The 71,557-nt window shown below is 32.6% G+C and overlaps 6 protein-coding genes, 1 long non-coding RNA gene and 2 other non-coding genes across 10 annotated transcripts; 4 read left to right on the plus strand and 5 right to left on the minus strand.

The window, feature by feature from the left end:
* Nucleotides 1–427: 427 nt before the first annotated feature.
* Nucleotides 428–971, plus strand: LOC146951726 (uncharacterized). The gene is made up of 2 exons (XR_015031557.1): nucleotides 428–670; nucleotides 750–971. It is a non-coding gene; the product is annotated as an uncharacterized LOC146951726 (long non-coding RNA).
* Nucleotides 972–3,873: 2,902 nt separating this feature from the next.
* On the plus strand, nucleotides 3,874–9,241 carry SHD (Chaperone protein htpG family protein). Its single transcript, XM_085754591.1, has 15 exons — nucleotides 3,874–3,997; nucleotides 4,188–4,308; nucleotides 4,403–4,556; nucleotides 4,962–5,042; nucleotides 5,388–5,499; nucleotides 5,590–5,716; nucleotides 5,820–5,958; nucleotides 6,554–6,674; nucleotides 6,802–6,998; nucleotides 7,094–7,309; nucleotides 7,405–7,570; nucleotides 7,713–7,851; nucleotides 7,948–8,098; nucleotides 8,203–8,607; nucleotides 8,702–9,241. Exons 1-15 carry the CDS (start codon nucleotides 3,931–3,933, stop codon nucleotides 8,960–8,962), a joined length of 2,457 nt encoding a protein of 818 aa, XP_085610717.1. The 5' UTR covers nucleotides 3,874–3,930; the 3' UTR covers nucleotides 8,963–9,241.
* A 2,880-nt stretch (nucleotides 9,242–12,121) lies between these two features.
* On the plus strand, nucleotides 12,122–12,205 carry TRNAL-CAA (transfer RNA leucine (anticodon CAA)). Its single transcript has one exon. It is a non-coding gene; the product is annotated as a tRNA-Leu (tRNA).
* A 1,394-nt stretch (nucleotides 12,206–13,599) lies between these two features.
* TLP1 (THAUMATIN-LIKE PROTEIN 1) lies at nucleotides 13,600–16,120 on the minus strand. Its single transcript, XM_085754602.1, has 3 exons — nucleotides 15,965–16,120; nucleotides 15,139–15,835; nucleotides 13,600–14,302 (listed from the first exon to the last, which is right to left on the minus strand). Exons 1-3 carry the CDS (start codon nucleotides 16,029–16,031, stop codon nucleotides 14,089–14,091), a joined length of 978 nt encoding a protein of 325 aa, XP_085610728.1. The 5' UTR covers nucleotides 16,032–16,120; the 3' UTR covers nucleotides 13,600–14,088.
* A 5,893-nt stretch (nucleotides 16,121–22,013) lies between these two features.
* Nucleotides 22,014–22,126, plus strand: LOC146951730 (small nucleolar RNA Z279/snoR105/snoR108). Its single transcript, XR_015025296.1, has one exon. It is a non-coding gene; the product is annotated as a small nucleolar RNA Z279/snoR105/snoR108 (small nucleolar RNA).
* Nucleotides 22,127–25,052: 2,926 nt separating this feature from the next.
* Nucleotides 25,053–25,623, minus strand: LOC146951731 (caricain-like). The gene is made up of 2 exons (XM_085753521.1): nucleotides 25,304–25,623; nucleotides 25,053–25,185 (listed from the first exon to the last, which is right to left on the minus strand). The coding sequence occupies exons 1-2, from the start codon at nucleotides 25,551–25,553 to the stop codon at nucleotides 25,079–25,081; spliced, it is 357 nt and encodes a 118-aa protein (XP_085609647.1). The 5' UTR covers nucleotides 25,554–25,623; the 3' UTR covers nucleotides 25,053–25,078.
* Nucleotides 25,624–33,762: 8,139 nt separating this feature from the next.
* Nucleotides 33,763–39,454, minus strand: LOC146951732 (protein PSK SIMULATOR 2-like). Of its 2 annotated transcripts, none has more exons than XM_085754624.1 (13): nucleotides 39,402–39,454; nucleotides 38,950–39,213; nucleotides 37,566–37,879; nucleotides 37,357–37,449; nucleotides 37,142–37,232; nucleotides 36,692–36,785; nucleotides 36,481–36,578; nucleotides 36,255–36,324; nucleotides 36,058–36,155; nucleotides 35,637–35,753; nucleotides 35,381–35,457; nucleotides 34,796–34,840; nucleotides 33,763–34,627 (listed from the first exon to the last, which is right to left on the minus strand). In XM_085754624.1, the coding sequence occupies exons 2-13, from the start codon at nucleotides 39,190–39,192 to the stop codon at nucleotides 34,183–34,185; spliced, it is 1,785 nt and encodes a 594-aa protein (XP_085610750.1). In that variant the 5' UTR covers nucleotides 39,193–39,213; nucleotides 39,402–39,454; the 3' UTR covers nucleotides 33,763–34,182. The 2 variants fall into 2 exon arrangements, with proteins under 2 accessions (XP_085610750.1, XP_085610741.1); XM_085754615.1 differs by having other exon boundaries at nucleotides 36,058–36,158.
* Nucleotides 39,455–57,866: 18,412 nt separating this feature from the next.
* On the minus strand, nucleotides 57,867–59,082 carry LOC146951733 (uncharacterized). The gene is made up of 4 exons (XM_085741437.1): nucleotides 58,756–59,082; nucleotides 58,599–58,661; nucleotides 58,413–58,487; nucleotides 57,867–58,316 (listed from the first exon to the last, which is right to left on the minus strand). The coding sequence occupies exons 1-4, from the start codon at nucleotides 59,080–59,082 to the stop codon at nucleotides 57,867–57,869; spliced, it is 915 nt and encodes a 304-aa protein (XP_085597563.1).
* Nucleotides 59,083–68,982: 9,900 nt separating this feature from the next.
* On the minus strand, nucleotides 68,983–70,772 carry LOC146951734 (uncharacterized). Its single transcript, XM_085754637.1, has 4 exons — nucleotides 70,326–70,772; nucleotides 70,007–70,069; nucleotides 69,831–69,905; nucleotides 68,983–69,657 (listed from the first exon to the last, which is right to left on the minus strand). The coding sequence occupies exons 1-4, from the start codon at nucleotides 70,638–70,640 to the stop codon at nucleotides 69,187–69,189; spliced, it is 924 nt and encodes a 307-aa protein (XP_085610763.1). The 5' UTR covers nucleotides 70,641–70,772; the 3' UTR covers nucleotides 68,983–69,186.
* Nucleotides 70,773–71,557: the final 785 nt, after the last annotated feature.

Consider the following 71,557-nt stretch of genomic DNA (forward strand, 5'->3'; position numbering starts at 1 on the left):
TTTCTGTAATTTTTTCTATGCGAAGAAAAATGTCTACGAAACACGACTTCATCTCTGATGTTTCGCCAAGAAAACAATCGTGGACATTGGTTGTAAGGGTTGTTCGTGCTTGGTTTGTTTAAGACTACAAAAATAAAAAACTATCATTTCCCATCGTTTTAAATGTACTCTTTTTGGAGAGTATGTTGAGGAACTGAACTCTTTTCTATCGTCCTGTGAATCTCAAAATGTTGTTGCAGCCATTATGTTGGCAAAAATAAATTGTTTCAAGGTGATAATTTATTACTCGCAATTGTAATTGTTTGTTTATACGTGTGTGTGTGTGTGTGTGTGTGTCTATTTTTACTTGAATGATATATTTTTGTATCTTAATGATAGGTAAACCTGCATTGCAAAATGCATTTTCTTCCACTAGAATCACCTTCGATCCTGAAATTGATGAAACAAAGGAACTAAGGAAAATGTATATATATAATTTTTAATATAACATATTTATTAAATTATAATATTATTGACAAATATTTTTTATTACAGCTTTCTTAGAGCAAATACAAATTCTCCTGCATCGGGATTGATCCAGTTACCAGATTCTTCTCGCATGCCTGTAAATGAGGAGTTTCTCAAACTTACTCCTAGGACCACTATCAAGAAGTTGAAGAATGTTAATAAGGTTTTTTGTTTTATTAGCGATCTATTTTGATAAAGTTTGTACGTCTTTTAGTATAATGTTATTTTGTATGGTGATGCAGGGCTCATCTTTTATTGTCTTGGGAACAATAAGTGAGATTATTGATGGGGATGGATGGTGGTGCACCGCTTGCTCATGCAACAAAAAGTGTGATCGTCAAGTTGTGCATGTCACACCTAAGTATATGCTAACTTAAATTTGTTGAGATTTTTAATCAGCGTAAAGCGATATCCTTAAGTTTGTTATTAACACATCCAACTGTTTGATGCACGTTCAAAATCAAGATTCGAGTGGTTGATAACAGCGAAAGTGCACTTTTTGTTTTATTTGATCGAGATGTTTCTGGATTGCTTAATAAATCATGTTCTGACATTATTGAGTCCAACAATATTGTCATATGTATTTTTTCAACTTATTTTATAATACAAAGCTCTAATATTTACTTTGAAAATGTATAATTGTACACAAATAATAATAACAAATATATGATACTTTTATTTCTATGATATTTTGGCAGGGTGATCCATCTCATGATTTACCCAATGAGATTGCACAATTGGTTGGTACCGAGTTATTATTTAAGGTTGACGTGAGTGTTAGATTCAACTCTAGGTATGAGACTAGCTATTGTTATCGTGTTATGAAGCTTAGCAACGATCCAAACATCCTTTTAAAGTTTAAAAAAATTGAGACACTCGAGGTATCATAACACTCTAATTGTTTGAAACAATTTTTGTGGACATTAGTTTCCTTAATGTAATACAAAATTGTAATTTTTATTGTTTGTGTGCATGTTTAAACAAATAGGATGATTTGGTTGAACGTGCAATTCATAGCCGGTATGCTTCGAAGACAGTTTGTCTCGAGAAAGACAATGTTGTCATGGTATTTAATAACTATTTGAAGTTTATTCTATTTGATTTTTTGGAAGAAAAGTAAATGACAGTTGTGATTATAATATATACTTATTTTACTATAAATTGACATATTTTTTATTAAAGGACTTAATGGACAAGTTTTCTGAAACAAGTCCCACAACTCCATCATCTATGGACTCGAAAGGTGTTATTGAATTGGATTGTGAATCATTTGCACCTCCTAAGAAGAGAATTTTACCAACAAATGAAGATTGTGGAACAACTGACGCAATTGTTCAACCGGTTAAAAAGATTGTGAAGATAGAGAAATAGTGTCTTCAAGTGACTTTGTTTTATCGCGTTCAAGTTGTTTGTCCATTATGTCAATGTTCCATGTTTGTTCTTAACGTACCAAAATAAGGTCCATGTCATTGACAATGGAATTACTATTTTCAATTGAATAAATCAATATTGTTCCATGTATTGACCCTTCAATAAAAAAATATTTCAATTTTCATATTAATTTACAATTTACTTGTGTCTTAAACTTTACATAAATTCTATAATATATATAAAAATTAAAGACCGTTTTTTATTTCTACCTTCTAGGCCAGATATGTAACTCAAGACCACCAAAGCAATCTTGACCCAAAATATACCTTCTTTTTGTCAAAAGACCTGCCCTAAGACCTCGAACCACCAAGTGAGAACGACGAGACCGTGTTGTGAAACAAGTCACGGGGTGCAGCACCAGTGACTATGAACGAGGCCAAATCGACCGGCGGCAACGTGGGCACCAAATCGACTCTATCCTCATCTGTGAAGTGGTGCAACAGTGAAGGCACCACACCACTCACACGACAACTAAATTATGACCTTGAAGGAGAGGACACAACATGGAAAGTAGTGGACGGCGGCTAGGGTTTTGTGTTTGAGAGAGACGAGTGAAAAAAGAGAACTCCCATAATATATTAATTATTCATAGTGTTTTTATATTTTAAGCATAATTGTAGTTTAACCCACTATTTTATCATTCTCACAAAAATAATTATATCTTTATAAATTTTAACTTTTTAATTCTCAATAAACGATGATTTATTCTTTCAATTTTAAATATGAGGATAAAGTACTACATAATGTCAAAATTCTGGAATGAAATCAAACTAAAAAAATCAAATAATAACTAAAAAACTTATTTATGTGTAAAATCCATTAAAAAAATTTAAATAAAATGTATCCTGTGCTTGGCACGGGACGTTACACTAGTAAACTACAAACAAAGGGCGTCATATATAGGCGGAATATCCAAAATGAAATGCATAAATTGTACATACCAATAAAAACAAGTCTCCAAAACGAAACCAACTCCAAAACCAAGTTAAGCCCCCACAAACTAACATAAACCAAAAGTTGATACAAAACCTCAGAACTTCATTGTGAATGACCGCAAAAACAAAATCCAAACATCTATCACCCGCTACTCAGACCAAAGCCACTCCAAAAAATCATCACACATGCATAAATCACTAACAACACATCACCTTCTCATCACCACAACTCCGCCAAATTCCAGCACTCATTCAGATACCACCGCCATTCAATCATCAGTTTGTTAGAGAAGACACCAAAACAAGTATAAAAAAAACTTAAGTTAAGAAACCGACTCCCAATCTCAAATAAAAAACGTTGGGCACAATAGTCTCGAAAATCAAATTACATTACACCTTAATTAAATCTCGTTGACTATAACTAATTGGATCATTCCACGTAGAAAGCAAAAAATATAGCCAATGAATATCATCCTTGTCACATAAGCAGAAGTATCACAAACGGCAATGGTGGACTTGGAAATTCTGAGTCGTCCATGTGGGTCCAAAAAAAACTTAAGTTAAGAAACCGACTCCCAATCTCAAATAAAAAACGTTGGGCACAATAGTCTCGAAAATCAAATTACATTACACCTTAATTAAATCTCGTTGACTATAACTAATTGGATCATTCCACGTAGAAAGCAAAAAATATAGCCAATGAATATCATCCTTGTCACATAAGCAGAAGTATCACAAACGGCAATGGTGGACTTGGAAATTCTGAGTCGTCCATGTGGGTCCATCCATTACATAGTGACACTTAACTCACTTAACATCTCCACGTCGAAGCAACTAGATCAAACCAATTAATCAACGCCACGTTGCACTTAACCCATCCTTCACCGTCAGATCATCCATGCTGGCAAATCCAACCGCTCCCATTCTTCGTCCCAGCAAGGAAAATTCCAGTAACAAAGAGAGAGTATATATATTCAAGAAGTGAAGTAACGAAATCTTCATTCTAAACCAAACGTTCTCTTAGAACCTTCTCGAAATTGTTTACACTGTCATTGCAATGAGGAAGTGGACGATTCCTTCCACTCTTCTTCTTCTCTCTCTTCTTCTTCTTCTCGCAGATCAAGGTTCGTTCATTCTTCATTCTTCAATTTCGTTTACGAATCGAAAGTTTGTTATGTATAATTTCTCTGCACATTTCATTGTTCGTTCATAGTTCAATTTCGTTTACGCATCGAAAATTTGTTATGAATAATTTTTACGCACATTTCATTTCAATGGTGGATTTCGTTTACTAAATGAAAATTTGTTTGTTAGGTCAAAAATTTCAAGCGAATGCGGAAGGTAATTCCGATGAAGTAGTAGATCCACCAAAGGTGGAAGAAAAACTCGGTGCTGTTCCTCATGGACTTTCAACCGATTCAGATGTTGTCAAGAGGTATCGATTTCTCTCTGATTTGAATTTCGATCTATGTTTCTATGTTTTTCTGTATTGATTTGTGATTTTGAGATTGAAATGTGTGTGAATGAAGGGAATCGGAGTCCATTTCGAAGAGATCCCTTCGCAGTAATGCGGAGAAGTTTGAGTTTCAAGCTGAAGTTTCAAGGCTTATGGATATTATCATCAATTCACTTTACAGTAATAAGGATATTTTCCTCAGGGAACTGATTTCAAATGCTTCTGATGTAAGCTCATTCTCTTTTACGTGTATACATATATGCTCATTATGTGCGTTTTGAGTTTTGAATCGGTGTGTGTTTAGTTCTGCGGTGACAAAAATTGATTAGGTAAAATTGATTATGGCATAAAGTGAGTTGAATGTAGAGTAATTAATGTTTGTATACATAGTCTAAAAATTAGTTTTAGAAACCAAAGCTTTACATTCTAACTTCAAGTTAGAATTGATTTTGAAGGCAAAATCAATTATATTAGAGAGAAACCAACCATACATGTAAATCAATTCTACGCTTTTAGAATCAATTTTGGCTCCTCCCAAAGTGGAACCAAACATATACTTCGAAAATCCTTGCATTTATAATTTGTACATGAAATTGAACTTGTATTGATCACAAATAAGTTCTATATTGTAGGCATTGGACAAGATTAGGTTCCTATCCCTCACTGATAAAGACATTTTGGGTGAAGGTGACAACGCCAAGCTTGAAATCCAGGTTTGTATACTTTAATTATTATTATTCTATTTTCATTTAGTTAATTAGTTTGTCTCTGTAGGTTTTTTAATGATAAGGACCAAAGAATGATGGTGTTTTAATGCTGTTTTAATGGGTTTATTTTTGGACTGGCTTATATGAACTTATCTATTGGCTTAACTTGTAAAACTATTTGGGATAGCTTATTTAAACCGCTTATATGTTTTCAGCTTGTTTCCATAAGTTTTCCATGTTAGCTTATGAAAACCACTTATAGCTTATGTGAAAACAGTTTGACTTTATGCTATAAGTTTAATTAATTTGTTTATCTAAAAAAGGTCTATATCTTGTTACTTACTGATGCAGATTAAGTTAGATAAGGAAAAGAAAATCCTATCTATTAGAGACAGAGGTATTGGTATGACAAAGGAGGATTTGGTAAAGAATTTGGGTACCATAGCAAAATCTGGAACTTCAGGTATGTATATAGTTTTGGGCTCTTAGCTGAAATGTTTGCTGGTTGTGATCTGGTGTGAAGGATTTTAATTGGAACTACGTTTGCTTGCAGCATTTGTTGAGAAAATGCAGACAAGTGGTGATCTCAATCTAATTGGGCAATTTGGAGTTGGTTTCTACTCTGTGTATCTTGTTGCTGACTATGTTGAAGTTATTAGCAAGCATAATGATGACAAACAGTGAGTGTTTTAGAGTTGAAATTGCTTTTCTGATTGGTATGTTGTGGATGTTTTCGGAAATATTATGCCAGCCTATTGATTTTGGAAATGATCTGACTTTCAGGTATGTATGGGAATCTAAAGCTGATGGAGCATTTGCAATTTCAGAAGATACATGGAATGAACCACTAGGACGTGGAACAGAGATTAAAATACACCTCAAAGAAGAGGCCAGCGAGTACGTGGAAGAGTATAAGCTCAAAGTATGCCCCAAACTATCACTTTTATTATAACCAGTTGCTTGATTTTAAAATCACACGTGTTTTATTTCTATTTTAATAAACATAGTTCTTATTTTTCACTCCATGGGTATCATTTAGTTTAACCTAGATGTCAACAATTTTCACTTTACATGTATAGCAAGTGATACTACCTACACTTTGTTCATGCTTAAGAATATAGGTGTTCTTGAAGGTTATAAATCAAATTTGTGGTGTCTTATAGCTTCTTTAACTCTCTGGCGTGCGTGCATAAGGCATGTGTTTTCGAAGTGATTGAACATGTTGTTGATTTTAATTGAGTAGATATACAATATAGTATACAATAATAAGTAGGGGGTAGTGTTTCTATGGAGTATGCATACCTTAGAAGGTAAACTCTTATGGGTTAAATTAAATTATCACAGGGTGATTGGTTTACAAAACCAGCACTCGCCTAACTATGTTTCTTGAAGTTTAAAAGATGGCAGAAAAAAAAAAAAAAGAGAAATCTGTTTTAATATATATTCTTTTACATTATCTATCCAATATACAATTGGTCTATTGCTAAATCTGGTTTAATAACTTCTGTTTTTCACAGGAATTGGTGAAGAGATACTCTGAATTTATTAACTTCCCTATCTATATCTGGGGAAGCAAAGAGGTTGATGTGGAGGTTCCCGCTGATGAAGACGACGAGTCTTCTGAGGAAGAGGATACAAGTATGTATAATTTAAGGATTCAGTTGGATCTTCATTTTTCAAGATTCTGTGTTTTGTTCTATATTAAAATTGATATATCTGTAGAAATTTAAGTTGTCTTTCGTACCATATTTTACTCTTCAATCAGCTGAAAGCCCCAAGGAGGAAAGTGAAGATGAAGATGCTGATAAAGATGAAGATGAAGAAAAAAAGCCTAAAACAAAGACAGTGAAGGAAACGACTTACGAGTGGGAACTCTTAAATGATGTGAAGGCTATATGGCTGAGGAATCCAAAGGAGGTTACAGAGGAAGAGTACACAAAATTCTACCACTCTCTTGCCAAGGTAATATTGCCATCACTATTTATGTGATACCCAACGGAACATATAAAGATATCCACTTGATAATACTTGTAATGTTGGGGATTTGTGTTTTGCAGGATTTTAGTGATGACAAACCTTTATCATGGAGCCACTTTACTGCTGAAGGTGATGTCGAGTTCAAAGCAGTCCTTTATGTGCCACCTAAAGCACCTCAGGACTTGTACGAGAGTTATTACAATTCAAACAAATCCAACCTGAAGTTGTATGTTAGACGAGTGTTCATTTCAGATGAATTTGATGAATTGTTGCCCAAGTATTTGAGCTTTTTGACTGTAAGTTTGATTTGCTGTGCTATTTTACATGCGTATATGTTATGAAGATCAGAGTAGTTTTTCTTAACAAATGTTCTTTTTGGCATTGGGAACAGGGCCTTGTTGATTCTGACACTTTGCCATTGAATGTATCACGAGAAATGCTTCAACAACACAGCAGTCTGAAAACAATAAAAAAGAAACTTATTAGGAAAGCCCTTGATATGATCCGTAAGCTTGCCGAAGAGGACCCTGACGAGTCCACTGACAAAGAAAAGAAAGGTATGGTGTAATGACTGTTGGGTTTTATATGCAAGAATCCTAATTCTTTTATGGTTTCTCATCCCTTTTCAATTGTAAGCGAGCGGTTTCCTGAATTCCCTTCACTGACTTTTCGCTTCTACCAATTTAACTTTTGATGCAGAAGAGACATCCTCTGATGTTGATGAGAAGAGAGGTCAATACACCAAGTTCTGGAATGAGTTTGGAAAATCCATTAAACTTGGTATCATTGAGGATGCCACCAACAGAAATCGTTTATCAAAACTGCTCAGATTTGAAACGTACTACTTCTTTCCTTGTTATTTAACTCTTATAGGAGTGTCATTTCCCCATTTCATCAGTTAACAATGTAGCTGATTCTTGGAACTTATTTACAGCACCAAGTCTGAGGGTAAATTGACATCTCTTGATCAGTACATATCTAGAATGAAAGCTGGACAGAAGGATATCTTTTACATAACTGGAACCAGCAAAGAACAACTGGAAAATTCACCATTCCTTGAGCGTCTGAAGAAGAAAAACTTTGAGGTGCAACTTAGAAGCGTTTTGATTTTTATGCGAAGTCTTGTTTCCAGAAATTGTATTTATTTTGACATCTTCTAAGTGTATTTTTTTTAAAATATATGCTACAGGTTATTTTCTTCACTGACCCAGTTGATGAATACTTGATGCAATACCTGATGGATTATGAAGATAAGAAGTTCCAAAATGTGTCCAAGGAGGGTCTGAAACTCGGGAAGGATTCTAAAGACAAGGAACTAAAGGAATCCTTCAAGGATCTAACTAAGTGGTGGAAAAATTCCCTTGCAAATGACAATGTCGATGATGTGAAGATATCCAACCGATTGGATAACACTCCTTGTGTAGTGGTGACATCAAAATTTGGTTGGAGTGCAAACATGGAGAGAATTATGCAGTCTCAAACTTTGTCAGATGCTAAAAAGCAAGCATACATGCGCGGCAAGAGGGTTCTTGAGATCAATCCTAGACACCCTATCATCAAGGAACTCCGGGAGAGAGTAGTTAAGAACCCCGAGGTACATTCTAAATTTGAACTTTTGTATGTTGCCCTTATTTTATGTCTTCAACATAGTTGGGCTTTTTGGTTTACTCAATTGGCTTACTTTTCAGGATGAGAGTGTGAAGCAAACGGCACAGCTGATGTACCAGACTGCACTTTTCGAAAGTGGTTTCTTGTTGAATGATCCCAAGGATTTTGCTTCTAGAATTTATGATTCAGTGAAGACTAGCTTAGACATCAGTCCTGATGCAACAGTTGAGGAGGAAGATGAGACTGAAGTTGAGGTTGAAAGTGAAACAAAAGAAGAAGCGCCTGCTTCAAACGAAGCTGATGAGGTAAATGACGATGGTGATGTCAAGGACGAGTTGTAGATTTGCATGACATCCTCTTTTTTACTCATGTTGCTGTCGGTTGCAGTTATTTCTTGGTTCAGCTTTGAGACACATTTGTAAAAGTTCCCTGTCATGAGTTTTAGTTTCCTAAGTTAAAGGACCCATCCGTTGGAATTTTGCCTTAGCACAGTCATTAGTCTTAAGATATTAAGAAATACTATTTCTGTTATGCTTCCTTAATTTTTGTCAAAAATAGTGTAGCAGCAATTCCATCCACTTTATAAATGATCAGTTTTTTTTTTTTTTTGAGAGGATAAATGATCAGCTTTTATTGCCTCGAATGGTAACCAACATTTAAAATGCATTGCAAAACCAAATTTGATAAACATTGTGTTTAATCACCCAGCTATAAAACATCTATCATGCTTGATTGATGAACACAACACCGCAATACGAAAAGCAATATTGGCAGTATACATAGAATTACTACTGTCCTCAATTTTGGCAGAATTTCTCTCTAATTCTCATAGCTTAGATATCATTATCCCGCATAAGACTTCAAGAAATTGTTTAGTGTGGATGTATACTTATTAAAAAAATCTATACTTGATTCACTTTGAGCTTGTCGTTTTGTCTGTGATTGTCAAATCTTATTCATCAGTCAAACGTTTCAGTTTCTTCACTGTTGAGATTCAAACCACTGGTTAGGCATAGGCATGGGATCATAGAGCGGATCACTGTCGTGGCATAGTTGCCCTTATGTCTTGATTCTCATTATTCATTCAACATTGGATTGTGATTGTGATCTTCTACAATCTTTTTTGATCACCACTGGTTTGCTTCAATTTGCTTCAATTTAAAACTTCCACTTTTATATCTCCCAATGCAGCCATTAAACTATTTGATTACACTAGCTACTTTGTAGTGTTCTTAAACAACCGAATGATTATACCAGACAACATAATTGCGAATCAAAAATAGCAAGGCCTACAATGCTTGAAACACCCTTAAAGTTGGCTTTGGTGGCTATAGTACAAGTACCAACCATATTACTAGGATTCAAAGCCAAGCAAAGCAAACACTACTTTCTATATTTCGCTATACCAGTCCTTAAATAGATAATGATCACAATCCATGCTTAAAAGGTTTCCTTTTGGTGTAGGTTAGTCCATGAAATTCTGATTGCAAATTTCTAATCGTTTAACATTGAGGTTTGGTACCTGCTGTCTTGAGGTTTAATTGGTGACATAAGAGACTTTTAATTTTGTATTCTTGATATTGCAAAGAGAATATTAGCATAATCAAAGTAAAAATAAATAATAAGGGGTAAGAGTGGGACTTGGAGGACTGTTAACTATCATTGGCATCTCCCCTGTTCCTGTTTCAAACCCAATTGCAGAAGGAGGAGGTGGTGAATAATCTCTTGCTGATTTTTCGTTGCATATTAAAAACAGAACGAAAAAAGTTAGATATTCAAAAAGAAAAGAAAATGTCACACATAACTGTAATTCATAGCTACCAAAATTGTAAGGGTATAAATATTATATTTTCTTCCCTATTCTCATTTCTCTCACTTTTGTTTTCTTCAATTCAAATTACATACGATTTTATCTATTTGTTTTATTATTCTTTTATTTTCTTGCTTTTTATCATACATTTTTTTTATGTTTGAATAAAGTATACCCAAATCCCTTGACCAATGTCTCGGATTTGAGCTTGAAGGATGGAAAAAAAAATGGTTAGGACTTGGGAAGAAAGACCCCACTGAAGTTGGCAAGCAAGATTCTCCGACTATTAACATGGTGAATATGTTACATCAATAACATGATTACCTAAAAAGTATATATTAATTGCTTTGACTATGCTAATCATGAGGTTATGCACAATATATAACTTGTTAATATACTTCTTGAAATGAGAAACAATAAGCAATGACTAACCGTACGACTATCACAAAGGGAACCTATGTTGTCAATGAAGGTTGACTCAGTTGATAAGGAGTTGACTCACCGTAAGTTCGCGAGTTCAACTCCGACTGCCGTTGTGAAGATCTCTTTTGTGGATGATTTGTAAGTACCTCTGTAAATGCTTATTGAACATTGAAGCCTAAAAAAGAGTCTACGTTTGATCAGATCAATTCCCTCAAATATACCATCTTTGAACTGAGTTCTTGTCGCAATCCATCAAAAGGAAGCGTTCTCTAGTTGGAAAGATTAACCAAATAAAGGTCCAACCCAGATTATGAAATTTGATGAAGCCTTAAAAATCTCATCAGAAGCCTACGAAGGAACAAAATGGTCTGATTAAAAGTAGTGTTAGAGAAAATCTAATCTGGCTTGTGATGTAAAGGAATTGCTGTGATAACTGATAAACATGTGATCTAACAAGTAGAGAGAAACAAGACTCCTATAGCAACATAAGCTTGGAACAAAAAGACAAATTGTTAAGATGAAAATGATTTGTGGACACATTAAACCAATCATTTATGAACACAATAAGCCAATCCAATTGAGTGAAAGTCTTGGATTTATGATGAGATAATAGGCCAGGCTGATCAAGTTGAAGAAATGGGAGCATCATATGTTAAGGTGATCCTGTAATTTTTCAATTTTGAGGTTTTTTGAATAGTAGTGTCGAGCCATGAAATACTCCACCACCACACATGCCCAAAATTTTCATATGAACAATCATAATGTAAGTGTTCTTCTTAAATGAAACCCAAGTAAATGTATGTGACTCTTCAAAGCAAGATTAAGTTGGAACATGGAGGAAAGGAAATAAAGATGTAGCTTATGATAAACTTGATTATTTGTGTGTGATTGATATTTTTTGTAGGGGAATGTGTGATTGATAAGTTTTTTTTTTAAGTTCACTAGACGATGAATAATATCAATATTCATAAAACATATAATTCGATGCATAATTGGCAATTATAAATATATCTTATAAACACTAGTAGTAATAAAATTAAAAGTTTTTGTAAGTATTATAAAACTAGGTTACAGAAATATGAGTTTAATTTTTTCTTTCTGGTACAAAAGTTAAAATATATTTATTTACAGGATAAAGCGAATACATGAAAGCAAGGAAGAAACAAATTTTCAAAGTAAATTTGTTAAAATAAATACTACTACTAAACTACTATCAATTAATACTTTAGTATACTAATATCTTATATGGGAAATGTATTTCAACAAAGTCAGGATGGCCGAGTGGTCTAAGGCGCCAGACTCAAGTTCTGGTCTTCGAGAGAGGGCGTGGGTTCAAATCCCACTTCTGACATTTTTTTATTGTTTAATTTCTCCTAAATTATTACCATTCCCATTATTACCATTCCCAGAGTTCAACTTTTCTTGTGCTAATAAATAGATTTTTATAAGAAAATTTTATGTCTTTTTTTTTTGACGTTAAAAACAATTTCATTAACGAAAGTCTGGCAATAAATCAAATGCCAAGACTGCAGAAAAATAACTTCTAATAATTTTGGTTAAGGTAATTAATACTTGTACATCTAAATTTTTCAATGAAAAATAATTTTGTTTTTATCCAAGTTAAAAAAATCAAAGATAATAATAATACTGCTAAGATCAACATACTGGATGGTTTATTGTATTAGAAATATCTTGTTAGATTTTTGCCTCTTCAATAAAAAAAGAAATATCTTGTTAGAAATATTTGATAAATAGATCCACTTCATGTAGTTTTTTATTTATAGTTTATTATTTTTTTTCTTTCGGCTTCGTCCTTTCATTTCATTTATTTTATTCCTCTTTTAGCATTTCTTAACTTGAAAAATAAGATAATATCCAAAAACTTATATACGGGTCTGATCATTTTACGCTTATCTTTGAGTGGATTGAATTTCGTTCCTTAAGATTATATGAATAACTTATTACCTCTTGAGTTAATACTTCATTAGAATTGTTCCAAGCATAAGGCAACTAAAACTCTTTCTTTAAATCTCCAAAATTTAACCCAAATAAGAGAGAGACCTCCGTATTTTCAATATCCATGTTTAATAAAGAATATATGTTGCTCTAGTTAGCTTCTGTGGTATGTACTATGCTTTTTCATTCATACAGGTTTTCACGAGACTTGATCTTGTGAAATGAGAGACCATTGACATCTAGGCCTTTAAAAATTTAAAGTTAAAAAAAAAATAAAGAAATTGAAAATAGGTTTTAATGGTGTGGATTGCGACACATGAGTTGAAAGAAAATCTCTTAACATCTCATCAAAGTATTCTTCAATATCACATTCCCAATTCTATTACTAAGTGAACCTTGATGGCCGTCGTCAAGCGTAAATATTCAACCATAAACAATGTTTTAGTTTTTTTTAAGAAATCAAATACAATATTCTTATTGCAAAGAATTAATTCAAACCGAAGTTTCAACATAAAATTAAACATCAAATTGTTGTTTAATGAGTTCAGTTAATATCAAATCGTTAAAAGAATTCATGTTTAAATTGCACATGAATCAATCTTTGATTAGACTTTAGCTCGTGATAAGTTAACAAAAAAAATCAAGTTATGGTAGGATAAAATATGGAAGACCCCACCAGCACAATATTGCACTAGATTTTATGAGAAAAAAAAATGTTTAAAAATGTTTGATTGAAGAGAGAACACAATATATAATAATCCGTTAAAAAAAAATTTGACAATAATAATATACACGAACATTCATTTCCTTATTGTAGCCAAATATTACATTCTCCAACCAATAAATGAATCCCACCCCTCTCAATACAAAGAATTCAATAATAGTATGCCTAGTGATCTATAATCTGGGGAAAAAAAATTATTATAACTAGAATAATTTTAGTAGTAGAAAAGTCAATTTCCCTAACTACATCGTCACCTATATTGCTACATGTATAAATAAATAAATGTATGGTGGTAGCTTGGCCTCCTGCACAAAGGTTTTTTAGGACAAAATGTCAAGGGTTGTAGGACCTTTCCTTTGAAATGAGTCATGTCCTAGTCAATAAGGCCAAATCCATGAGCCATACTTAACTCACACATGGTTCATGTCATGCTAATAAGTCAAACTAATTTTAAAGAGGGTCCCACATTTGGACCAATAAACGTGAATGTGTGGTCATATTGGATGATTATGGTCCTAACTACAGGAGAAAATGCCCTAAGAATGAAGATCTCATTAGAAGAGTTGGCACAACCGCCAAAGGACCATAGTGATGCTAATAATGCACGCAATAGTTTGTGATTGGAGCACATGGGTGCACATGGCTTGTGAAATTTCACTTTGATCAATACCACCTTCATACACCATTGTATTGTCATTGCTAAGCTGAGGTGAGGCAGAGTTAGAAGAACTTTCTTGTTTTGTGTCTTGCCCTTGTGTTGCCTTTTGACTGAAAATACAATAGAAAAATGATCAAAAATCTAAAAAAAATCAAAATGCAACAATAGACATAACAATATCACATGTAAAATAAGAGTCACAATGTAATTTTCCTAACGGTCATAAAGTTCATCACACTTTTTGGTAACTTATTTTGATGTAGACATATTACCAATAGTGTTGTGTAACGATAACCCTTGGCATGTGTGCCACCCATATTTTGCGAATCCAATGTACATCAATCAATATAATTTGGTTCTAGATATGGTCCCTAGTACCTGACCAAGGAGACCTATCACATTGGATATTTTGGATTTGGTGACATTCATAACTATTTCTGCCGGCCATTATGTTGCTTCACCTACTAGATTGCTTGCAATTGCAAACATGGTTTCCCTTTGCATCAATTTCTATTGAAATTGATTACCCACCAATCATGGTGGCTAAAAAGTAAACATCTATTAAATCGTTATTCTTTTTTAGTTCTATTAACCCTCCGATTCATAGAAAAATTGTTCTGCTGTAAAGTAATTTAGAGTTCGGTCGCGAGGTAAATTATAACGGATAAAAAATTGTTTCACCCATTAATCGAACCCGAGTTCATTGAACAATTTATTATTTGACAAAATTCATTAATCACTTGGTTTGATCTACTTTACTAAACAAAGAACACTTGTATACATTACCCAATCTAATCGAATCAAACTCCGAACTATTGGTTCATAAGGGGTTGAATCATCATATTAGTTAAGATTTACCGGTAAGATTGATTATATTCAATAGGTGCACAATGGTAAATTTTTTACGGTTATTATTTTGAGGAGAAGTAAAAATAAAGTAACTAACCTTGTGGTTGGAGAAGAACAAAATGTGATAGTATAATCTACTGCATTTGCACAAGTGAAAGTGCTGGTCTTATCATCATAAGCATAGCTATATGCACGTGGGCAGGCGTTCTTAAACAATTGAGAATAAGTAGAAGGTTTGCAAGTGTCTGGTGTCCCATACGCGCCGCTGCAGCAATACTCCGGTGAATTAAAAGCTTCGCATGCGCTCTTACACGCGACACCGTCTTTCCCATCCACACTCATCACTCTAAGCTCCGAAGGACACGCGCCGTTGAGATCACTGATACATCCCGTGGTAGTGCAATTATCGCCAGAGCCGCCCTGAGGGGCGACTAGCATAGGCACATTGTAACCGTCAACAAGACTAACATCGAAGAAGTCAAGCCCACCAGAGCCGTCTAATGTGAATTCGGCTAAAGTTGCCGGCGGTGTGGCTCCGTTGCCAGAGCATTCAACCTTTCCGGAGCCACAATCGCCGGTTACACATGAGAATTTTCCATCAGTGTCTTGGGAGCAAAGAGTTCTGCCCCAGAAACGGCCGCCCCATGAGGCTGGTGCGGTGACAGTGGTGGTTTCGCCGGTTTGGAGAACAAAGCCTGTGGTTGGAAGTGTTGGGACCCCAGCATTTGAAAGAATCCCTGGCCACACTGTGTAGTCACATTTGTTAACAAATGTGAATGTTGTTGAAATTACACCTGCATATGACATATTCACAAAATTAATTAGATATAAGAGAAAATTTAGTCAACAAAATATTATCGAAATATTATGAACTATTAAATGTTTGTTTTTGGTAATTTTGTTTAATTGAATTGTAAAATTACCTGAAATTGATAGATGAAGTGCTAATAAGAATGAAAAAATTGATAGTACTTGGTGGTGGTGATCCATATGTATATGTAAGATATGAGAAAAAGAAATGGGAGAATAAGTTATGAAAGTTTTTTCTTTGTATAAAAGTGGAGAGAGTTATGAGATTTGATGAAATGAGGAGCATAAAGGTATTTATAGAGAAAGTTGGAAGTGAAAGGGAATAAGGAATACTTTATAGGACACGTTGGTTATAACGTGGTTTTTTCATTTGGGAGACAGCATCTGACCAAAATAACGTTGAACGTTACTTTTCTTTTCTTTAATTTTACAAAATGACAATTCTTGTATAGGGGAGCCCAATCATGAACTTGGGAGTGTACTATAAGCATTATGTCCCAAAAGAAATAAAAAATTTGGTTAAATTATGCAAGTAATTTCTTATAATCTCATTCAATTTCCTATTATATAAAATAATAGTGATAATAAGGCTTTTCTAAAAAATTTGGTTAATTTAACCAATACCTAATGGTGAAAATTAGACACATGAATAAATAAATTTATAAATGAAGTAAAAATTAATTTATGGATACAATTTTAAAATTTATTTATGTCACTAGTTTTCTATGGATGTTAGATAAATTAATCATAGTTCTTCAAAAGCAATCTAAGTCTCATTCATCGATAATTTCATTGAATTTTCAATTTCAGAATTGTTTGCAATGGTCTATAATCACCCACCATTATTAACTTTTTACTAAATTATCATGCAAGTTTGAATGAAATTTTAGTACTAATTTCAGCAACCTCAACTTCATTTTTCCGTATATAAATTATAACCATAAAAGTTAAGTGAATGAAATTTTAAATTTGAACCACAAAACTTAATTTCAAGAAAATTGTTATTCTGAATAATTCATAATCATCATACATGCATAGTTTTAAATACTTTAATAATGTTTATCAACAAATTTAGTCAAATTAACTCAACGTGTAAAGGAACAAAAGTGTGCTTAAATTTCAACTGAATTTTGTTATGTCTGCTGTCTTCCTCGACATCAACTTGTTTACTACTGTTGTTGCTTAGTTGCCAGCAAGTGTAACCTTTTCTGGGGAGATATATATACCAAATGGATAAGAAAAAGAGAGTCTTATTTGGCAACTTATGCAATTTTGACACGATTTGGACCATATTGATATAGATAGATATGCTCTATATCATATCATCCATTATTATTATTAGTTTATGTTTAGTGTTAGACCATAGTATTAATAAACACAAACTTATTTTATGTATTTTTGTGTTAGACTTGTAAACACTAGTTTTGACATTTTTTACAATTGTATAATGTATTCATGTATTGGTCAAATTAGCCTCAACTTCCCACTTTCTGGTTGGAAAAATTCAAACTATTCTTCCACTGCAATTAATTAAAATTTCATAGAAATTAGGTAGTTTCTCTAAAAATTAGTCACACAAGAAAACAACCACTGATGTTTATAAATGAGTAATTCATCTTATGAAAATAATTAATAGTGTGGCATTTGAATTATAATTATCTACTAACTATAGTAGTAGTACTACCTCCGTCCCGGTATAATTGACTTACTTTGGTTTTTCACACAGATTAAGAAAATTGTATAAATAAAGGGGAAAGTGGAATATATTGTATTGGGAATGATAAAAGTAGTATTATTTAGTGTTATATTGTATTGGGAATGATGAAAGTTGTATTGAAAATTGAAATGGGTCAGTTATTTTGGGACACTTTTTTTTAGAAAATGGGTCAGTTATTCCGGGACGGAGGGAGTATATCATAAGCCGCCACCATTTTTACAGACTTGATTTGATTGGGGTATTGTTCTATCAGCATACAGTTATATGGTTCTAACTTTGACTGCAAGCAGCCTCCAATTTGCTTATGACTCTTCAAATCAAAATACATGAATTGTAGTAGTAACTATCATTGAAGGGTCTAATTATTGGAGAAAAATCAATAGTAGAATACAAGTGCATTTGTTTCAATTATCTAATTGGAAGAGAATTAGAAGAACAACTTTATGTAGAGCCAAATCAGAAAAATTGAATGGCCTTATACAGAATTGGGAACATGTAGCAGTAAAAACCGAAAATGATAACTAACGAATTAATAGATCAATATTAGTTTGTGAGAGGCTACACCTATTACTTAATTGAGTGTAGCCTTGGCTTTGGCAATCGATCTAGTTAAATTTCACATTGCTTTCTATTTAATATTTAATTTTATAAACCCACCTACATGGCATGCTATAACATTCTTTTCAGAGGTAAATTAGTTAATTCCCACGCAGTATTAGTTTCAAAGAGCCTTTAATTCTGTTTGTGTAGCTGCAAGAAATAGAATGATAGGATGAAACAGAAAATAAGGGGGTGAAACATATTACTGTTGAAGTCATTTGATGGTGACAATGAAAGTCTTTAAGATAAGAGAAAGGCTGCTTAGGATAGCTGATTTCAATTTGTAGTTATTAATAAGTAAATTAGTAATTATTAATTAATTATTTTTAGAGAAATAATTTAAAACAGATTGGTTTAATTATTAAACCAATCCGTTTCTCTTTAAAACTAAGTTATGAAGTGAACACAATTATTTCCTCCACGATGGGAGTGAACATTGGAAGCTAGTCAATCAAGATTTCATTATCTTGATCTTCGTTATGACACAGCACAATCCTCAAGTTTTATCGAATTCCTCCTCACGTTCAGGCAGCCCTTAACAGATTATGCTGTGTGGCTAACCGGGGTAGATCTAGGGAATATGAGAGAGGATTTTTGAGTTATGCTCATACTTTTAATGAAATTCAAGATGCTGTGTTGAGTGTTCGCACTAGGACATCTTTTGAAAATCATTTTGGGTTGGTTTGGACTCCTATACCTGCTGCTGCTGCTGCCGCCACCCCAACAACGTAGAAGAAGGTGATGGACGCGCTTGTAAATCTTAACAATATGTTTTTAAAATTGTTGTCAATTGTCTTGCATGGGATAACTCTTGTGATTTGTGCTACTTCATTTGATTGCTCAAATCTGCAAATTTCTATTGCTAATAAGTTAGTCATGTCATGTAATTGATGGATCTATTGTTGAACATATCAGTTTTTGTTGTTGAATTAGTTGCAATTTTACTCCCCCTATCTTACAATTTTGGTCCTTCCATCATACTTTTGAACTAAAAAAATGATTTTATATCTTTTAAATGATGTGGTATATGATCTGATGATAAAAAAATACCAACATTCAGGAAATTGTGTTTATATTAAACAAAAAAAATGTCATTTTCGTTAAATCCCCATTTGTTCTCAAAGGGTACGTTTGATTTGCAAAAAATAAAAATGTATTAAATAGGACAAAATGGGGATTTAACGAAAATCAAGATAAAAGAGAAGACTTGTAATAGAAGGAAGTGAGGATTTTCTTGAAACGGGGAGCAATTGATTTTGTTGGATGCTACTTTTATTTTATTATGAACAGATGCTATAGGACATAACAGGAGCAAAATTTACAATATCAAATTTCAATTGGATACCATGGCTTCATGATTTTTGTATAGATAAGAATTACATAACAGACTATGTTGTTTATTCATATTGTAAATTGGAGTATACCAATCTTTTTCTTCTCTCTTTTATCTTGGTCACACTAAATGTATTGTTGCCGAGTGTACATGGCACCCTACATTTGGTCTGTTTCCTCACATTTCGCGACGTTTTACTTTTTAACGCATGTTACATTGCCTCAAAACATGCACTCGTGAAGATTGCCGCTTTGGTTGTGGCACTTTAAACATGGAACACGAGCAAAATGTTGAATTTTCAAGTTCCATGCGTTTTTGACTGGTTCTGACACTCCAACTATCTGCGTGAACCTTAGTGGACTCAAGAAAGATTTGCCTATCTCGTATCTGTTTGTTTTTGGCTAATAATTTTTTGGTGTATACACCTCCTTAATCTCCTGTCATCGTTGGCAATTGGTGTTTCGAGTTCTTCCCGTGGTCTTTCGCCTCTTTGTGCCAAATTCTATCAATAGTTCAAAAGGGGATTGATCTTATTTTTTCTTTCTTGGAGATTACTGCATTTTAAAGATCTAAAGCTTATTTAAAGGACACTTTTTTCCAAATAGTAGTTGTTTTTATATAGATGAATTATATGATGGAACTTTTGACTGCGTTATATCTCTTGATTTGTTAGTAAATAGGTAGCAACTGTATATTGTAAAAAAAACCTACTACACCATCTATCTTTTTTCGGTAACCATCCAATGAGAAATAAGAAACACAAAAATAAATAAAAGGAATTAATTATTTTTTTCCATAACAAAGCAAAAGCAATCAATCATTGTTTCGAGTTTATTTTGTAGATCAGAAACATGCTATGTGACGATCTTCTTTCATTGAAAATACCTTTTGTAACTGTGATTACCTGTGAAATTCATTCCCGAGAAAGATAAAGATATTTAAAATACTACATACAACTCATCATCTCATCGATTATTGAATTGAAAATGAAAACTGGATGGATAAAAAATTGCCTTTGTTAAACTCCTTAACATGTTCCAATTTCTTCTTGAATAGTTCTTGACGTTTCTTTATCTCGTCGCTGCTTGAATATGTCCGTTTATGCTCCAACATCCAATCATGAAACAATTTATCAACGGATGTTTTTGAAAGTGTTGGATATGATTCAAATTCAGAGAGTGTTATTGTTGGAGACTCATCAACAGAAGAACAAGCATATGCCAAAAAGAAGATCATCATCATGAAAACTGTAATAAGCTTCATTTTTTTAGTTGAAGAGGATGTCAAGAGAGATGAGCAGCTGCCGCACACTATATACTAACGAGAATATGGGATTAGGGTTATCTTTATAATCTGATCAAAATGGATTATGACACATTTATTTTATATCAACCAATAAAAAAATGATCATGACTCATTTATTTTTCATGAGCCAATCAAAATGGATACTCATTTGTAAAAAATAAAATAACAGACTATATATGTTATTCATTTTGTAAATTGGAGTATACCAATCTTTTTCTTCTTTTCTCTTTTATACTGCTCACTCTAAATGTCTAGTTGCCGAGTGTATGTGGCACCCTATGTTTGATCCGTTTCTTCCCATCTCGTGGTGTTTTCTGTTTTCCTTATTCACACATGTGACATTGCCTCAAAATGTGCATCCGTGTACATAGCTGCTTGCTCTAGTTAGTGGTACTATAAAACATAAACACTCCCGTTATATGCGTGAACCTTAGCAGACTTAAGAAAGATTCACCTATCTTGTATTTGACTGTTTTGATTCTCAACTCGCAAGTTTAAAGATTAATGCATTTTAAAAATCTGAAATGTATTTAAAGACCACTTTTGACTACATACATTATAGATCACACGTTCTTATGATTGGAGTAGTAAACCGAACTTATATTGGTTTAAATTTAGACTATCCATTATAAATTTGTGAACAATGGTTTTTTCATTAATTTGGCAGATAAGGAGCGATTGTATAATGTTTTGGTCCATCATTTGAGTTGCTGCTGAGTCTATCAGTCTAGTGTTCAAGTTAGATTGAACTTCCCACTTTCTAGTTGGAATCATTCAACCTAGCTTCGATTTAAATTTTTCATAGGAATTAGGTGATTATCAAGAAAGTTAGTCACACAAAAAAAAATCCATGGACAGCCAGCAGCCTCTAGTTGTCTTATGACTCTTCAAAATACATGGACTGTGAATATGATTGAAGGCTCTAATTTTATTGTCCTTTTGACTCTCTTCAAAATACATGAATTATAGTAATTTCAATTTTAATTGAACAAACAGCCTCATGCTTTTAGACTATTGCTAATAATCCAAGTCCTCTGACAAGTGTCAATGTTATATATATATTAGGATCATTGCCAAACAATGTCTGTGTGTGTCACGTTATAAAATAGTCCCACATCGAGTAATATTGTGATATATAGGAAATATTAGGATGCTATAAGAAGAGAAGATTATGGAACTAGAAAAACATGATCCTTCAGGCAGAAACGGGATATGATGAGTGGTCAGAGTTCGCACAAAAAATAATGCGAGTTGGGTGTTCGCCCCAAAGCCTGGTTACGACGACAATTGGGCACTCTCCTTTTATCAATCTCTGAGCCCTATGCCCAAATCCCATGGGTTAATCAAGTCTTAATTTTTTTAATTAATTAATGTTGTATTTTTTCATTTTATGTACATCAAATTTTAAAGTGTAATCTTTGACCGACTGTTACAAAAATACTTATGTGACAAACAGAGACCCATATGACATATAGAATATTCTTAAGAATTATTGCCGACTGTGTGAGAGATGCATGTATGTACCATTTTCTCACTCAGACCCTTTTGTTGGGTTTTAAACAAACATATCCATGTAAAAATACACAAGTATAGAAAAACACTTGTTGATACTTCATAATTGAGTTGCTACAACCAATAATAAGGCTCAAAATTCTCTCCATGATTTCCTTACCAATCAACACTTGTATCAAAACCACACCACAACAATCATATAGCCATATTGCGAAGCAAGCAATATGTCCAAATGGATTAACATAAGAGAAAACAAAATATATATATCCATTAAAAAACTTATGATGTTATGAACAAGTGAAAACCTTTTATCAGCCTCAACAAAACTTATCAACTCCTTTGTATCAGTAGAAACCAGATTTTTCACTCCTTCTGATTGTAAAATCTCATTTTTAAGTAACTGAATGTTTTTTTTTCAGACAATGAATGAAACAAAATTGTATTGGCTACTTCAAATTAATGCCAGCATAGATAGTTTATTCTTGCTAGGAACCATGCCAGTGATAAAACCATCAATGATGCTTAATTTGGAGATGCTACGTCCTAGTGTGTCCCAGAAAAGACGCTCTTTGGGAGCCCTATAAAAGAAATACACCATAAATTAAAATGTGAAACATTGCGAAAATTCCAATTACAGAATGTGAGAGGTCATTTAAGGAACTCAAATAAAGGATTAAAGGAGCAACTAATTGACTTTAACGATACAGTTTGAAGTAAATATAAACTGCAGATGCAGGGGAATCACTAGTCCGCTGCAACTTCTTTTTTTCCTGAGGTATTGTCTGCTTTGGGTAAAGCGTCTAGCGTAAACTCTCATGGCTTTGAAGCTATGTGTCACTTTTTGGTGTAATGGAATAGTTGTCACTAGTCGAGGCTAAGGGACTAAAGGGTTTGTTTGCCCTGGTATGTGGCTTAGACGCTCCTTCACAGTCAGACAGTGCCGATATTCCGACCTCAAGTCGGCTGCACTGCATTTCTGAATTACTGTCCGTTTTGAATCTTGTCTGAGCTGTCATAGTTTTGTACTTATTGAAATACACTTCAGTGGGTTGAGGAGAGTACATGTTTGTTAATCGTCCTTATTTTCGATTCGCAAATAAGTTATAGAAACAAAATTATTAACTTATAAAACAACACTATGTATTACAAGCTTGTTTGACTTTATTTTGCTCATATTTAAGACTGGGGTAGTACTAATTATCGTTCACAACACAACCAAGTTATTAGTACAATCAATCAACAGAGAGGGAATTACCTGTTTTTTCTCTGTTACAAAATTTCAAATCCTGCACAAATTCGTATAATATATATTATATAGTGACTTTATAACAATTTTAAGTCTAAGATGAAAAATAAAAACACGTTGATGGCATGCATATCTTATGATATGAGACCAAAAAAATGTTGAAGGAGTTAGGAGGATGTATGTATCTGTGTACCTGCTTAGTGTTTAGAAGAAAGTAGAATCAAAGTCCTAAATGGAAATTTAGTTAAGAATTATTTAACACAAGGATTATATTTCAAATAGGAATCACATTAATTACGAATGAGTTTGACTAAATTGTAGGGTACTCAATAAAAAGTATCGAAGTTGATGCTTTGGTTGATTATGAAAATCCAACTTTAGTCCATCTATGTTTTCTTTGCATGATTATGAAAACTCAATCTATGAAGCAGACCTTCAATGCAAAAGATCAATATGAATACATAATTTGTTATGAATACATATTTTGTTAAACTTGCAAATTAACTTACCTTTTTTAGAAAAAAATGTTCCTTCTTCAAATAAAAGAGAAGAGACTTATGAACATGCTATAGGACATACCAGGAGCAAAATTTACAATATCAAATTTCAATTGGATACCATGGCTTCATGATTTTTGTATAGATAAGAATTACATAACAGACTATGTTGGTTATTCATATTGTCAATTGGAGTATACTGATCTTTTTCTTCTTTTCTCTTTTATATTGGTCACTCTAAATGTATTGTTGCCGAGTGTACGTGGCACCCTACTTTTGGTCTGTTTCTTCACATTTCGCGATGTTTTACTTATCAACGCATGTTACATTGCCTCAAAACATGCACCCGTGAAGATTGCCGCTTTGGTTGTGGCAATTTAAACATGGAACACAAGCAAAATGTGGAATTTTCAAGTACCATGCGTTTTTGACTGGTTCTGACACTCCAACTGTCTGCGTGAACCTTAGTGGACTCAAGAAAGATTTGCTTATCTCGTATCTGTTTGTTTTTGGCTAATAATCTTTTTGGTGTATACACCTCCTTAATCTCTTGTCATGGTTGGCAATTGGTGTTTCGAGCTCTTCCCGTTGTCTTTCGCCTCTTTGTGCCAAATTCTATCAATAGTTGAAAAAGGGATTCATCTTATTTTTTCTTTCTTGGAGATTACTGCATTTTAAAGATCTAAAGCTTATTTAAAGAACACTTTTCCAAACGGTAATTTTTTTTTTATATAGATGAATTATACGATGGAACTTTTGACTGCGTTATATCTCTTGATTTGTTAGTAAATAGGTAGCAATTGTGTATTGTAAAAAAAAAAAACTACTACACCATGTATCTTTTTTCGGTGACCATCCATGACCGGCGAACAAAATATATGCAAAGCATAAATAAATAAGAAACACAAAAAATAAATAAAAGGAATTAATTATTTTTTCCATAACAAAACAAAATCAATGAATCATTGTTTTGAGTTTATTTTGTAGATCAGGAACACGCTATGCGACGATCTTCTTTCATTGAAAATACCTTTCGTCGTCGTCCTCTATGACACATGATTCAGACGACTCTTCTTCAGTTTCATCAGAAAATTGATTTATGCCAATTGTGTAACTGTGATTACCTGTGAAGTTGATTCCATAGAAAGAGAAAGATATTTAAAATACTACATACAACTGATAATCTCATTCTCATCGATTATTGAATTGAAACTAAAACAAACTGGATGGATAAAAAATTACCTTTGTTAAACTCCTTAACATGTTCCAATTCCTTCTTAAATATTTCTCTACGTTTCTTCATCTCGTCGCTGCTTGAATATGTCCGATTATGCTCCAACATCCAATCATGAAACAATTTATCAACGGATGCTTCTGAAAGTGTTGGATATGATTCAAATTCAGAGAGTGTTATTGTTGGAGATTCATCAACAGAAGAACAAGCATATGCCAAAAAGAAGATCATCATCATGAAAACTGTAATAAGCTTCATTTTTTTTAGTTGAAGAGGATGTCAAGAGAGATGACACACTATATACTAATGAGAATATGGGATTAGGGTTATCTCTATAATCTCTATCTCTATCTCTATCTCTATAATATAATAAACAAATGTCCTAGCATCAAATTAAAAGTACACATTTCATGTTTACAATGTCAAATTCATTTAATGTTTCTTTATCATCCAATCAAAATTGATTATGACTCATCTATTTTACAACAACCAATCAAATGATGGACCATGATTCATTTGTTTTTCATGATCCAATCAAAATAGATCATGACACTCATTTGTTTTATAATTTTTTGCCTATTTAAGATGTCTATTTCTCATTGTTGATTTGCACATCTTCCCCAATCTTTATTCTAATTATGTTATTCTAATATTTATGCTTATGTCAAATGAAAAATAGGTGGTTGAAAAAAGTATTCTTCATTTACAAATTTTAATCAACAAATTTAGTCAAATTAACTCAAAGTGTTTTTCAAGCAGTGTATGTCAATCAATATCTATATATTTGGTGCGTTTATCTTGATTTGTTAGCAAATAGGTAGCAATTGTATTATGTATTGGGGCAGTTGAGTTGCTGACTCTAGTGCTCAAGTTAGATTAAACTTCCCATTTTCTGGTTGGAATAATTCATCCTAGCTGCAATTTAAAATTTTCATAGGAATTAGGTAATTTTGCTAAAAGTTTGTCACACAAGAAAGCAACCACTGATATTCCAGAGCTATCTAATTTAATTTATGAAAAGAGTATTGTGGCATTTGAATTATAACTATCTAATTGTCTTATGAAATGAAGTCTCTATCAATTAGGAATTAGGATTATTGCCTGACAATTCAATCTGTCAGAGATGCAATAAAGCTTAACTTAATTCAATATGTTCTCTCTTACGCTGATGAAATTTTCTTTAAAATGCCTCATCAAACTAATGTTCAATTGTATGTTGAAAGAAATATTGTGTTATACTCGATGGAGAAAAGGAAAAAGATAAAACTACACGATGAAGACATATAGATTAGTTAAATGCTTTCAATCGATCGATTACTATGTAATCAAAGGCAATTTTTTCTTTTCTTCAAATTTGATGTAAATTCAATTTAAAACTTAGTTTTAGTCAAATTACTTGTTAATTAAGTCCATATTCATTTTAATTTTTTTAATTAAAAATTTAAAACAAAGAATCCATCTTATACATTTGTCAACTTGGTTGGGTAATGTTATCCATCTTCTTTAGTTGGTAGATAAGAATTTACCATCTAAGAGATATGTATTTTAAGGTTAATAGTATATAAATGGGTAATGTTAATGCATTGATAATTCTTCAAATTTGATGAAAAAGAATATATACAACTATTCAAATGAAAACGACCCCATATACTCTCATTAGTATATATATAGGTGCAGCATCTCTCATTTCTCTTCACATCCTCTACGCTACCTATCAACTTGATTTAAAAAAAAATGAAGCTTATTATGATGATCATCTTCTTGGTCTTGGCATATGTTTGTTCTTCCGAGTCTCCAACAACAACAACACCCTCTTATGAATCACAATCATCTCCATCAGAAGCATTCATTGATTTATTGTTTCAAGAATGGATGTTGAAGTATAATAAGACGTACTCAAGATATCACGTTGAATAATGTCTCGAATAAGATTACTTAATGCAGTATAAAAAACAAGATATCATTTCTCTTGAGAGAATGTGTGAGATGTTTTTAAAACAAAATATTGTCAATTGTTTTATATAAAAAATACAAGATGAAACTAAAAAGCATATATATATGTGTACACGCGCGCACGCGCATGTGTGTTGAAAATAATATTTAATATAGACATTATTTATCAATTGTAGAGATCTTAAAATAACAAAATAATATTGAAATTATATAAATATAAATTAATTTTTTACTTTTACAAACTTTGATTACACACTACTAGTCTTAATATATTTAGAACAACATACATCGAATTAGATTGATAGGAATCTGAACGCAAAAAGAATTTAAGGTTCAAATCACCAATAAAATAGTTAGCATTGAAATCGAACTTGTAATATAAACTATGACTCATCATTTACATACCACTTGAGCCCCCTTGGGCCGGCCCTAAACTAGATAAAAAAAATTACCTTCATTCTTCAACTTCTCAACATGTTCCAATTTCTTCTTGAATATTTCTCTATGTTTCTTCATCTCCTCGCTGCTTTAATATGTCCGATTATACTCCAACATCCAATCATGAAACAATTTATCAATGGATGCTTCTGAAAGTATTAAAGATAATTATGATTCAGAGAGTGTTGTTGGATCAACAATAGAACAAGCATATGCCAAAAAGAAGATCATCATGAAAACAATTGTAATAATAAGCTACATTTTTATTTTTTAGTTGAAGAAGATGTCATAAAACCTTCACTAACTTAAGTTAATACACACATGATCATGTGTTCTTTTTAAAAATTTATGAGTGTCTTTATTTCATTTTTATTTTTTAGTTGCACAAAATAAAAAGAACACATGTCATCAAATAAAAAGAACACATGTCATGTTTACATTGTCAAATTCATTTAATGTTTTTTATCATCTAATCAAAATTGAGTACGATTCATCTATTTTACAACAACCAATCAAAAAATGGATCATGACTCAATTGTTTTTCATGATCAAATCAAAATAGATCACCACTCATTTGTTAATCCAAATGGTAAGTTTTTTTTATATATATGAATTGTATGATGGAACTTTTGACTGCGTTATATCTCTTGATTTGTTATGGTTTATGGAGATGAAGCAAAACATCATATAAACACATAACTAATGCTAATTTTGCAATTTAGCATATAGTGAGCGGTAAACATTAGATTAAAATTTTAAAAAAAATTACAAAGAGTGTTACCGCAGTTCCCTTGGTTCTTGACCGATGTCACAGTGTCTGCGTTCCTTTGGTCAACTGAATCAGGAAGAAAAACTTCACCATTCATAATGAAAGATTCCCTCTTGGTCTTGAAGGACGAAAGTAGGTAGCAATTGTATAGATAATGAAAGATTCCCTCTTGGTCTTGAAGGACGAAAGTAGGTAGCAATTGTATAGTCTTGACATTTCAACCTTAATTGTAAAAAAAACTACTACACCATCCATCTTTTTGCTACAAATCTCTCCGGTGACCATCCATGACCGGTAAAACAAAATATATGCAAAGCATAAATAAATAAATAAATAAGAAACACAAAAATAAATAAAAGGAATTAATTATTTTTTCCATAACAAAGCAAAACCAATCAATTATTGGTTTGAGTTTATTTTGTAGATCAGGAACACGATATGTGACGATCTTTTTTCATTGAAAATCAGATAAATCGTCGTCTTCGTCTATGACACATGATTCAGACGACTCTTCTTAAGTTAAATCAGAAAATTGATTTATGGCAATTATGTGACTGTGATTACTTGTAAAATTCATTCCAGTGAAAGATATTTAAAATACTACATACAACTCATCAGCTACAAATTAAGTAATTCTATATGATGTGTGGCAGACACTAATTAAATATGAGTATTTTGTTAACTAGAAATCAAACTTTGATTTGTCACATTGTGAGAGTATATACTCTTTCGCTATAATCAACTCCATTAGTGTGTGACCTTTTTAATATATATATATATATATATATATATATATATATATATATATATATCTGTGTGTGTGCGCGCGCGCGGGCACGTGCGTGCGTGTTGAAGATAATATTTAATATAGACATTATTTACCAATTGTTAGATATATTAAATTAACAAAATAATATTAAAATGATACAAATATAAATTAATTTTTTACTTTTACAAGCGTTCATTACACATTACTTGTCTTAATATATTTAGAACAACCGACATCAAATTAGATTGATAGGAATCTGAAGGCAAAAAGAATTTAAGGTTTAAATAACCAATAAAATAGCTAGCATTGAAATCGAACTTGCAACATGAACTATGACCCCTGATGTAAGATCAAAAGTAAATATTTTTGTATTGTCTCAACAAGGACTAGTGCGATATTTAAGTCGATCAACAATTAATATTGTTCCAAGTGATGAAATTTTAAGGTGTTTGATTTCATAAGCTTGAAAACGATGAAAATGTAAATGGTACGAGTAAACAGAGAAATAAGTATGTTGGGATTAAACTTCATCAACCTATTTCATATGTATTCATTAATGTTACATATTCTAATTACTACTCGATATTATCACATATTGCTCGGCAAACATCATTTATGTCTAAATAATATTGTGGGTTTAATCGTATTGGTTAATTGATGATTTCTTAGCCTATTAACCAATATGATAGCATTAAGATATTAAACCCAAAAGCTATTTCTAGAGTTTAGTGTTTGACATATATTATCCTATAAGCTAGATTCAATGGTATTTCTCAATAACAATTAAAATCCATATGATTGAAGCATTAAAAGCAAGGATAATCATCAATATCATGAATAACTAGAATCATGTAATAACATGATCAAAGGAAATACATACTAATAAAGTTGATTACATTTAATCCCAACAAAATCAAATTTAGCTACTCATTGTCATGGAAGCTTTGCAAAGATGAGAAGAAAAGAGATGAATTGACATCAAGCCAAAAACTTGATAGATATTTGGCAAGTGTACCAAATTCAATCGAAGTAATAAAAATTCGTATCCACGAGGATTGTATTTAACTTCTACTTAGCAATTTCATTATTAAAAAGGATGTATTAAATTCAATGGTGCCCTAGGCAGTCAAGTTGATATTTGTAACATAAACTGATTAAAAACAATAAAAGATTGGTTTTAGATAATTTGAGAGCCGCATGGTTAAGACCTTCGAATCCTTCGAAGTTCTCCTATGATAATTTGTACTCCTAATTCAAGCAATGATTATCTAGTTTCACGACAGATTAACAAAGTAACTCTACCCAATCTCTTCCTATAATTCTCCCCGCAAGTAACAACCCCTTAATCTCTTAAGTGAATTCGAAACCGTTGGAGGTTTTAACAAAACGTTAATCCCTATGTCATAACCTAATAATGATCTATCTCTAGCTTGATTACTTAGGTTAAACTTATTACCTAGATCAGAGTCAAAAGCCAGGGTTAGTTGTCATTCAATCTCTAAGATCAATTTGCATATTCATAAAGCTAGGGTTAGTAGTTGAAGATAAACATACAAAAAGCATTAAACATAAAGTAATATGAATAAAAACTAGAATTTCATTGATATTCAAAGGAGTTTAACAAATTAGGGTTCATGAATTTTAAGACCTAAGGCATATTTTGGAGCAGAAGCTTTGCAGATCTGGTGGACAACCATCACAACTCACAGTCAATCATCCAATACATGTATGAATCCTTGTTTTTTTGATTTCTCAATGAATCTTGCGAATCCACCTTCAATCCTTGTTAGATCCTTGTTCTCTAGGTATCTCTGTGTTTCCTTTTTTTTTTCTCTCTTCAAAATGACATAATAATCTCTTCAAAATGAGCGTTGGTTTGGCCTTCCATGCTTTTTGATGCATAAGCTAATTGTACACCCATCATCTTCAACGTACATGACAAAATTTTTTAATCTTGGATCGTTACTTTGCTGATTTATCATGGATACTTGCATGAATTGGTCCAAGATATCTTCCATCTTTGATATTCGTTCGTCTCAGAACTTAGAAGGATGTTGTTCATACTGTTGATATGATTCATACTCGAATGGAGTATAAAAGTTGGTATAACAATGATCATTATAAACATAAAAATCAAGTGAATGAAATTTTGTAATTCAAAACTTAATTTCCAAGAAATTGTTGTTCATAAGAATTCATCTAATTATAATACATATTTAAATATTCATGACCAAATTTAATCAATAAATTTAGTCAAATTGACTCCACGTGTAAGGAACAAAAGTGTGCTTGAATTTCAATTGAATTTTGTTATTTAAGTATGCTGGCTTCCTCGAATCCTAGCAGGTAGCAGCAACTTGATTACTACTGTTTTTGCTTAGTTGCCAGCAATTGTAACCATTCCTGTGGAGATATATACCAAATGGATATGAAAAAGAGAGTTTATATTATTATATATATGGTTTAATTGTCACTGTTCTAACTTTGACTGCAAGCAGCCTCTAAGGCACTGTTTGGTAAGGCCACGTAACTACCTTATAGCTTATAGCTTATAGCTTATAAGCTCGTTTGACAAAATAAGTTCTGTTTGGTAACATTTTTTACAACGAGCTTATAGCTTATTTCACGAATTTCCATGAGCTTATAAGCTATTTTTCAGAAGCTACTTCAAGTAGCGTTTGAGCTTATAGCTTATAGCGTCTCACTTTTAATTCCAGTTTTACCCTTATGCTTTTATTTAAAGTCCACTTTTATCCTTTTAACTCAAACTAAAATAGTTATGAAATAATTATCAGTTGCGCTTCCGTCTTTTTTTTCTTTTGAGAAAATGCCTTCCATAGTTTTTTTTATAGAGTACGTTTCGATTTTTTTTTTCCTATAAGAATGTTACTTTCATTTTTTTTAAAGCTGAATATTACTTTCGTTGTTAAATCTTATTACGTAACTTCCTTCAAAAAAAGTCTTATTACGTAACTATAACAATTCAGTATAATAAAATTACTCAAGATAATATTATGTAACTATGCATTGTTGGTAAATATTTAATAATACATATACATATACATATAATAATAATAATAATAATAATAATAATAATAATAATAATAATAATAATAATAATAATAATAAGAATAAGAATAATAATAATAATAATAATGAATTATAGTATGAATAAAAATGTCCTTTTATGTCATTTTACATCTAACAGCTAGTTGAACCGCTATTTTTACCAAACACTTCAATTAGCTTATCAGCTATCAGTCATCAGTCATCAGCTATAAGCTATCAGCTAAAAGCTATCAGCTAGCTTATCAGCTAAAAGCTATCAGCTAGCTTATCAGCTAGCTTATCAGCTATCCGCTATTTTTACCAAACAGAGCCTAATTGTCTAATGACTCTTCAAATTACATGAATTGTAAACTTTGTAATCATCATTGAAGACTCTAATTATTTGAGAATACAAGTGCATTTGTTTCAATTAATTGAAAGAGAATTACAAGGCAGAAAAAATGAATGACCTTACAACAGAATTGGGAACAAGTAAAAGTAAAAACAGAAAAATGATTACTAATTAATTAATAGATAACAAAACATCAACTAACTAACTAATGTATGAACTAATAGTCCCCCTCAAGTTAGAAAGTACAACAAAATACTAATGGTTTAATTAATATTTTGTTGTACTTTTTACAAGTACATCAAATGCGAATCCAACATTTTTTTTTCCTCAAAAAATTGCAAACACAATATATTCATTCATTTATATTTTGGACGGATTACATTTATCATAGATTTTTCTGTGCAAATTTGCACTGTATACACGACATTTCTTTTTTTAGTTTTTGCCAATGTAGAGATTTACAATTTTAGTCCTTGTACATTTTTGTTTATTTTATCCCTGCAAAATTTAATTGATCGACTGTTACAAAAATACTAATGTGACAAACAGAGACCCATGCATGTGACATATACATCCAAGGAACAATGAATTGTTTGAATATCAACTAATCTTAGATATATTTACTTATAAACCCAACTTTCTAAGCTATTTTTTTTTTTTTTTTTTTTATAAAATGCCCAACGTAGATGGAAAAAAGGTAAAGTGTTGGGGAAATTGTCGGAAAGTTATGCTCCTTCGAAGGTGATAATGTTTTCGTGACAATTATTTCTTCGACATCTTTGTTTACATGATGTGATTTTTCATTGGCGGTAGAGATTGTGATGCCGAAGGATCTCCTTGTGCTAGACTTTGTTTTTATAATATTCAAAAGAAGATGGATATTGGGCTGTTGTCTATATGACATTTAGTTATGTGGTGAATTTGAAAAGCAAGAAACGAGTTTATTTTCTCTACAAAAATTCAGGTGGTAGATTTAATCAAAAACCAAACTTGGAATAGTCTCCTTTATCTATACTATCAATGATTTATTGTACTGTCACATAAATCGTAGGTGTTTGTAGAGGAGTGCTTTCTCTTTTTTTTTTTAGTTTGGTGGGTCGAATATCCCTTTTATTTAATCTCAATTTGCACATAAATATTTAAAAGTAAACGTGGATGGAATTTATATAAGTTATCGAGCATAAAAACAAGCATATATTCTTTTTACAATTATCCTCCAAAAGCATCAAAGAGAAGAAAGTGCTCCTATACCAAAAAAGTGGTCTATATTGCTTTCTTTCCTATACAAAAGTAACTTATACATTTCAAATCAAACTATAAGACAATGCCTTGGTTTTTTTTTTTTTTTTTGGTGGCCGGGGTTTTGAACCCTGGACCTTGCATATTTTATACACTGTCCTTACCAATTGAGCTAAGCTCACAAGGACCAAGGTCTTGGTTTAAATAAGTAAAGTTGATTTTCTTTTTTAAAAAAATATGACTTGGTATTTTATCAACAACAAAAAAAAATTGGTAATGGTTGTCAAAATTGACCCATAATATTTTTATTTAAAGCATGTTATAGGCCATCCATAACATCCAAGCTCAATTTTGTAGCAAAGAACCACTTAGCTGGTGAACTCCCAACACTGTTGCTAAAATGCCAAACCATTGTTTCCTTTTTGTTTGTCCCAGCCAGATTTTCACTTTTGCTAATTCCTGGAATCCATTTCCTTGTAGTTACCTCTTCCAACAGCTTTCTATCTTCTTCAGACAACTTACTCAATGATATGAATTGCAACATCTTTGACTGAAAATGAAGTCCCTTATTTGGAGACGAAGTTCGTGTACTAGACATTGGTCTTGTGGCATTGTGTCTGTATCTTACAAAGGTAACCAATTGGTGAAGCCGAACCAATAGTTCGAGGATATGAAAATCTATCTTTTGTTTTTCGGCATAATGAAGTGTGTGAAGACGAATATGGTTGCTTTCTTTGCCTGATGTCATTTCTCCAAACTCATTACTGCAAAACCCACATAAAAAATTAATAATCACAAACTAAATGCCAAGTCTAGTTTCCCTATAAAACAAGTACAACTAGTGTATGTTTGGATTAAACAAAATCACGGTGTTACTGTAATTTTGCCAAATGCACCATCAATTTAAAGATGCACTAAACTAACCAACCTACCTTGCATTTGCCCATTCGCCAACCCATCCAAAACCTTGGTGTGCTCTGCAACATACATGGATAAGAAATATTGAATAAGTAATTTATAAGGTATCAATTTTGAAGAAAAAGTGGGGAATAATGTGCTGCTTTTTCCATTTATTTTGTTTTAAATTATAATAAAAAGGGTAAATTGCATTAGCAGAAATGATCCATATCCCTTTGACTTTTCGGACGAACACTCATTACGGTTACTTGCTGTGAAAGTTACACTTACTACATGTCTTCTTTTTTTTCCTTTTCTGAAAGAACTTACTACATGTCTATTTAGATAACAAATGCATCATACATCTCATATATTTTAACAAATAGAAAGAGATGTGTGTGATAGAAAGGAGGTCAGTGTCTTACAAAATAAAAAGAGTGTATGTGTCATTTCGTCGGTGATCAAAGTGTGAGTTAGAAGTCTTATATTGGATCAAAATGTTAATATGTTGAGTAACATATAACTTAGAGGATATATATTTTGCACATAGACACTGACCTCGTTTAGAGAAAAGTCAAATTCCTAATTTTCATGGGCCAAGAAAAATAACATTATCTTACTTGGTCGTATTTGTGGCAAATGGAGTAAGCCACTGAAGAATCTTATCCATTTCAGCTTTGACTTGAGCAATGGAGAGCTACATAAAATTTCCAATTAGCATATTCCAAGTAGTACTAAAATATCAAATTGGTCGCTAAATTTAGCATCTTTAACACTTAGCGATAAAATTAGAGATGGATTTTGCTTTTTTCTATCTATAAAGTTTGGTTGATGTTTCAATGTTTTTTAGGTAACACGGTGAGAAGTGATATTTACCTCTTTCATGACATCGTCGTTTTGCAGCCGGGAAGGAAGGGCATTCTTAATATTATTGGGCAAACCTTTATACAATGTGTCCCTCATATTTGGAGGAAGAATGGTTGGGCGTGATGCCTGATATAAAGTTACAAACCAACATTATATTTATACATAAACCAAAATAAAGAGATAAACTACTGCCTGCAGGGTCACTACTTTGCACTAGGATTTTTAAAATTTTGGGATTGCGATCTAGACCGCAACATAGATATTTTTATGCTCATATAATCACATTTTAGGTCACATCAGTCGTATTTTATCGCAATTTTCTGCAACATTAAATATCACACATGCACGTGACTACAATGCGATTGTTAATTAAAACTTTACTTCCTAGTCTCCACTAAATAGATTAGCATATTACAAATTGCAGACTTACAATCACATTTATCTGATTGATAATGTTAGCATAGTGCAGTGCAAGACCAGCTTCGCCTAGTCTTTCAGGTCCATTACGATTTTTGACTGCGATCGTACCTGCTAAAAGTCCACAATCACATCATTTTTTTTTGTAGATTAATATTCAGAATCACCTATTTTCTAGAATTCATGTATGAATCTGATATGTTTCCATACCATTTTTTCCAAGGAACTCAAAAATTGCTTGATGTGTATGTGTGGCAACTTCAACAAGCTTTTCAACGATCTGTAGCAGGTACATATGCAGAATAAGTCCACTATTGTAAAATATGCCAAAATACTGAAATTCTATAGAAAACTTATTCAACAATGATATATTCAAATGAGGAACTTTTCCTTCATGCAAACTTTTAAATTTGTTATTAGAATCCTATTGATATACCTCCTCCAAATGTTTTGACCAAAGGGACTTCCTTTGTAAGCTCTTCACAAGCTTCCTTTGATGCTTAAGCTCACTATGAAAAGCTGCGAGACCTTCCCCTACAATAATAAGAAAACTGAAAATTTCAGCAAATTCTGATAAACTACATTAATCATTGATACTGAGAGTTGCAACTTTTTTTAGGTGAAACTATTTTATAGAAGTTTCTAACCGTTGAGAGGAAGATTTAAGGACTCCAACTCCTTAACCTTTTGGTTATAATCTTGTTGGAAACGGTCCAATGCATTCAACTCATGGTATAATTCCTACATCGAGGAAATAACAATACTTATTTAAAGAAGGAACTAAAAAAATTGACAGGAAAAAACAGAACTTTAACCCCATCAGAAGTAGGAAACATTAGTAATCTAAACAACAATGATAATAGCTTAAAAACGCTTGCCAAATATGAATAAATTTTTTCTGGTATGCGACAAAAATGAATATTTTTGAACTGTAAGGTACTGTATAAGAAAGAAAAATACCAAGCAGTCTACACGAAATGCAAGATAAGTAGATAACCGAAATATTGACATAATGTTTTCTCTCTTTCCTTTGAATCAATTCACCAAAGAGATAAACCACAGAAGCAAAATTTTATTTAAAATTACAATTTGCTTACAGCAGTATTCTGAGCTAGAGAGGACAAGTCCTGCACTGTCTTTTCTGCTTCTACCCTAGGTTGTTTGTTGCTCAAGGCATCGAAATCTAATCTGAAATTGTTTATGTGATATGAAAATATAATCCAAAATGTTAATGATAATTTTTTTATTTCTTTCAGAATGATATACTATATAGTCTTGTCCTATGCTAGCATGTAAAATCAACCAAACTCACCGTGAGAAATATCGATCAAGGTTATGCCACTGAGGATCTTTACAAATATTTCCAAATCTAGCTACTTCTCGGGAGAAAACATTAAATTCTTCCCTGCAAATTAACCAAAAATTCAAAGATAATGAACATAAGGGAAAACAAAATATAAATCCATGATAGGATTTTGAAGCCTCATTAAAAAACTTATGATGTTATGAACAAGTGAAAACCTTTTATCAGCCTCAACAAAACTTATCAACTCCTTTGTATCGGTAGAAACCAGATTTTTCAGTCCTTCTGATTGTAAAATCTCATTTTTAAGTAACTGAATGTTTTCTTCAGACAATGAATGAAACAAAATTGAACCTCTAGTAATTGTATTGGCTACTTCAAATGCCAACATAGATATTTTATTCTTGCTAGGAACCATGCCAGTGATAAAACCATCACTGATGCTTAATTTGGGGATGCTACTTCCTAGTGTGTCGAGAACTTCCACTGCTTTCTCACTAGCTCTTCCCAGAAAAGACGCTCTTTGGGAGGCCTATAAAAGAAAGACACCATAAATCAAAATGTGAAACTTGGGAAAAATTCCGATTACAGAATGTGAGAGGTCATTTCAGGAACTCGAATAAAAGATTAAAGAAGCAACTAGTTGACTTTAACTATACAGTTTGCAGTGAATATAAACTGCAGATGCAGGGTAATCATTAGTCCGCTGCAACTTCTTTTTTTCATGAGGTATTGTCCGCTTTGGGTAAAGCGTCTAGCGTAAATTCTCATGGCTTTGTCCTTTGTTAAAAGGCGTCTCATAGGTGGTTATAAACCATCCTTAGCCTAAATTATGAAGCTATGTGTCACTTTTTGGTGTAATGGAAGAGTTGTCACTAGTCGAGGCTAAGGAACTAAAGGGTTTGTTAGCTCTCGTATGTGGCTTAGACCCTCCTTCTCAGACAGTGCCGATATTCAGACCTCAAGTCGGCTGCACTGCATTTTTGAAGTACTGTCCATTTTGAATCTTGTGTGAGCCCTCATAGATTTGTCCTTAGTTGAAAGACACTTCACTGGGTTGAGGGGAGTACGTGTTTGTTAATCGTCCTTAGTTTCGATTCTCAAATATTGTAAGACTTTTCGGTGTATCAGAATAGAGTTATTGAGACAAAATCATTAACTTTTAAAGCAACACTTTATGTATTAGAAGATTGTTTCTGATTACCTCAGAATTTCATTCTTAATGCAACATTATTATACCACTTACAAAGGAAAAAATAAGCATACACCATCTAAATACTTTCTACACAGACATCCAAGTTCAAATCATATTTAACTATCATGTTGTCAAGTATGATATTACTAGAACTTCTTTAAACCTATATAGCACTTATACTTCATATTAAAGGCGTCTTCGGTGTCGAAGTCCAATCATATTCAATCACTTTTATTGTATAACTTGTTCATTAGACCACAAACATGACATATAGTTAATAAATCCTTATTGTGCATTTCATTTTAGGAGAATAATTTGCACATACTCCCTCCGTCCTCGAATATAAGTAAAAAAAAGTTAAACAAAGTATATGTATATGGTTCAACATCTTAACGAGAGGGAGTTACCTGTTTTTTCCCTGTTACATTGAGATTGGTGGTATCGTCGACTAGTTTGAACTCCCTCGAAAATAATCCAAAATTTCGCTTCTTCTGGTTTTTACGACGATCAGTACTAACCTTTGAGTTTGAATAACAATTTCCATTTCTGTTTACAAAGCTCTTTAACTTGTTAAGTTTCCCCACAGACACTTCCATCTCATCATTATTTGTATTTTTCTCTGCCTTACCAGCTGAACAAACCGATCCCATTTTTGTAAAAATATTCAAAACCTGCACAAATTGGTATAATATATATTATATAGTGACTTTATAACAATTTTAAGTCTAAGATGAAAAATAAAGACCAACTGAATTTGGTTGAAATGAAAGAAATAACACGTTGATGACATGCATATCTTATGATATGAATTGAGAACAAAAAAGTTGAAGGAGTTAGGAGCATGTATGCATGTGTGTACCTGCTTAGTGTTTAGAAGAGAGTAGTATCAAAGTCCAAAACGGAAATTTAGTTAAGAATTATTGAACACGAGGATTATATTTCAAATAGGAGTCACATTAATTGGACGAGATAAATAAAAAAGAAATGATGGGAGTGGCTGGGAAATTACGAATGAGTTTGACTAAATGGGAATGGCAAGCATAAGAAGGATATTCCATCGGTTGAATATTCGAAATATATTAACTTATTATTGAAAAAAAAAACAAAAAAAAAACATGAATTCGTTTAAGTGGAAAGGGACTTGACCGATTAAACAAGTGGTCAAATCTTTGACTCTTGCGCATGGAGAAAATATCAATAAAGGGGAGAGTACCTCACATGTTTTTCATTGATTACGAGAGAGAATCACCTAATATGTCTCACACCGTCGTTGACGAATATAAATAAAGACAACTCAAATTTGAAACGAATTGGAGGATCATGAACTCGCGAGCGATTCAAGGGTCATAATATTGATGAAAGATTTTTAAATCTAGCATAAAAATAAAATTTAATCATTCACAAGTTTCTGGCAGATCAATTTAATCTTCTAATAAAAATAAAACTCAAAGTATAGTAAAACATTTTTGTATCGGAAACAAATTAACAACCGAGAGACCAACTTGTCCCTGTAAGGACCAAATTTGAAATCAAAATATAATTATAAAAAAAGTAAGCATGAAATTAAAAAAGAGACGCGCAAATGGAATTGAAATGAAGGGTATAGATAGAAGTTTCGTGGCAAGAAGCACGACGACGTTGTGTTAATTGACTAGACTACCAAAACGACAATGTAAATTAAAGGAAACGACGACTGTTTAATAAATAAATAATACATACATATGCCACTGACTTGGACTAAGTAAATGAAACAAAAAGAAACGTGAAAATGGTGTGACGAAATTCTGGTGCCGCCTTCTTCCTACTATGGTATGGTATGGACCCATTCCTTTGTTTGTTTGTTTTAGGCTATGCTTTTCTTCTCATACTTACCCGGTTACTCTTACCATCATCATTTCATGTTTGCTACACATGTTACACATATTTATTCAATGTATAATTTAAGTGAGGTAATCAAATTATGATATCGAACCCCACGAGCTTAATTAACAGGAACATTGCATAGTATATGCACGGATTGAGTTCGAACCTCGGAGAGTCCACCTAAGTTACTAAGCTAGTTATCACAAGTGAATTTCTAGTCACTTAACATAAAAAATTAATGGAGTTGTGATATCAATTTTTTAAGTTTTAGCACATCCTCATATACTTCTATTAATTAAAAATATTGATTCATGGTAGATTGTAGATGACTTCCGAAATTGATTAGATACATTGGAGGAGGGGTTCTACTCTTAAAAGAGGGTGTATATGCAAAGACTCTAACACTTAAGTTAGTGAGGATTTTATAAGAGTCTTGATATTTTAACTAGAATTGAGAGCGTACCTTTCACTAAGGATTAGAGACCTTTTAAAAATTGAGATTTACTTTTTCCACCTTGCTGCCTTCTCGCGCGCCCTGCAAAAATTCCAAAAATGACCCTGGTCCGGATTACGTTTTCCGAACCAGATTGTTAGTGTTTCCGAAAAATAAAATCCGGACGCATACGCTTGAAGTAGCAATGAACGTCACAAGAAAGGGGGGTTTGAATTGTGACCCTTTTAAAAATTATTCCTGAAAGTTAAGTTTAGATTTATATACTCAAGAATGTTCTTGGTGGGGAGAGGATCCTCTCCAGTCACTGGAGGGTCCAGTGGAATCCCAGCCATTGATTTGGCTGATCTAGGTTCATTGAAAAACATAAAAGACCAATTGAATGGTCATGATTGAAACTGGACAGCCTGCAGTGGTATTCTCACATGAGAGGATCTCTACCCTTCTTGGTGTACGTTAGTTCAACAAGTTTAGAGTATATAACAATTTAATCAAAACAGAATGTTCTAAAGAATGATTATAAGCAGAATGAGAAAAATGATGTTAAGTTAAAATATAAGTTTATTTTAACAAAGACCAGAATGTTCTGGAGAATGATGACAGAATGATAAAACAATATTATATACTGATTTTAAACCTTAGTCAAATATTTAAGTAATTGTTTTATCTTGGACCAGAATGTTCTCGAGATTAATGTAAGTGTGATAAAGTGTGTGTGTTGTGTAACTTTAAATAAAGAGAGAGAGAAAGAAGAATAACACAGGAGAGTTATACTGGTTCACCAAACCCGGCTACTTCCAGTCCCCACACCTCGTGTGAGATTATCCACTATAGTTTTCTTGCTAACAGAAACTTCTGACTAGCACTATAAGATCTTGATCACACCAGATCAGTCCGTTACACCTGTATTATCAACCTCAGCAGGCTTCTACAATTCTTTGCGCACTAGCAAAAGAAAGGTTGGAATTTTCTACCTCAAACTATTAAGCCCAATAGACTTGAGAAGAATACAACACACTTTGTATAATGAGATTTGTGTGGATCAAATAAATACTCAACTCGTAGTTTGAGTTTTACAATAGCAAATTCAAAAGAGAAGATCCAAGTGATATAGTGAGAGAGCTTGGAATTTGCTTTGTTTGCGAAGAGCTTTGTTTGTAGTGATGATTTTCACTTAGAGAGATATTAGCTTTCAAAACTCTTGCTTATAACCTTCAAAGGCCCTTGTATTTATAGGTGAGGAGTGTCTTGGTGATCAAGGGAGAAAATAGAGCTGTTGGACACGTTTTTGATAGCTGTCCAAAGACTCAATTGATTTCTCTTTTCTTCTTTAAAATAGCCAGAACGTTCTCAGAATGTTCTGTATGAACTGCCTGGCTTTTACATCACTGTTGCTTGCTTGCGCATGAGATAACCAGCTGTTATGAGCTGTATAACTTGTTGCCCAATGCAGATGATGTCATTGTCCTTTGCTTTAGTGATGTCATGCTTTAAGCCATGTGCATTTATTCTTTAATGGGCTTCTTGGATCCAAATGGGTCGAACCCTTTTCCTAAGGCCCAAGAGACATTTATTAAATGCTATTTTGCCATGCTTTCTTGCTGTGCAGACTTGTTCACATTTGATGTACTGTTTCATTTTCATCGTATTTGCCAGAACGTTCTCAGATTGTTCTCATGAAACAAATTCTCACAAAATGAATTAGTAGATAACAAGATTAAATAAATATAATATGTTTGTAATCTTTAAAACATCAAATAAGGATTTTGTCTCAACAACGCTATGAATATTTGTGTCTTTCTTTGATGTCAAGGGTCTTTGTTGACAGCTATACAACGCCCGCATAAGCTGCAATGCAATTGCAGGGGTCGTATGAGCGGTCAACAATGACCATGACACCACAAACAATCCTAAAAGCTACCTAAAAAACTTAATTTTTTTGAAGAAAATGTAAGAAAGGAGGTGAAGAAGAATGAAGGAAAATGTTGAAGATCCAAGCCTTTTTATAGCCTAAAACAAGTCCTAGGTCATTTGGAAGTCAAAGAAAACGTGTTTTTCATTCTAAACCGTCCAAAAAACGTGTTAAAACTCCACTAACCGATCAAACCTTTGGTGAAACGTCACCGGCCAAATTGTTACTGAGTGTTTCCGGATTTTATAATTCGGAATGCATGAAGTATTTCCGGATTATAAAGTTTAAACTGCACCAGACACTTTATTTGGATCGTTTTCGTTGCGAATGCCTTGGAAAAAATGATGAATCTTTTGGGAAGGTGGTTCGAAGAGGAGCTTTTGAACTCGATCCTGCCGGCCTGCCAACTGACATGTTACGATCGGCAGGCTGACATTATCGAGTTCATAAGAACCTGTTCTTTTGGAGTTAGATCTGCAACATAATGAAGAAGGGCATGATGTTTCAAGAGGGTTTCTTTGAGTTAGATCATGCTGCCTTGCTGATAAGTGCTCAAAAGTATTATAATTCATGTGTTAAAATAGGCGTTTTAGTGACTTGTTCTGCAAGATATCTAAGGAAAAGCAATCATTTGTTGTAATTTCACCATTTATGCTTTATATGCCTAATTCCATCCCTCTCATGCAGGAAATGACAAGCAAGGAACAAGAAAGAAGCTCAAGAACCAAACTCGGCACGTTTAAGCGTACTCAGCACGCTTAAGCGTCCAAAATGCCGAGAGCAACTTAATGCACGCTATTGGTACGCTTCCAGCACGCTTTCAAGATTCAAGCAGCGCGCTTAAGCGACCTCAGCTCGCTTAAGCGTGAAAGTTCCAGTAGCCAACCTTCCTGTACGCTGGCAGCACGCTTGTGGTACGCTTGTCAAAGAGTTAGCTAGCATGCTTAAGCGACCTCAGCTCGCTTAAGCGTGCAAAATGTCGAGAGCTCAGCTTTGCTCGCTAACAGCACGCTCCCAGCACGCTTGAGCGAATTGCTTCAGGTTGCAAGTGATAAGGCACACGTGGCTGCTTCCCATTGGCGAACGGAAGATTTCCAAGAGGCACGCTTAAGCGACCACTGCACGCTTAAGCGTGCAGGCACAAATTCAGCCCATATAAATAGCTGTCTCTTCTCTTTCCAGCCATTCAACTACTGCTTTATTCATTTTCTGGTTTTTAGAGAGAGGTTAGGGCATTTTCTAGAGAGAGAAACACAAAGCAATGTAGTTAGGAGTAGATTCAAGCCAAGATTTGTTGAGACATCATGGATCTTGTCATTGAATCTTCATTTATTCTTCATCCTTTGCAAGGCTATCATAGACATATGTAGCCACATCTACTCTTGAGGTTTTGAGGTATTCAAACAAGCTATTATGTAATCTTTTGATCATTTAATATATGGTTGTAGCTATTTATTCAATATTGTTGTTATTCTTGCATTTAATGTTTTATTGAGATTTGAAATAATATGGACACATACTTTTGAATCTAGAAATAGAATAACAATCTATCTTAAGTTATCACTCTAGACATAGATGTTAATATTTGATAATCACTTGTAATCTAGAACTTAATGCTTTTGGGTAATTTAATCGGTTTGGAAATCGTCGATTAAACTATCCAATCAACTTTGTGATCGTTTAAATGTTTGGGAAATCGATGTTTAAATGTTCCCTTAGAAATAACGATATCATTTGGACACGAATGATATTGTCGAGTGATTGTGATAACATCGTTTAAAAAACTAGAATCCGTTAATCGATCGAGGGATTGCAGTTGTTACGCTTGGTTGTTGTCTCTGACCCCAAGCAAAATAGCCCTATCTCTTCTCGTTTTAGTTTTATGTCGAATAGGAAAATAGTTTTACACAAACAAACATTTTATACCCAGACACTTAATATGATAAATATTGTGAAAATGCTTAAGATATACGCAACTCCCTGTGGATACGATCCTATATATACTCACGTGTAAATAGTTTTATGAGATGTAAAAATCTTACATCACTTGCCAAATGACATATTCATCTGGCAGACAACAAGATCTAACTCATAGCAACCTCTTGATATTATTGACTTAAGCATGAATCAAGGAGGCATGAAGGAGTATCTATATATTTTTGACAGCATGCTGAAGATCTTCATCATGCCGTCAAATAGAGAGCTAACTCATCCATTTGCGACAGCATGAGAAAGATCCTCAGCTTAATGACAAAAATTTGCATGGTTTTCTTTGGTGCGTTTGTGTGTTTTGATGGTATTGAAGGTGAAAACCGGAGATGATGTATTTATAGAGGTCCTTGGATGTTGTGGACCACATAAACTCTTAGTGCAATGTGGTCCATATAAAAGAATCCTATGCTGAGGCATTCCGGATTTCGTTTTCCGGAATACACTTACGCCCTATGTTATTCTGGATTTCTGATAAGTGCTAAAAAGTGTTAATTTCATGTTATATTTTAAGCACTTTTTGTTACTTGTTCTGCAAGTTATTGTAGGAAAAGCCGAAAAATAAGCGTTAAATGTCTTATTACGCTTTATATATCTTACTCTATCCTTTTGTGCAGGAATTAGCCTCAAGACACTGAGCAAAGACCAAAAATCATGAAAAAGTGCAAATTAGCAAAAGCTGGTTTTGAAGGATTCGCTATTAGCGTGTTCCACGCTATTAGCGAAATTGGTCCAGAGAGGTACGCCATTAGCGTACCTGGAGCGAAGCAGAATCTGGGTTTGAAGATATACGCTATTAGCGTAAATAACGCTATTAGCGTAAAGGTTCCAGAGGACTACGCTATTAGCGTACCAAGGGTGAAGAAACAGGGCAAGGACCAGCGTGGCACACTGCAATTGGCCAGAACTTAGGCCGACCTACCACGCTAATAGCGTATATTTCGCTATTAGCGTAGGTGTAAAAACTCAGCCCTTTAAAATAGAAGTTTACCTCTCTTTTAGAATTCACTATTCCATTAGATATTTTATAGATTCTAAGAGAGAAAATAGGGTAGAGCATATAGAGTGAGAGTGATTTTGGAAGTTGGATTCTTCTTCCTTTGTTGAGACATCACAAGGTGTAATGAATCCTTCATTTTCAATCCATCCTTGCAAGGCTTCCATGATGATGTGTAGCTAAATATCCTTTGTTGGGATGAGAGGTACTTGATCCTTGCTAACATGTAATCCTTTGATTTAAGCTTACATATGGTTCTAGCAATTTATATTCAATATTGTTGTTATTCTTGTTGTTAATGCTTTCAATAAGATTCAAGATGATTTGGACACGAACTCTTGAATCTAGAGCTAGAGTAGCAATATATCTTAGGTTATGTCATTCTTGACAAGTTTGTTTATCTTTGATAATCACCATAATCAAGAGTTTAATGCTTTCAGACACTTAGTCAGGCTGGACACGGTCGATTAAGTTATCCGATCGTCTTTGTGATCGTTTAAGGGATTTGGACACAAATGTTTAAACGATACCTTAGAGTCAATTATATCGCTTTGGACACGAAGGATAGTCTAGAATTGATTGTGATAATATTGGTTATAAAGCTAGAATTCGTATGGATCGTTAGGTTATGTGTGACGCTTGGTTAAGGAACTCTACTCCTAACAAGTTTCAATCCTTATTAATCTCAACCTTTTATTTTTTGCAATTTAATTTAGCTAGTTAGAATTCAAACAAACAATCACTCTTAATACTTGGAATGATATTTGATGTTGAAATATCAATGATGTCGCACTAATCCCTGTGGAGACGATACAAATACTTATCTTGTTTGATGCAAAAAAATAACTTCATCAATTTCGTAATCCGAAAAGCATAACTTTTGTTATTTTATCGATTAAATGAACATCTTTGCAGTAAATTAAAATATAATGAAAGTTTAAATAATATATATATTATTCAAAACATAATGCAACAACTTAATTCAACAACACATAACTAACACGCAATTAAAACAACATAAAACAGCGATTAATTAAAACATAACACATTATCACGGATCCTTCAGCCCTGAGAGGGTGACATCGTCGCGAATCCTAAACAGATGGAGTGGTGTTCCACCGTTGTAGTAGACTGTCGCTAGCTTGGTGTTCGGATCAAAGCCAGGGAATTCCATGCTGCAGAGGTATCTCGGCGTTGTAGTTTACTTGTAATGAAAACAGGGACCCCTATTTATAGAGGTATATGAGCTTTGTGGACCACGAAAATTGTCGGTGCAATGTGGGACACACAAAAGAATCCAATGCTGAAGCAATCCGGATTTTAAAATCTGAACCAAGCATCACCATACACAGTCCCAAGTTCTCCTTTGGTTCACGCCATGATCGTATCTTTCCGGAATATATAATCCGGAATATATGGGTATTCCGGATTATATATTCCGGATTGCACCAAAAGCTTTTGGTCGGTGGTCTGCACCACAAAGAAAACGTTTTTCAAACGTTTTGGGCGGTGGCAAGTTGAAAAACGTGTTTTTACATGTTTTTTGACAGTAATTATGGCCTCCCACACGTTTTTTAACCATCCCTCCCCTATAAATATGCTTCATTTTCTCAATGCAAGTCACACCTTCTTCTTTCTCCTCTTCTCCTCTTCTACAACGATGTGTTTCCATCGTTGTCCTTTCATAGAAAGAGGCCTCTTTGGAAATCCATCAGGGGTCATATGATCGGTCAATAGGGAAGGGGTCAGTCTGGGTGTGAGGTTGGTTTGCCTAGGTGTCATGTTGACCATCATGGTCTCTTGTTCCCTAGAGGCCCATGTGCCCCCTTTGTCTCCCCACCAACAACATTTCTTCTTCCCCGCCATCTTCTTTCCTCCCACCCTCTTTCCTCTCCACCAGTGGCTGGAGCTGGAGCCACTGGTATAGCTTATGTAATAAGATAAGATTAGAAATAGTTTTAGGATGTAATAAGCTTAAAAAGCTTGAAAATTATTCTAATGTATTATTCATATATTAATAAAATGAGTTGTTTTTATGTTTGTATCTTTTTATTTCTGTTTTTTATTTTATTTGCATTTTATTTTACGAATTGTAGAGCTTAAAACTGCAAAAGTTCTGGTAAAACACTATTCCGGATTGTATAATCCGGAAACATCTGCAAAATTCTAACAATTTATTTCGGAAAACGGAATCCGGACCAGGGGAAAAATTGGAAAAAAAAATAGGGCGTGCGAGGAAAGACATAGGGTGGGAAAAGTAATAGTCTTAAAAATTTATAGTTGATGTATTAATGGGCGTCGGGACGAAAATAGTTTCATTGCTAGTAATTTTGTGTTATGAGTCCTGCTCTTTACCCAAATGATTTCGCTCATTCCCAAAGTAAAATACCAAACTGCCCCTGCGCATGTTAAGTTACGCTAGTACAAATATTTACGCATGTTAACATGCGTTACGTAGGTTAACATGCGTAAGTGTTATTTGTTGAAAAGCATTGCGCATGTTAACATGCGTTGGTGTTATTTGTAAAAAAGAATAACGCATGTTAACATGCGTTAGTGTAATGGATTGCGTGAGTTAACTCACGTTGCCATTTGCACTGGCGTGAGTTAACTCACGTTCATAGCAGAAACTGCATGCATGCATGCAGTAACAGAACAGACTTTTGATAAGTCTAGAAAGACCTGTAATCACGCCACATTCATAACTTAACCAAATTATGCCAGTTTAAGAAGTTTATCGGATAATACGACATAATTGATCAAAATTAATTAAAAACATCGTTTTTCTCACAATCACATAATCACACATAAACGATCCAAACGGTCCAAATTTCACAAATACGCCGGTAATGACCCGTAATAATTTAAACACACTTAATGACACATAAACGATCCAAAATAATTCTTTTCATATATTTATATAATATTAGTTACATTACCTGTTCTCCGCCACATGTTCCACCATGCTACTCAATGTCTACTCAATAAAAAATACAAAGAAAACATAAATAAATGACTTGTGCGGCAAGCAAAGCAAGCAAAAAAAAGTGGCGCAAAATTTCAAATTCTGGGCACAGACTGGGCAACACACACTAGCGTGAGTTAACTTGCGCTAGTGTTATCTTCCTACGCAAGTTAACTTACGTACACCTCACAACTAGCGTGAGTTAACTCACGCTCAGACCTAGTACCTACTGACAAAAAATGACGTGACAGGCAGAAAAACCAGGAAAATAGGATGAGTTTTGGTGATACATTACCTGTTCTTTGATGCTTGATGAGCGTAGAAACTTGCTTCCTGACGATTTGCAATGATTTGGAGTTGAGATTATGACCCAAAAATTCGCACTTTTTGGGTTTTTGGAGGTGGAGGGAAAGAAAAAATGGTGTTTTGGGCTTGCATGCTGGGTTTTGAACTAAAAACGGCACTTAGCGTGACTTAACTCACGCTACGTGACTTAAGTCACGCTACGCAAGTTAACTTGCGTAACGCATGTTAACATGCGTAGGGGTAGTTTGGTATTTTACTTTGGGAATGAGCGAAATCATTTGGGTAAAGAGCAGGACTCTTGTGTTATTCATGATTCAATGGAGATAGTCATGATTACATCACAAGGATTGTCCCAATGTTTCATTGTAGTTCGTTTGAATGAATTGTGACTCAATTGCGGAATTGGTCTCAACACACTGTCTGCAACAAATAAATTAATAGTATATTAATTAATTGAAAAGGCTAAATATTGACCAGTAAAATTACTTCATTTAGAGAGCTAGACTCACAATGTCATGCACCAATGTTCAATTATCAAAAAATGAAACATATGCTAATGTATTTCTATAGGTGTATAAAATTGAAAAGACTAAGGGTATGTTTGGTTTACCGAAGAAAGTTTAAGGAAAGAAAGTGAAAGGATAGATAGTAGAAGGAAAGAATGGTTGAAGAAAGTGAGATGATTATTTTAGTTGTTTGGTATAAAAGAAAGTGACTAGATTGTGAGAGGAAAGAAAGATATGTATATTTGCAAAATGACAATTATAACCTTAATATATATATATATATATATATATTATACCAAAAAAAATGGTACCAGAAAAAAAAATAATGCCAAAAGTAAGAACATAGGAGTAGTAAGAAAAAAGTTATTAAAACCTGACAGACAAAAACGCCACTCACTTAAAAAAGCGTCGGAAATTAAAAAAAAACAATGAAAATTATAAAAGTAATAAAGTAGGGATATATGTGACTTTTCATGTTAAAAATGAGTTTCTTCTCACTTTCTGTCCTAAGCAGCGCGGAAACATTTTATATGTGGGTCCCATCAAAGATGCTTCTTTCCTCTTCCTTTCTATAGTGTTCCAAACTATAGAAAACTCTTCTTTCCACTTTCTTTCTCTCCACTCACAATCTTTCCTCACTCTATCAGTTGAAACAAACAGACCCTAAATGTACAACAAGATTTAAGAAAATTTGGACGGTAATGGTACACACGCACGCACACAATCCCGCGCGCCCTCACACACATAACTTAATGAGAGTCGGCATTTGATAACACTTAATGGGAAAAAGACAACAATTTACAATGTAGTTGACAGCAGATAAGAAAATCATTAAAGAACCAACCCCGCTAAAAATAACAACTTATAAACAAAATAAAACAGTGTAAAATTATTATTATACTCCTGTTTTTGAATAAAAGTCAAATATTATTAATGGTAAATTCTTATCTAAAAAGGAGAAGTTGTCACATCTCCACTATTGCCTTGCATTTTTTAATGGAGTTGTGTTATTTGAACATTTATATATGTGACAACTTTTATGACAACCAAAATTTTACAAAGGAAATGAGATATTGGCACAAAAACCAAAGCAATGGAGAGAGGAAGTAAAAAGATAATGTGAGTATGAGAGAGAAAGTTGTCACAAAAGTTGTCAAAAATGGTTGTTCAAATATCATTTCTCTTTTTAATGCTAAGAGGTGTGTATTTTAAGGTAACATAGTATATAAACTAGGTAATGCTAATGCATTACCAAAATAATTAGATAACGAAAATTTTATATTTTTGAGGGTATTATTACGAAAATAAAAAGATATTTTATTGTGTGAGTGTGTTCAAATAATTTATATCTAGGTTATGCTACTTGAATAGTTCCGACCATGCTTCAACATCCAATTTATAAACACTTTATCAATAGAATAGGCTTCGGAGAGTGAACATGTCATAAAGATGATCTTCATTTTCGATAGATAGATCGGAACAACACGAACAAGCACACTCTTCTACTATTCTATATATGAAAAATGATGCTTTGTGAATTTCCAATTTTATCCTTTGGAGGGGCAATTTTGTAATCCAGTAAATCCTTAAACTTGGAGAGTGTCACCTCATCCATATTTGCCCTATTCCTTTTTTCTTTTTGTTTTGACAATAACCTTTTTTAATTTTTTTTATTCCTATCATTTTTCTAGAATATTGATGCTACTTATTTTAAAAACATCTTTTTTATCATCAATGTCAATTCTTTTTTTAAAAAAATGAAGATATTATCCATTTATCTAATTATATAAACAATTAAGTTACTTGATTCTTCTAAAAAAAATTAAGTTACTTGATTCGTAAGTAAGAATAAAATAGAGAAAAAAGTTTAAGATAAATTTAGAAGAAAAAAATATTATACAAAAATTTAATATCTTTTTATATAAAAAGATAAATATTTGAAGGTAAGAGCTTAGTGCATTTCTATAGTTCATTTTTTTTTATGTAAAATTAAATATAGACTGAATTGCTTCTAAACTGATTCTTAAACCATTTTAAAAAAACTGCTTGGTTTTATGGTACTGATTTAACCACTTCAAAACTGATTCTTTGGTTTTTGAACTAAATTTAATCAATTAAAATTAAGTTACTTTGTTTATGAATAAGAACATCATCTACTTGAAGAATTCACCACCTAAGGGTCATACTAACATCTTCTCTATTTTTATTTCTTATTTTCACTTCTGATTACAAAAATGTCACATTAATTTCACATGCCTGTAATAAACATTTTGAAATTTCGGCATTTTGGTTTCTACTTGAAGAATTCACAACCTAAGGGTTTTAGAAAATCTTCTCTATTTTTATTTCTTGTTTTCACTTCTGATTACAAAAATGCCACATTGATTTCACATGCCAGTAATAACAACATTTTAAAACTAAGACATTTTGGTTTCCTCTTCCTGTTTCAATGTTTTAGCAAATGAATGTGATAAACACATGTTCGGTAAAGAACACCGAACCAAATCGGAATTGTTGATATGTGGTCTGTTGTCAACAAGTTCAAGTCAGAGCATGTTGAAATGGTGATTATGGATGATCATGTTAAATGTGAACATTACTTTCAATCAAAATTCGAATGTGGATTCGTTATATTTTGAGAGACTAACTTTTTCCGTAAGTTGTGAGAGACCGTGAATATTAATATTTTTTAATAGACATAAAGATATATACCCATTGATATCACAAATGTGCATTTTCTACTCAAGTTGCAAGCAATTTTTATACTATAAAAATTTAAAACAAATAATCCTATTACTTTCTAAGTAATAAGATTTCAAATTTCAAGAATATTGAATGCACAATTTCCAATAAAATATTTCTATCTTTGGCTTCTTAACTTGTGCCTTGAGGGCACAAGATAACATTTCCCTTTAATTAACTATCTATTAAAAAAAATACATTTTATTCAACAATTAGCTAGCTGCACGCATATTTATAAGGAACAAGTTTATTGAAGAATGAATATCAACAAAAAGGTTCAGAGTACAATACAATGTAGTACTTGGTGAAATTAGTATGTTCGTATAATTTGAGAAGGCGACTTTGATTTCTCATATATTCTCTATTTCTCTTTCGTTTGCGTAGTCCAAGACAACGACATTAAACGGTCGTCGCTTCCATTTATTTACAGTGTCGTTTTACTCTTTTTTTCTCATTTATTGCCTCTCAATGAGTCAACAGTGGTCATGCTTCTTGCCACAAAGCTTCCATCCTACGTCTCTTTTTAAACTTTTCGCATACATCATTTATAAAAAAATTCATTTATTGAATAAAAAAAATGATGTATGTAGTTTAAGTATATATTTATGGGTCATGTTAACCAGTGCCCCGGACACTGGTTAAGGAAGCCAAAAGAAAAAAATTTAAGTCAAAAAAGACACTTTTTAAGTTTTTAATGCATTGATTACACAACTTCCAATTCAAATATTACTATATTTGCTTCCTTAACCAGTGCCCCGGGTGGCTAAAATATTACCTTCATTGTTAAACTTCTCAACATGTTCCAATTTCTTCTTGAATACATTTCTTCATCTCGTCGTTGCTTGAATATGTCCGATTATACTCTAACATCCAATCATGAAACAATATATATATATATATATATATATATATATATATATATATATATATGCGCGCGTGTGTGCGTGCGTGTTGAAGATAATAATTTTTTTTTGGTCAAGTAGCTTAGTGGCTAGAGATCACACAATTAAATGTGGAGAAATGAGGTGTCCAGGGTTCGAACCCCGGTCCCCACAATCATATAAACACATAATTAATGATAATTTTGCAATTTAGGATATAGTGAGCGGTAAACATTAGATTAAAATTAAAAAAAATTAAGAAGAGTGTTACCGCAGTTCCCTTGGTTCTTGACCGATGTCACAACGTCTGAGTTCCTTTGGTCACATCGTAGGTCATCAGGAGTGTCTAATACACATGACACACTTTCATTCACATCTAAATCAAAAAATTGATTTAGGCCAATCCTGTAACTCTTTTTACCTATGAAATTTCAGAGAGAAATAAATTAAAAATATAACTCATTGAATGTATAAACGCTGTAGGAATTGACAAAGAGCCTAACTTTTCTAACTCATTCTAAACAATCATCATTGTTAAACAAGAAGGAAAAAAACTAAAACTTACCATCATTGTTAAACATCTTGGTATATTCTAACTGCTTGAATATTTTACGGTGTTTCTTCATCTCAGTGCTACTTGAATAGTTCCGACCATGCTTCAACATCCAATTTAGAAACGCTTTATCAACAGAATAGGCTTCTGAGAGTGTTGTTGGATCAAATGCCAGAAAGATGATAGATAGAGAACATGCAAGAATAATAAGCTTCATTTTTTATAGATAGAGAACAACACAAGCACACTCTTTTTTTTTTTTTTTTTTTAAGAAAACACAAGCACACTCTATCTATATATATACTAATGAGAAGAATACGGGTTGCGGTTATTACAATTGTGCGGACCCGCTAATTTCCTTACATGTTACGTATAATTATAATTATTTTTTCTCTTTATTTCAGAACATATTTCCAATACTAAAGTATTTGGAATATATTAAAAAAGAGGATGGAAAAGGTTTCGGTAACTTTTAATGATACCCAAAAAAAGAGAATTTAAGTAATGGTTACAACTATATATACTACCATAGGACTAATACTACTTGTAAGTAAAGTAAACTATATCTCTAATAGACATTTCATTTCAAAGCCAAAGAGGGGTTGAGTCTATATAAAAGCAAGTGTCTTGTTCTCATTTGTTGTGTATTATAGGAAGACATTGCTAACTACACAATTTAATTAATGTTAGATAACTCTTTGATCAACAAAGGTTTGTCCTTTCTTGTAATTAGATAAAAACTCATTTTAATATTTTATTTTAGTCAAGTTACTTGTAAATTAGGTCAATAATCATCTTACTTTAAATATTACACTAATCAAATTAATTGTCTTGACGAACTATCCATGTTAACTATGGTAATTAGATAACCCTAATTCATGTTAATAATTTATTTTAATTGGATAAAAACTCATTTTAATAATTTATCTTAGTCAAGTTACTTGTTAATTAGATTTATAATCATTCTACTTTGAGTATTACACAAATAACATGAACTATAGTAAGACTTCACTAACTATCCAGGTTAATTAAGGTTAAATAGCCCTTTGATCAACAAAGGTTTGTCCTTTCTTCTAATTGGGTGAAATTTTAATTTAAAATTTTATTTTAGTCAAGTTGTTGGTTCAATAGGTTTACAAACATTCTACTTTAAGTATTACACTAATCAAATTAACTATAGTAAGACTTTGTTAACTTTCCAAGTGAACTAAGGTTAGATAATCTTAGAGAGGGAACTTGTTTAGTCAACATTTAGAAAGTCTAAAAAAAATACTATTTTGGACTTTTGTAGTCAACATTTAAAAGTCTAAAAAATATTACAGTATTTTTTAATATATTTGTTTCTTTAACAAATGTCTTGGGGTATTCGTTAATATGACCCTAATTTAAAATAAAAATATTTTCATAAGAAAATTTGGACCATAATAGTACACATGCACGCTCGCCCGCACACACTCCCGCACACGCTCACACACAACTTAATGAGAGTCAACATTCGATGACACTTAATTATGGGAAAAGACAACAATAATAAGTACGGTGTAGTTGTGAGCAGATAAGAAAACCATTAAAGAACCAACCTTGCTAAAAATAACAACTTATAAAGAAAGTAAAACATTGTAAAATCTTTTTTGGATAAAAGTCAAATAGTATGCCTAAAAGAAGTTTCAAATTGTTTCAGAGATTGGCACCTAATGTATTATGCCTAAAAGAAGTTTAAAATTTATGCAGTAGTAAGATACAATTAAGAGTAAGATTATGATTATGAGATATAGATAGCATTATTAAATAATCACTTTTCTTTTTTTCTTTCATAGGTAACCATAGTTACACTATTGGCTTAAATCAATTTTCAAGTTTAGATGAGGATGAAGATGTTGTTACATGCCTACTGGAAGATGACCCCCCAATCGAAACTTTGTCCTACAAGCCAGTTTCTTTCAATATAGCCGATAAAGATGATCTTCCATCTTCTTGTTTCGATTTGATTCAAGTGTCACCACAACTACTTGTTGATTGTGACAAAAAGAGCCATGGGTGTCAAGGAGGTTCTGAGATTAAGGCCTTTTCTTGAGCACGGTATTGTTAAGGAGGAGGAGCATCCGTACAAGGCCATACAACACACTTGTCATGATGACGCTATTGAGACCCCAGTAAGAATAACTACCTTCCGTACGTACTTCACGTTCAAATCAATCTCAACTAATGACTGCGCTAACAAAGCAACCAGTAGCAGCTTCTATACGATATGGTGATGCTTTTATAAATTAAGGTCATTCAGTATGTGCTTCATGGTATTGTTAAGGAGGAACAATATCCTTACAAAGCAATACAACAACCATGTCGTGATAAAGGTATTGAGACCCCACTAAGAGTAATTTATCATAATTAAATTTTTCTAATCATATATTTTTTAGGTTCTTGTTGGGCATTTGGCGCAACAGTTGCAATTGAAAGTCTTCACTGTATGCATCAAGCGGGAATGATGGTATTACTATGGCACGATCATGTGCACTCATGTGTGCTACTTGTCAGTTTTTTTACTCATCTACCAAACAAAAGTAAAAACTCAAATACACTTTTCTATTATTTGTTGGATTTTTTATGTCTACTTCTACTACTTATTACAAAAAAAAAAAAAAACTGATTACCACACAGTTATCTAATTATTCTCAATAAGACACGCATATTTGTTAACAAGTAAGTAAATTAAATTATATCACTGCTGTCAATTTTTAATCTTCAAACCAATTAAAATGTAACAACCGTCACGTTTTTTTTGATTTGTTAGAATTACAAAATTAGGGATGACTCAATTTATCTTACAATTTTAGTTAAGAATCCAATGTTTTTATGCCAATTACTTATACAAGAATATTTTATTTGATTTTTTTTTTTTGACAAGGTATTTTATTTGATATTGTCTTTATTAAATTATTTATGTCAATTATTAATAAATTTTGTTCGCATTGCTTATAAACATTTTTATTTTTATTTGTTACAAGATTGATAATATTTTCTTTATTTGAAATTTTATTGCTTCTTTTCTTATTTTTGTAGGAGTCTATTTTGGTTGAGGGTTCTTTTTAGATATGAATGAAAATAATGTTGTTGTAAATCAAGTAATATATAAGGTTTCCTAATAGACTAATATATTTGTCTTTATCTTGGTAAAACTGCATTTAAGCCTTGTTTTTAATTCTCCCTTATTCATAACCAAACAAATCATGTAGCTAAAATTCATACTTTTTTTTACAAATGCTAAAATTCATACATGTTACGAGTATGTTTTAGATGGAAATATAGTTAGTAATAACATTTTTTCATTTTACATAATAAAAATTAGAAACAAGTGCCATTTTTCATTTTATATATATGACAAATTAGACTAAAATTCAGACATAATAAAAAAAATTAATATTCACATTTTACATATTACAAAACTGAAAATAAATTATGATATGTTTTGAGTTGTTTTAATTATTGTTTTAATCTACAAAAAAAAAATCATACATAACAGAAAATTCAAATTTTCAATTTTACGTAATTGATTTTTTTTTTCAAATATAATTCTACATATTAGAGAGTATACGGTCAAAATTTATTAAATCAATATCGATGTTAGCTTTGACGATTGTTGAAGGAGGAAAATGTTATATCTCTAGAAAAATAACATCAACAATTCTTCAAGAATAAAGAGCAGCTAATCACAATGCACTATTTTTCACAGTTCAAGGAGGTGTGGCTGAAAAATAAGAAGTGAACAAATAAATCATGCAATTAAAATTTGCCTGTTGTGTCTTGAAAAATTCTTAATGCTATATTTCTAGAGAAATAGCATTTTCCAATTAATAAATGTACATAGTTTTATATGAATCCAAAGAGAAATTAAAAAATTAAATCAAATAAAACAATAAGTAGTAAACAGTATCTATTCTATTAAAAGTAAAATTAAACTTTGTTCAAGCCCTCAGCAAATCAAACCTAACAAACCAGATGTGTCAATTTCTTATGACATTTCATAGTGCAATAACTTCATACCATAAAATACCATGTTTAAATCACACAAAAAAATTATGCATTAAAAAACTTCCTTTTCAGTACATTTGAATTTCTAAAAGAGAGAGGAAACTAAGAAGAAAATAAAATAAAATATACATCAAATTAAATACTGTTTGCTATTGTTTCCAAATGGTTTCTTGAGCCTGAAAATTTGAAGCCTTGTCTTCCTAGCTTGAGCTGCTGTCATAACTCTATTTGTTGTAGTTTCATCGAACTGTTGATATGAGGCGGCGTCGATCAACTCTTCTGCTGTTGAGTTCAGATCAGGAAGAGCTATTGGGCCATTATTATCATTGTTGTTGATGTTGATGCCCAATGTAACAGAAGAAGAGGAAGGTCTATAATTATGGTTCTGATGATTTGGAAACATTTGCAGTTGCATTTGAAATTGTTGTTGGAGTTGGTTCTTCTTGTACTCTTCATTTTCAATAGTATTTGACTTTGAGGGGTTGACTGAACCATTAGATTGACCTAATTGTACTTTCTGACCAATTTCCAGATTAGGGTTTTGTAATGCAGTTTCTGGGCCATTAGTACTATATAGCAACTGCAAAAGATAGCAATTCTCATAAACCAAAACATAAAACAAAAAACCTAAAAATATAAAACATAGGAAAATTGATTAGTTTAGTATTAGTATTACCTCTTGCTTCTTTTTCTTCAAGTTCAAATTGTAACTCTTCATGTTATTATAGTATTGCTTCACTTTTTCTACCTCCTGTTTCGATTTCAAACATTAAAAAAAAACCATGGGAAAAACAATTTTAACAACTCAACAAATTCATAAAATAAAAAGAAGCAAAAAACAAAGAAACAAAAATTAACTTACTTGTCTGATTGAATCTTTGGTCTCTGTCAATTCTTGTATAATTTCAAGAGGCGATTCTTTTTCCTTTGGACACAAGAAACAAACCCTAGAAATCAGAAATCGCAAATAACAGAAAACTGATAAAGAAAATTGAGCAAGAAAGAAAACAAGCTCATACCTTCTTTAGAGAAGTTTTCTTCTTTGAATATCGCTTGAGTTCATCGTCTGATTCAGTTTCAGAACTAGTAGCCTCAACTTTGACAACATCGCTGGCGGCGGCATTAACATCACGGTTGTTTTGAATTGCCGGAGAAGAAGAAGGGTTGTTTTTAACCTCGGTTCTCTTTCTTTTGCAACGCCAACTGAATGGTATACTATTCAACAAACCAACATGACAGTGAAAATCAAGAATGATTTCAGCAACTTCCTTTTCACTCTGTGACCACTCCGAAGAAGAAGTAGTTTGTGTTTTCTTTGTTCTTTCATCTCTGCTGTCTCTTTTCATCTTTCTGTTGAATGAAAAAGGTTAAGATCTGAATTTGATGGAAGTGTGTGTGAGAGAGTTGAATGTGAAGATTTATAGAGACGATAGAGAGAGAAATCAATTTGTGTGTCGCTGCTTCAAATCAATCCAAGGAATTTCTAAATCCACATTCCTTGGCTCTTGACACGTATCATTATTAGGGTTTATTGATATTTAGTTTAAATATTTTTTTAAAAAAGATTTAGTTTTTTTTTAAGAAGCGAAAAGATTTAGTTTAAATATATTATTTTACATTAATATTATTTTTTTGAAAAGATTTAGTTTAAATATATTATTCTACATTATATTGAGAAACCCTTCAAAAAGATACATTATATTGAGAAAATAGAATACGCACCAATATTTAAAAAACAATCAATTTTTTTTGTTTTTTTCACAATTGTTACTGAAAAAAGTATGTTACTGTTAAAAAAAACGACAACTTGGTGCATTTAGTTGGAACATAATGATATTGTTTTCGACGGAAAAGTCGTTAATGTTGGGGAGGTCGTTGATCGGATAAAACGACTGTGTTAGTTTTGGTTCATTAGCAAAGAAAGAAGGAATAGTGTAACCAAAAAAAAAAAAGGAATAAGAATTTAGTATATTCGGACCGGTGGTCTAGCCCACTTGCTTGTCTTCAAACTATTTAAAGTTTGCCTTTAGACGGAAATTTGGTGGCTGGTGTTGTGGATTTTGTGTTTGCATTACAATTTGGTGTCATGGATAGTAGGGAAAAGCTACTTATCGCGAGGTGTGTTTTCCCGAAGTAATCACGATAGGATATTAAGGCTTGTACTTGACTTTCCTTATAATCTGCCACCCACCCTTTTATTGTATTAAAGGAGGATCTGACGGTTAAAATGCAGTCGCTATAGGCATTCGTGAGACAAATGTTCGCTGTATTTAGCAACCCTCTTGATAGTATTGAAGAGGTGTCATTGCATTACCAACATAACTCAGTTTACGACAAACACAAACAAAATCATTTTTTTCGAGTATAATCCCACCTAAAGAGAAAATTATTTTACTGTTATTGTTGTTGTGACAAAAAAAATGTTGTATTGCAAACAAAATCACAAATTCCAAACAAATAGAAGTGAGTCTCTTCCAAGGGTATTGACAATTGAGTCCCTTCTAAAGAAACACTAGAGAAACAACATTGCAATTATGATAGAAATTTCATATCATCTCTTTCTTTTTAAATCAATTATTTATATGGATACGAACACAGATTTGATTGTACTCATACTCACGGGTACTCATACCCGATAATAAATTAAGTAAATTATCAAAATATCCTTATATATCTTATCTTATTAGTTGTTACCTTATTGATGGAAATTTTACCGTCCACCTAAGATTCTTCATTAATAACTTATTTTTACTTTTGATTTTTTTATTCATCTTATTAAGTTCACCGTTTCTACTTCATTCACATCAAAAAACATATCATATGGATTATGTAAGAATCATGAATTTTCTATTGATTATGTATGATTTATGTAAAAGTTGAAGTTTTTTGGTAATTAAAAAAAGTTATTATTTGTACAAAAAAATAAATAAATTCAAATACACATGGGTACCCATGAATACCCATGGATACTCAATACCCGCGAGTACCCGTATAGTGGGTACCCACGAGGGTACGGGGCGGACACGGGTATCATATTTATCCAAAAGGGCGGGGACGGGTATCATACTATCCATACCCATGGGTACCCATTGACATCCCTATCAATTACAATTTCTATCAATTACAATTTGAGTTCTATCGCACTAAATTAAGTTAGAATTTCTATCAAACAATGAAAAATCTACCATCTTTGTAGTTATTTACATGAAACACCTAGATATTTAACTATAATCAATTGTGTTATCGACTATTAGTTAGGGGTGTTCGTCTTGTGGATTGGATCAGTCTTGAGACAAAAACTCATTCAATTTAAAGATAAAATTATATGCAATCCGGACCGAACCACATCATAAAACCTTCGCCTCACTGTTTTTTCCAACTTTTAGTGGTTGTTCACGGAACATGATGGGTGAAAGACATTGTGGATTTTGAAGGCAACCAAAAGAGGGAAGAACATTGATTCAGGAACTATTGGTAATTTATATTTCCCTTCCATTCATAATATATTATTAGTAGATATACTCAAACATAATCATATGAACATAAGTCAATTGTGTGACAGTAGTTATGATATATGATGTTCAATAAGACGTCTTTTAAAGTAATCAATCAATCTGATGGATCTATTTTCTTCATTGGTAAGAGGAAAAACAGTGTTGGGGTTTTTGCAATTTGTTGGATTTGGACAATAGGAGGAGTATTGAGTTCTAGAGAATAAGAAAAAGAAACAAAAGAGGAAGAAGATGGGAAAAAGAAATTTTACATTTTTGTTTTGATAATAGTTCTTTTTTTGTCCAGTAATGTCCTAATCATCTATTCTGCCACGTGGATCAAGCCATGTCTCTAAATTGATGTCGAGTCATGGGTTAAATTGCTGACAATAGTTAACGTAGAATTAAAACTAATGGGTTCTAGCTTTACAAAGGTAAATTGAGACAATTTTTGTTTTGGGACTAAAACTCAAATTTGCTCTTATTATATGAACCAAAAGTAAAAATAACCTTTTTTTAAATTACGTCAAAATAGAATTTCTTTGGCACCAAGCAATACTATTAATTAGTAATGACCAATAATCCATATCCATTTTTTTCTTTAACTATCCATCACTAAAAAGGAAACATAATATTCAATATTCATATCTGAATTTCTAAGAGAGGAAACTAAAAAGGAAATAAAATAAACATCAAAATGAATGTTGTTTACTCCTGTTTCCAAAAGGTTTCTTGAGCCTAAATTTCTGAAGCCTTCTTTGCCTAGCTTGAGCTGCTGCAATAGGCCAATAGCTCTATTTTGTGCAGGGGCGGATCTCCTTTGAGACCCCCAGGTGCCACTGCACCCCCCCCCCCCCCCCCCCCCCCAACTTCTCTATAAATACATACTAATCATAATATTTTACATGCTTCATGGTTGTTGTAGTGGTCAGACACCCTCCAGATGCTTTTATGATATGATGGCGTGTGTTCGACTCTCTCATACTCTCTTTTTTATATTTCAATTGTATTTTAAATGTTTTATATTAAAAAAAAATATATCCTGGCGGGAGTTGAACCGAGGTTATACAAGTAACACTCAAGCAAGTAAACCACCACAACAACACATAATTCTGGAAATGTTTTGAAACTGATTTATATATATTCTAACAATATTTGGCACCCCCAAGAAAATATCTCAAGATCCGCCACTGATTTTGTGTATTTTGATCCAACGGTTGAAAAGATGCCACGTGGATCGACTCTTCAGTTGTTAAGTTTAGATCAGGAAGAGCTATTATACCATTGGTTTCACTGTTGATATTGTGACCCAATTCAACATAAGTTTCGTCCCATAATTCTGATTTTGATGATTGGCAAACATTTGCATTTGAATTTGTACTTGTTGATGTTGTTTCTTTGAACTCTTCATTTTTAATTGTTGATTTTGAAGGGTTGACTGAACCACTGGATTGACCCAATTGTACTTTCTTTCCAATTTTTAATCCCCTTTCTAATAGCTGGAAATAAATGACAATTTTCATAAACCAACAAACAAAACACAAAAAACAATCGGACGATATGATAAATGATTCTTCTAGTTTAGTCGGTTGTTCGAATCCAATTCTAAGAACATGACACTTCTTGAGAATTACTTTTGTCATCCATCAGGTCATATTCGATTCAAGATATCAATCCTAAGAAGATATTGCAAAGATATTTTCTTTGCACCAAAAAAAAAAAAAAGAAAGAAAAACAAACAAACAAACAAACAAGTCCTAAAAACGGAGGAACGTTAATTTAGTATTACCTCATGCTTCCATTTTTTCAAGATCGAATTGTAAATTTTCAGGATAGCATAGTGTTGCTTCATTTTATGTGTCGCCTGTTTGGGTTTAAAAAATTAATAAAATTATAATTAAGAAGTATAAAAGAAAAAAAAAAACTAAAACTAAAATTACGCGAATCAACAAATGCATAAACAAAGAAGCCAAATAACACAACAGAAAATTGAGCAAGAAAGGAAAATAATTTAATTCACTTTTGAGAGAAACTTTTTTGTTTGAACTTTTGCGCTTCTGAGCAAGACTCGAAGCCTCGACTTTAACAAGCAGAAAGGAGACATTAACATCAATCTCAACTTTCTTCAGTAAACCACCAACATTAACAACACAGTTGTGGTTTACTGAAGAAGGAGAAAGGTGGTGTTCAGTGGCGGAACCAGGGGTCCCCAAAGTTTAAAAAAAAAATCATTTTTAATATATATATGTGTGTGTGTGTGTGTGTGTGTGTGTGTGTGTGTGTGTGTGTGTGTGTGTGTTTGATTCTTTCTTTGTTCATTTTTAGCTTTGACTCGTATTTTTTTATTTTTTTTAAACAAAAAATGCAATGAAAATATTGTAATGCAAGAATCAAACCATAGTTATGGGAGCAACATAGAAACAAACAAACCGCTTAACTACAACTTTAATAACTTTAATTGTAATTATTTTTGTCACAGTATATATTTATAGAGGAATGCTATCAACACTCTCTTTTGAGCACTCTCTCTAACACTCACTCTTTTATTGGGTGAAATCAATGTATGTCCCACCACTTTATGTGGGTTCTATTTCCAAAGTGTAGGTCCTACATTGATTTCACCCAATAAAGGAGTGAGTGCTATAGAGAGTGTTCAAAAGAGAGTGTTGCTAACACTTCTCATATTTATATCTTAAAAATGTGGCCCCTCCATCAGGGACGGATCCAGGAATTTTGATCAGCGGGGTCAATGTAATTTATCATCAATATATATATATATATATATATATATATATATATATATATATATATATATATATATATATATATATATATATAAAGCGTAGGAGATAAAATGATAATATCATTATCATTAAGAAGTTAGATATTGAAAGTGTTTAATGATTTTTTCATTCTCAACACTATCAAATATATCATTCTTGATATCTGTTACTAGACAACCATTAAAAAATTCACCTCTCATACAACAAATGGCAATGAATCATAGAAATGATATATACTTGCTTGGACAGAAATCCAAATAAATATATATGGGCACACACACAGAATCATAAAAATATTAAACAGAATAAAATTAAATAATGTTAGTTGATATGACTAAATATCTTTTCTTTAATTTTTTTCATTTCATTCGAAGATATTGATTTGTGATTGTGTCCATGAAAATATTTCTCCCGTAGAAATATATACTAGCTTTATATAATGGTTTAACTTTGTATCGAAAGTGTAACACGTCAACTAATGTCACTTTTGTATCAATTTATTCTAGTATTTAAGTTTTATACTTTGTCATTAGTTGAATGAATAAACCATGCGGGATCAATAGTATTATTCTAGTGGGGTTTATAAATATAAATATATGATTATTGGTTTAAAAAAACAAAAATTAAGTGGGGTCAATTGCCCCCTTTTACTCTGCCGTGGATCCGTGCCTGCCCTCCATAAAAAATTTCTTATACTTTAAAAAATATTGTAAATTTCTTATATTTTGGTTTAACATTTTTTTCTTATATTTTCTTCTTACATATTTACCCTTTATTAGAGATAAATTATCACTTTACTTTAAACTACATTCAACAATGATTGATCCCAACAACAGTACAATAAAATATGTTAGCCTAATACACAATTAAAAATAATAGAAGATCGACTTGACGGATGCATTACACGATATGAATTGTATTTATGTAAATGCACTAAACCATCTAAAAACCAATGTTTGTTTTTGTTGTGATTTCATTCTTGAATTTATATATCAGGAAAGCCACGTGAAGAGGGTCAAGAATTTCAAAAATGTTAAACTATATATTACTATTACTTTCAGGTTGATAAGTGATATTGACATGAATGAGGGTTGGTTCTGGTTCATATGGTTATAACTTGGATCGTATCAAAATTTCTGCTATATAAATTTTGCTTAATCATATCATAAATATTTGATGAAATTGATTGTTCTCTCGTGAAAGTGATTGTTCTCTCTAACCTTGTAAAAAGCTGGCCTTGGTTTGTGAGTCCTGCAATTGTTGCGCTGAGGAACCATTTTTTTTACTAATAGTTGCTGAAGAACTGTTGGATTTTGGTTTAATAACTTTAATTGAATAAATTTGGATGTTACACCCAGGAGCAACTCTTAGAGCACCCACATCCATACCACCCATATGGGTGGTATAAATGGGTCCCACATAATACATTATATTACTTCACACTTTCCAATTATTTAAACCACTCAACTACATTTTCTAAATGGGTTTTTCTAACATGTGCAAATTTGCACATGTTAATAAGTTTAAAGTAGTAAGTTTGTATTGGAACTTGTGTATTTTATATTAAATATATAATTTTTTAATAAACAATTGTGATTTTCAATAAAAAATTGTCTCTTTTAGTATCCTTAACATGTGCAAATTTGCAATATTGCACAGGATAGACAAACCCTTTCTAAATATCCATACCACTCCTCTGAAACTCTAAAATGGGCCCCACTTATCTTACAACTACAATATACTTTAATAATATAAAATATTAATTAAAAGAAAACAACACAAAAGCAATACAAAATGTGCCCAAAGTCAGACAAATGCACGAAAAGCATCGTAGTAATGCATTACTACAATGGCTTGTTTAACTACTCAATTTCAATGCCAATTATCCATGCTATTATGACACAAAAGCATTGGGCAGTGTGATACCACCCAAAGGAGCAGGCGATGTGGGTGCTCTTAGTTGGTCATCTGACCAACAAATTAAATTTGGCACAACCAACCAAAACTTGACACCTCGGTCGTCATAAATATTTAATAAATAATTGGCTAAAGTGCACTTTTTCCCCCTTAACTTTTAAAAACTTGCAATTTTGACCCCCTAAGTATGAAAACTACAATTTTGGCCCCCTAAGTTTTAGCCCCTTTGCAATAGTAGTCCTTTTGGTCAATTTTGACCCAGTCAACGCCTACGTGGCATGCCACGTGTGTAAATAATAAATTAAAAAAAATAAAAAATGCCACAAAATCATTTTATAAATGAAATAAATAAAAAAAATATATTAAATAATAAAAAAAATCATAAAAAATTAAAAATTAAAACGATCTTACTACTTCCTCTCCTCACTGTCATCGACCTTTGTTCCTCACCTTTGTTTTGTTCCTCACCACCATCGACAATGTTTTTCCTTTTCCGTTTCCTCCTCACCGTCACCGTGCTCTTTGCTGCTTCGTTCGGCACCATCGTCACCGTCGCCGACGAAGTCCTTATCACAACAGTGCGCCGTTCTTTCAACCTTCGTTCGGCACCACCGTCATTGTCGTCGACGAAGCCCTTATCACAACACTGTGTCGTTCTTTCAACTGATCAATTGAGGGTTTCATTTTCTCACCTCTTGTCAATCGAAGCTACAATCTGAAATCCCCAGACATGGTAATATAACCTATTCCCCTTTCTCATTCACCTTTTCAGTTTTTAGATTATTTTTCTTGGTTTTTGAAGAGTTAATGGTTTCATCAATAGAGTTGCGGTCTTATTTGGAGAAATGAGTTGAAGATAGATTCATCAATATAGTTGTGGTCTTGTTTGGAGAAATCGGTTGATTATATCAGGTTGTATGAAACCAAGCTTTCTAGGCAAGAATCACAGCAAAAAGAACTGCCCCGGTTGCTGACATGAAGAGGAGGAACCTAGGTGAAGAGTAGCAAGTGTTTCAACAAAGTTGAAGGCCAAAAACACAATACAAAAAGAAGTTGAATTTGCTGAGATAATCAATTTGTTTGTGGTAGTTAAGGTTAGGTTCGTTGATCATGGATTGGATTTTGGGGACTCTTCCTTTTTCCTTTCCTTTTAATTTTTAATTTTTTCTGATTTTTTTTTATTTAATATATTTTTTTTTATTTAATTTATAAAATGATTTTGTGGCATTTTTTATTTTTTTTAATTTATTATTTACACACGTGGCATGCTACGTAGGTGTTGACTGGGTCAAAATTGACCAAAAGGACTATTATTGCAAAGGGGCTAAAACTTAGGGGGACAAAATTGTAGTTTTCATACTTAGGGGGCCAAAATTACAAGTTTTTGAAAGTTAAGGGGGGAAAAGTGCACTTTAGCCTAAATAATTATAACATAGAGAGAATATGTCATTAGAATCAAAGAGAAATCTTGTTATGCCGAAAAACAGAGAAATATTGTGGAAAAAAACTCAGCAAATCGAGTCAAGCGGGAACAACGAGCGACTCATTGTGTTTGTAAGTAATTTTATCGGGTGGTTTCGATGGTAGCTTAGCTTTTGATGGTGGTACAAAGATTTTGTTTTGTGGTTTTTTTAAGGCCCGTCCCTGGGGGTGCAAACAGCTCAACAGAGCTGAGCCTCCCCCAGCCATGGACCTCAATTTTTTTTTTAAATACCCCACTAGTACTACTGCACTCCAATTTTTTTTTAATACCCCCATTCATTTTCTGTCATCTTGTTTTAGCCTTTTAGGCCTATGAGAATTAGGTCCTATTGCTTTTGGTGTTAGGTGGGGTGTATACGATAGTCATTTTCACATTTGGGTGTACCGCATGTATACGGCACCTTGTATTTATCTTTTAAAAAATATAAATAGAACATTGCTCTTTTAAAAAAAAATATATGTTTTGATTTTATCACTGGCCTCTTTTCATTCCCAGAGCCGAGCCTCTGAATTCTTAGGGACGGCCCTGGTTTTTTTGGATGGATCAAAATTAATCTGCGAGAAAAAGAGAGTGTAGTAATCGACAAGGAGAAATTCTTCATCGTTATAGAAAAAGAGAGTGTAGTAATCGACAATGAGAAATTCTTCATCGTTATAGTCCCCAACTCCAGTGGTTTTTTTTGCTGCCAATGTGGAATTAGATAAACTAGTTTCTTATTGTTTGTTGTGGTTATGATGTTCCTCCATATTCCATGAGAAGCACTTGTTGAGGTGCCCGATTGTGTGACATGTCTCTTAGCTTTGGTGGTCGACGTCATCATGAAAACCTTTGTCGTTGGAATGAGGTTCATCCATAGAACTTTTTTATCATACTGAATAAATAATTTCAACACAGGGTAGAGATGCCTCACGAGAAGATAAGGGATCCGTTTCTGCTTCATAGTGCGTATGGGACTCGGATCCTTCTAGTCACAAAAAATAATATAAGAACATGATTTTAAACATAATCAATGGAGAAAGTTACCATAACATATTTAAACTTAAGAGTGGTTTAGACTTGTGATCTAAGGCGCACTCATTTCTAGATCTTCAATTCAGATACTCCAGTTTCAATTAATCTTTGCCAACGAACAATGTGATTGATTTTCTGAATTAATTGATTTTTGAGTCAGATACCGAGTTTCAAAAACAAACAAAAAATGACTGTATAAAAATTTACTAAATATAATAATATATGCATAAATTGCTACCAAAATATTTTAGTGATTTTTGACAAGAATATTTGTACTATTTAGATTCTCTTAAAATACCTTTTTCTTCACATTATGCGCGATTGCTTCCAAACCAAAATCGAGTTCTCACATACTCCTTCCGGTCACTATTTTTAATTTTTAGATTCATTCAATAAATGATGTATGTGGTCTACATTGTATACCACATACATCATTTATTGAATGAACCTAAAAAGTCAAAATTTGCTTATAATAGTGACAGGAGGGAGTAATAACTTAGAATCTCGAACACTACTACAAAAAGATTACCCCATTTCCTAAAAATATTTTGTTGACCAAGATTCACCAAGTTTACTTTTGTAGTACACTACATAGCAAAACCCCAATCCAACCTTACAAAATTTCTTTGTCACCAAGTAATAATTGTACTCATAATGAATATCCCATATCATATATAAATTTTCTAAAAATAGAGAAACCAAAAAGGAATAATACATAAAAATAAAATGTTGTACCAAAAATAAAATGTGACTATAAATAAATAACTATCTATAAGAAGGTTGGCGTTGTTTGGTATTATTATTACCCACCACGGGTTTCTTGAGCCTGAAAATCTGAATCCTTCTGTGTCTTGCTTGAGCTGCCATAACTTTACTCAAATCCATATTATTATTATTTGATGTAGCTTCATCCAACGGTTGACATGTGTCCACGTGGACCGACTCTTCAATGGATAAGTTCAGATCAGGAATGGCTAATGGGCCCATGTTACTGTTACGACCCACTGATGAAGATGCAACTTGCAACGTTGGATTGCTAGAAGATGATGCACATTGAAATTGAACAAGCCCAAAATTACTATGATTATGAAGATTGGGTATTTCCATTATTATTTGTTCCTTCATTTTCTCTTCATTTTCAACAGTGAAATTTGAAGAGTTGACTGAGACTTGAATTGGTTGATTAATTACCAAATTGAGGTTTTTGTATTCACCTTTGGGACCATTAATACTTAGCTGTAAAAATAGCAAATTCCATAAATCAAAAAACTAAATTGGACCCACCATATGGATTATTCAACCAACACATATAAAACAAACAAATATGGATCTCATTGAAAAATAAACTAAGGATAAGCAAAGCAAAGCAATCCTAGAAACCCAAAAAACCAAAGTACATGAAAATTTACCTCTTTTTGCTTTGCTTTCAACTTCAAATTGTACTCCTTCAATTGTTCATAGTTACGCTTCACATTTTCAATCTCCTATTTTCATTTCAAATATAAAAAAAAAAAAAAATCAGGAAAAACAAAACAAAAAAACAATTTGGGTATAAACAATTATGAACAAAATCCTATGAACTTACTTGATTGATGGAGTCTTTGTTTTTGGTCAAATCTTCAATCATATTAAGATAGTGTTCTCTCTTCTGTTGACACAAAAACCATAACCCAAAAATCAGATAAGAAATATATAATAAATAATTATAAAATACCGTAACTGATATACCGAAAAACTTGTGTATTTTTCTACATCGTGGATCAACCAAAACTCAGAAAAAAATAATTCACAAAAAAAAAAAGTAAAATAAAAAACACCAGAAATACATTATTCACATAGAACAATAAGAAAGTAAAAAAACAAAACAATCAACAACAAAATTCAAAAAAGCAGAGAAAAATTACCCTTTTGAGAGAAACTTTGTTTTTGAAAGGTTTAGTTTTCTCATCGGATTCAGTGGCTGGAAATGAAAGAGGAGTAGCAGGACTTGAAGCTTGAGCTTTTCCGGCATCAGAAGAAGGGGGAACAACGGCGGCGCCGCCATAAGAAGAAGGGTTGTTTTGAATTGCAGATCTCTGCTTTTTACACCCCCATGAGTATGTTACACTACTCAGCAAAGAGAAACGATAATACAACACAGCAAGAATTTCAGCAGTTTCAACTTCACTTTCTGACCAATCCAAAACATCGTAACTTCTCTGTCTCTGTTTTAGCTTCATAGTATCTCTGTTTTTTTTTTTTTTTTGATGAAACAGTGATGAAAATGAGTAAGAAGAAGAAAAAGGATAGAGAGTGTTTTGGTGTGCTCACAAAAAACGGAAGAAGAAGAAGAAGAAGAAGATTTGGGAAATGAAATGAAATGAAATGAAATCCTTTATTTTTGTTTGCACAACAAAAGGCTTAGGTCTCTAGGTAGTGACACGTGTCAATTAGAAAAATCATGTTTGTGTGCCTCTCTTCTAGGGTTTATGGCACACAAGAGGAGTTTATGCAATTTTGTTATTGGAGGATAGTGCGGTGATCCCATTGCCCTCATAAGGCCACGTGGAATTGGCTAATATATATCACTTTTATTATTATCTACTTTTTTTTAACAATAAACTAGTTACAAACCCGTGCTTCGCACGGGGGCTCAGTAACGTATTTGACAAAATATTATATTGGAAGGATAGATTGCGAAATGACAGATAATTATAAACCATAATATAATATTCAGAGTACTCTTGCATTACAGATTACAAAATTAAATCTTCAAAATGGCTTGATCACGAGTAACAAATGAAAACATATTTAGTCAGCGGTAGAAACACTTTTCCAGTAATAATTGATATCTATCTATAAACCAATGAAAACCCTATTACCAAAGCTAACTGATTATATCATTTTGACTTTCAGCTTCAACATATATAAATCCTTTCACATGATCTACAACAAAGGCAGATATTAACTGCAATTTAGTATTCAGTTCTTTCAGGTGAACAAACTTCTGCATCAGACAGATAGCTGAAAGCCTCTCTACCTACTTTATATCATTTTGTGTTTTAGCTTCAACGTATATAAATCTTTTTACATGATCTACAACAAATGTCAATTGATACCCATGAGTACGGATAATATGATACATGTCCCCGCCCCG

The sequence above is a fragment of the Medicago sativa genome, chromosome 1 (genome assembly GCF_051527215.1).
Source record: "Medicago sativa cultivar Bolivia chromosome 1, Bolivia_mono, whole genome shotgun sequence".
NCBI lineage: Eukaryota > Viridiplantae > Streptophyta > Magnoliopsida > Fabales > Fabaceae > Medicago > Medicago sativa.

Bases quoted from the DNA above. Each gene is read 5' to 3' on its own strand.
- SHD (XM_085754591.1), top strand. From the start codon at position 3,931: ATGAGGAAGTGGACGATTCCTTCCACTCTTCTTCTTCTCTCTCTTCTT. The intron at 6,675-6,801 runs GTATGTATAATT...CTCTTCAATCAG, and splicing joins TTCTGAGGAAGAGGATACAA to CTGAAAGCCCCAAGGAGGAA. The intron at 8,099-8,202 runs GTGCAACTTAGA...TATATGCTACAG, and splicing joins TGAAGAAGAAAAACTTTGAG to GTTATTTTCTTCACTGACCC.
- TLP1 (XM_085754602.1), bottom strand. From the start codon at position 16,031: ATGGATCACCACCACCAAGTACTATCAATTTTTTCATTCTTATTAGCA. The intron at 15,836-15,964 runs GTAATTTTACAA...TGTCATATGCAG, and splicing joins ACTTCATCTATCAATTTCAG to GTGTAATTTCAACAACATTC. The intron at 14,303-15,138 runs GTTAGTTACTTT...TTGTATTTTCAG, and splicing joins TGTTCTTCTCCAACCACAAG to TCAAAAGGCAACACAAGGGC.
- LOC146951731 (XM_085753521.1), bottom strand. From the start codon at position 25,553: ATGAAGCTTATTACAGTTTTCATGATGATGATCTTCTTTTTGGCATAT. The intron at 25,186-25,303 runs GTAATTTTTTAT...TCAACTTCACAG, and splicing joins TGTTAAGGAGTTTAACAAAG to GTAATCACAGTTACACAATT.
- LOC146951732 (XM_085754615.1), bottom strand. From the start codon at position 39,192: ATGGGATCGGTTTGTTCAGCTGGTAAGGCAGAGAAAAATACAAATAAT. The intron at 37,880-38,949 runs GTAACTCCCTCT...TTTCTTTTATAG, and splicing joins ATGTAACAGGGAAAAAACAG to GCCTCCCAAAGAGCGTCTTT. The intron at 36,325-36,480 runs GTATATCAATAG...TACCTGCTACAG, and splicing joins GGTCAAAACATTTGGAGGAG to ATCGTTGAAAAGCTTGTTGA.
- LOC146951733 (XM_085741437.1), bottom strand. From the start codon at position 59,082: ATGAAAAGAGACAGCAGAGATGAAAGAACAAAGAAAACACAAACTACT. The intron at 58,662-58,755 runs GTATGAGCTTGT...TTGTGTCCAAAG, and splicing joins AGAAAACTTCTCTAAAGAAG to GAAAAAGAATCGCCTCTTGA. The intron at 58,317-58,412 runs GTAATACTAATA...TATCTTTTGCAG, and splicing joins TGAAGAAAAAGAAGCAAGAG to TTGCTATATAGTACTAATGG.
- LOC146951734 (XM_085754637.1), bottom strand. From the start codon at position 70,640: ATGAAGCTAAAACAGAGACAGAGAAGTTACGATGTTTTGGATTGGTCA. The intron at 70,070-70,325 runs GTAATTTTTCTC...TTGTGTCAACAG, and splicing joins ACAAAGTTTCTCTCAAAAGG to AAGAGAGAACACTATCTTAA. The intron at 69,658-69,830 runs GTAAATTTTCAT...CTATTTTTACAG, and splicing joins TGAAAGCAAAGCAAAAAGAG to CTAAGTATTAATGGTCCCAA.